The sequence below is a fragment of the Ziziphus jujuba genome, chromosome 4 (genome assembly GCF_031755915.1).
Source record: "Ziziphus jujuba cultivar Dongzao chromosome 4, ASM3175591v1".
NCBI classification, from domain to species: domain Eukaryota; kingdom Viridiplantae; phylum Streptophyta; class Magnoliopsida; order Rosales; family Rhamnaceae; genus Ziziphus; species Ziziphus jujuba.
Genome location: NC_083382.1, coordinates 18,080,426 through 18,152,514, shown reverse-complemented (window position 1 = coordinate 18,152,514; position 72,089 = coordinate 18,080,426). Strand labels below are relative to the sequence as shown.

Below are 72,089 nucleotides of genomic sequence, written 5' to 3'. Positions count from 1 at the left end.
TAAAATTCTAACTTTCCTAAAGTAATTTGTCTAGAAAATAAATAAATAAAACCAAAATAAAAGATAAATTTCTAAAACCAAAGGTCAAACTCAAATTAGGAAACAAGTTGACTAGTTTGACAACTAAGCTATCTTTAATCAATTTCTAGTTTGTAAAGGCTCCAAATCAGCTCCAATATGATAGTAGGATGTCAAATAGGATCAATATTTATTCCCATACATTTCCCCTTAATTGGAATAAGTCAAACTTGGTAATCAACAAAAGAAGTCAAAGCCACACCTAAAGTGAGCATTTTTGGCCAAATTGAAGACTTATGCTCATAAAAAGCTTTTGATCAGCTTTAGTTCAACCTTGACATGATTCCATGGTCTTTTGGTAATATCAATTGAGTTCATAATGTGTTAAATCCATTCCTTGCTGCCCGAAGTCCACAGATGCACCGAAACAGCTACCCTCGTCCATCTCAGCCTTCACCACTTGGATGCATAAAATGGGCTTTGGTTCTTTGGGTATTAGCTTATCCTCTTGAGATTTAATAACTCCTTGTATGAAGCCAGCCAAGCTGCCCTTATCTCTTAACTTGTGCCTTAGTGATTGGCCCCGTCTTCATTTGTACAGGATCATCACCTTAGTGAGTAGTCAATTGTATGGGTACGGGCAGATTCTCATCATTCCCCTCCACTTGAAAAGGATTTTCCCTCAAATGAAAAATCATCATCTGTAGCAAACGGAGTTAAGTCAGCAACATTAAATGTAGCACTAACATTATACTCACTTGGTAGGTCAAGCTTGTAAGTGTTTTCATTGATCCTTTCCAAAACTTGAAAAGGTTCATCCCAACGCGGCATAATCTGTGACTTTTTTTGTTTGGGAAACCTCTCTTTTCTTAGATGCAATCAAATCCAATCTTCTAGGTCAAACGCTATCACAACAAATTCTAAAAATACAAGTTTATTTTGGCAAAAATCAAGTTCATGAAGTTCCTGTAAAAGAGAAAATATAGAACTTGGCGATACAAGCTATTCAAGGTTAGCTTGTTCATTTAAATAAGCATCTTTATATATCATAACTAGTAAGGGTTTGTACTCAACAATGCCTTTTTAACTTCACTCAAGCTAAGATAAAAAAAATTTCTTTTTCTTTTCTTTTCTCTCTCTTTCTTTCCCACTCATAGATTCCATTTTTTTACCCTCACTCTTAGCCTTTGCTTGAATTTTCTCACTCCCCGCTTTCTCTCTTGTTTTCACCTCATAATTAGGATTAGAATACTTACCTTGGACAGCAAGCTCAGACCTACCCTCTTGGATGGATGGAGAAACCATGGGTACCATGCTTGCTTTCTCCTTGAGCCGTTCAGCCTCTCTCCTTTCCGGCATTTGAAGTTGATCTCTAAACACCTCCTCTGGAGTTAATGGCTCCAGCTTAATCTCTTTTCCCTTAAATTTAAAAACAATGTTGATACGAACCTAGGACGATCTACGCCTAAACCCATATTATATTAATCCGAATCTAATTATGTTCAAGCTCTAATGGTCACCTTGACCTCTAACCAACTCGTGATTAGAAACCTTGTTATATAATGATGATGCCATAATAGGTCATGGAAGGCCTAATGATAAGTTAAACTAAAATACTCATTCACTAATGGTGTTTTAGGTGTTCAAAAGAACAAAGAGGATTGAATCTCACAAATAATTTCCTGTATAAAATTCAAGCTATATTCTTATTGAGAAATAAGCCTTTAAATAGGCTAAAAAGTCACAAATAAAACCCTAAAAATCTAGGGTAAAAATGGGCCAACATTATAAAACATCATGGTGGCCGAATTTCACTACTTTCCTAAGTCTAATTTCTAATTAATTAATTCCTTTATTTTGGAAGTAGGAATTAATTAATTTACAACTAAAATAATAAAATATTAACTTTCCTAAATCACTTTGTCCAGAAAATAAATAAATAAAAACCAAAAGTAAAGGTAATTTCCTAAAATAAAAAGTAGAAATCAAATTAGGAAATTAAAATACTAGTTTTTTGTCTAAGTTGACTTTGACCAATTTGAGCTCCAAAGCTTCTATATGCTTTGTAGGATGCCAAATAAGATTATTATGGAGTCTCACATGTTGCACTTGGTTGGAGGAAAGAGAAAAAGTCAACTCAGCAAAATACAGCAAAGCCAACAAATAATACAGCAAAAACCGACCATTTTCTCTCCCATGCTCACACCATAAAAACTCGAGTGGAGGCATGTAACAAGTGGGGAAACATAAATTTTAAAAATAAACAATCATACCCGAAGATATAAGTCATACCCTTACTGTGATCATCAATAGGTCCTCCGACATGAAACAATACGTCTAAATCCAAAAGTAAAAAAACCATAAATCAATAGAGAAATTGCCTCACATGATTCATCTCAATAACAAAAAACATATCATAACATATCATATAAATGCCTGCTAAGTATCAACAATCAGAGCAAAAATATATATATCAATAATCCAACAATTTATTTGCACAATACATCTAAATCCGAAAGTAAAAAAACCATAAATCACTAGAGAAATTCCCTCACATGATTCATCTCACTATCCGAAAACATATCATAACATATCACATAAATGCCTACTAAGTATCAACAACCAGAGCAAAAATACCTATATCAATTGATATGAACCTAGGACGACCTGGTCCTAAACCCGTATTATATTAGCCCGGATTTTAATTAAGTTTAAGTTCTAATAGAATTGACCTCAACCCCTAACCAACCTGTGGTTAGAAACCTTGGTATAATGTAGACGCCACAATAGGGGATGGAAAACCTATTGATAAGTCAAGCTAAAACAACCAATCCTCTAATGGTGTTTTAGGTGTTCTCAAAGAACAAAGAGATAATTAATCTCACAAGTATTTTCTCAATCAAATCAAAGTTGTATTCTTATTGAAAAATAAGCCTTTAAATAGGCTTTGAAAGAAACAAAATAAACCCTAAAAATCCTAGGTAAAACCGGCCACACATATAAAGAAACCTAGTTGGCCGCAACTATACTTCCTTTCCTAATCTAAGTTTGATTAATTAATTCCTTTATATTAAATGGAATTAATTAATTTACAATAAAATAAAAACCTTCCTAAAGTTATTTGTACAGAAAATAAATAAATAAAAACCCAAAAAGAAATAAAGTCAATCCCAAATTAGGTAACGAGTTGACTTTGACATCTAGGCTGAATTATGTCTTCAACCGAGCTAACTTATGTCTGTCTGAGCTAACTTGTGTCTGGCCAAGATAACTGATGTCTGTCCGAGCTAACTTGTGTCTGGCCGAGCTAACTGATGTCTGTCCGAGCTAAGTTGCATCCGATGTCCGAAGTCTGAGATCAGATGTCCGAGGCAAGGCTCCGAGTCAGAGATCAGATGTCTGAGGCAAGGCTCCGAGTCAGAGATCAGATGTTCGAGGCAAGATTCCAATGTCCGAGACAAAGGTGTCCGATATAAAATGTCTGATATATGAGTATCCGATGTATTAGCCTCCACCACTTGGATACTTAAAATAGGTCTTTTATCTTCAGGTATGGACAAGCCCTTTTGAGAATGAATTACTCTCTGGATAAAGGCAACAAGGTTATCCTTAACCCTCTTAGCTTGAGCCCTAGTGATCGGTCCAGTCTTCATCTGTATCGGATCAGTACCCCAGCGAGTTGTCGGTGGGGCGAGCTCAGGCGGGTTTGCATCATTCCCCTCCTCTTGAAAAGGATTTGTCCTTAAATCGAAGTCATCACCTGCAGTAAAAGGAGATAAATCAGCAACATTAAAGGTGGCACTAACACTATACTCACCCGATAAATCAAGTTTGTAGGCATTGTCATTTATCCTCTCCAAAACTTGAAAAGGTCCATCGCCCCTCGGCATTAGTTTGGATTTCCTTTGTTCAGGAAACCTTTGTTTCCTTAAATGCAGCCACACCCAATCTCCAGGTTCAAACACCATTGATTTTCGGCCTTGATTAGCCACCTTTGCATATTGCTCGGTCCTCCTCTCAATATTTGCTCGTGTCTTCTCATGAATCTGCTTTACAAATTCAGCGTTTTGTTTTCCATCTAGATTAGCACGCTCACTTAAAGGTAAAGGTGTTAAATCTAATGGAGTCAAAGAATTAAAACCATAAACAATTTCAAATGGAGTAAATTTAGTTGCTGAATGTAAAGATCTATTATATGCAAATTCAACATGTGGCAAACATTCTTCCCAAGTTCTTAAATTCCTACTAATTAATGCTCTCAACAATGCAGACAAGGTTCTATTTACTACTTTGGTTTGTCCATTAGTTTGTGGATGACAAGTAGTTGAGAATAAAAGCTTAGTACCTAATTTAGCCCATAAAGTTTTCCAAAAATAGCTTAAGAACTTAGCATCCCTATCCGAAACAATAGTTTTTGGCATTCCATGCAATCTCACAATTTCCTTGAAAAATAAATTAGCAATGTTGGATGCATCATCAGTTTTGTTACATGCAATAAAATGTGCCATCTTAGAAAACCTATCCACTACAACAAAAATTGAATCCTTACTTGTCCTTGACCTAGGCAACCCAAGAATAAAATCCATAGACAAATCTACCCAAGGATAGGTAGGAATCGGCAAAGGCTTATACAATCCATGCGGCTTCAATGTTGATTTTGTTTTTCGGCACTTTAAACATCTTTCACAAATTCTCTCAACATCTCTCCTCATGTTAGGCCAATAAAAATGTTCTTGCAGCAAGGATAAAGTTTTTAAAACACCAAAATGACCCATTAAACCACCCCCATGTCCTTCTCGAGCCAATAATTCCCTAATACTACAATTAGGCACACAAAGTTTATTTTCCTTAAACAAATATCCCTCAAATATGTAAAATTTATTAAATCCATGTTTCAAACAGGTTTTAAAAATTTCTCCAAAGTCACTATCATGCCCATAAAGTTCTTTCAATTGTTCAAATCCAAGCAATCTAGCATCTAAGGTAGAAAAGAGTACATACATTCTGGATAATGCATCGGCAACCACATTTTCTTTACCTTTTTTGTAGCGGATCACATAGGAAAAAGTTTCAATAAATTCAATCCACTTGGCATGCCTTCGATTGAGCTTTCCTTGACCCTTGATATGCTTCAAAGACTCATGATCCGTATGAATCACAAACTCCTTTGGCATGAGATAATGCTACCATGTCTCCAAAGCCCTCACCAAAGCATACATCTCCTTGTCATAAGTTGGGTAGTTTAGGGAAGCTCCATTTAATTTTTCACTGAAGTAGGCTATGGGTCTTCCTTCTTGCATTAAGACAGCTCCAATACCTACACCCGAAGCATCACACTCAATTTCAAAAGTCTTAGAAAAATTTGGCAAAACTAACAAAGGTGCATTACACAATTTTTCTTTCAACAAATTAAAAGATTTTTCTTGTACTTCCCCCTATTTGAAGCCGACATTCTTCTTGACAACTTCATTCAATGGTGCTGCTATGGTACTAAAATCCTTGACAAATCTTCTATAAAAGCTTGCCAAGCCATGAAAGCTCCTCACTTGGGTGATAGAAGTAGGAACCGGCCACTCTTGAATTGCTTTCACCTTAGCTTGGTCAACTTTGATTCCTGCAGCACTTACTACAAACCCTAGAAACACAAGCTCATCTTTACAAAATTCACATTTTTTAATATTAGTAAACAATCTTTCTTTTCTTAGAACTTGCAAAACTTGCCTAAGTTGATCCACATGGTCATCCAAATTTCAGCTATATATTAGAATGTCATTAAAATAAACAACCACAAATTTACCAATAAATGGACGCATTACATGATTCATAAGCCTCATGAAAGTACTAGGTGCATTGGATAATCCAAAAGACATAACTAACCATTCATACAGCCCATATTTAGTTTTGAATGCGGTTTTCCATTCATCACCTTCTTTCATCCTAATTTGATGATAACCACTTCTAAGATCAATTTTTGTAAACATGCAAGCACCATGCAACTCATCAAGCATATCATCTAATCTAGGAATGGGATGCCTATGTTTGATGGTAATGTTATTTATAGCCCTACAATTAACACACATTCTCCAAGAACCATCCTTTTTAGGTACCAACAAAACAGGAACAGCACATGGACTTAAACTCTCACGAATGTATCCTTTATCAAGCAAATCACTTACCTGTTTTTGCAGCTCCTTTGTTTCCTCGGGATTGCTCCTATAAGCTGGTCTATTTGGTATGGCAGCTCCTGGAACAAAGTCAATTTGATGTTCTATCCCTCGAATAGGTGGTAGTTCACTTGGAATTTCATTTGGGAAGACATCTCCAAATTCCTTCAAAAGAGAAATCATTGAACTTGGCAATTCAAGTTCTTTAATTAGTTTGATCATTAAAATAATTTTCTTTATAAATCATGAACAGCAAAGGTTTCTTGCACTCAATAACCTTATTAATATCCCCTAAACTCAAATAAAAATTGCTACTTAACCTTTCTTTTCTTTCTTTTTCTCTTTTTCCCTTGGATTGGCGCAAACCTTCGGATTTTCCTTCCTTCTCCAAGCTCTCGGGTTTGCCGCTTTCTTTCCCTTCTCTTTCAGCTTTTCCTTGATCTTTCCACTCAATATGAGCCTTAGAAACCTTACCTTGATCAGCAACCTCATTCTTACCTTCTTAAAAGGTTGGTGAAGCCGTTGGTGCCATATTTGCTTTTTCCTTGAGCTTTTCGGCTTCTCTCCTTTGTTGCATTTGTAATTGATCTTTATAAACCTCTTTAAGAGATAATGGTTCTAGCTTGACCTTCTTCCATTTAAACCTGAAAACAATACTATTTTCTCGACCAAAATGAGTAGCATCTTTATCAAATTGCCATGGTCTACCTAGTAGTATATGTCCAGTAATCATGGGAACAATATCACATAAGACTACATCCTCATAGCTACCTATGCCAAATTTTACTTTGGCTTGTTTATTTACCTTCATCACACCACTATCATTTAACCATTGTAACCTATAGGGCTTTGGATGTTTAATTGTTTTCAAGCCTAATTTATCAACTATAAGATTACTTATCACATTAGTACAACTCCCACTATCTATAATCATGCTACAAATTTTACCTTGTATTTCGCAGCGAGTGTGGAAGATGTTTTCTCTTTGTATCTGCTCTTCATCTTTGTAGACAGCAAGTACTCTTCTTGAAACCAAACTCAACTCGACATTCGATGTATCTACAGGTTTGGCTTCATCTTCATTGCAATCCTCCTCCTGCTCGGTTTCAACTTCACTTTCTTCACTTTCGAATTCCACCTCTCCATTACCCTTAATTACCATTATTCTTCTATTTGGGCATTGGCTGGTTATGTGTCCTCTTCCTTGGCACTTAAAACAAATTATTTCTCTGGATTTTTGAGGTTTAGGATCAGATTTTATCTCACATTTAATGGCTTGAACAGATTCGGCTTTAAGTTCCCTTCTTGGCCAGTTAATAGCTTCTTCACCAAGCTTCGGCTTCAGCTTGCTTTCATAAGTGGAATTGTTTTTCCAGCCACTTGAACTTGTCCTTCCACTGCTAGAAACTCCTCCAAACCGTGTGCTAACACCCCTCCTCTTGAATTGGTTCTCAAGCTTAATTGCTACATGCAACATCTCCTCCAATTCCAAGTATTGTTGTAATTCAAGTTGGTTGGCAATGTCACGGTTCAAACCACCAAGAAATCTTGCCATTGTTGCCTCCCTATCCTCATTCATATTCAGCCTCATCATTAACATCTCCATCTCTTTGTAATAATCCTCCACGAACCTGCTTCCTTGAGACAAAGATTGAAGCCTTTGATGCAGCAATCTATGGTAATGGGATGGAACAAACCGCTTTCTCATGGCTCCTTTCATTTGTCGCCATGTTGTAATCAAGTCATCACCAACTCTCCTTCAGGTGCTTTGCTCATTTGTCCACCATTGGAGTGCATAATGGCCAAACTCCATTGCTGCCAACTTCACCTTCTTACCCTCCGAATAATTATGGCAGTCGAATATCATCTCCATCTTTTCTTCCCACTCCAAATACGCCTCGAGATCACTTTTTCCCATGAATGGTGGGATGTTGATCTTGATATTTCCCAAATCATCATCGGTATCTTCCCTCCTATATCTTCCATGGCCAGCTCTATCTTGGACAGCAAAAGTTTCGTCCATGCCTTCCTCAAAGTCTCCACCGAATGGCTCCTCATCAAATTCCTTTCTCAGTCTCTCGCGACCTCCTCGTTCTCGGCCTCGTCCTCCATGGAATTATTGCCTATTTCTTGTATTCGGAATTCCTTTTGAGGCTTTTAGCCTTCCCATTCTTTGATTCATATGCTCAACTTGAGCAATAACCCGCTGTATTGACTCCAAAACAACTCTCATGTCCATTTGATCTCCACTCTCGGTAGCTCGGGCATCACCATGGAATGCTACGGACTCTTCCTCATTGATCCTCAAGGGTGGATCTCCTCTTCTTATTCTAGAATCTGCCATGTTAGTAAAATACTGCAAAAATAAAATAATATTCACTCCCTCACGTGTTTCACTCAATATAAGAACTCGACACTCGTGTTTGCACACTAATTTCGACTTTTAACCCTCTTTTGTGCTCACACTCTCTTGCCTTTTTCCTCTCAATGAATTATTTCAAAGTTCTAATTAAAACACCCACAAAATAGCAATTAGATCACAAGTATGTTTTAATTAAACTTATCAACAAACAGCAAGTAAAGGTAGGCAATACCGAAAGAATCCAACAAATCCTAATTTTTCGGCTTTCTAGACAAGAAAACACATAAAATAATGGGAAAACATTGGAATTTTTGAAAACTGCACCAAATGGTAGTAGATTATGAGTTCAAGAATAAAATTCCAGAAAAAGAAATTCAAATTCGAACAAGAATCAAATTGGACAAAAATATAGAATAGTTGTTGGTTGTTGTTCTTTGTAATTCAAGTTTTGTATCAAATCCTTTAACTGATTTTAATTCAAATAATTTAAGCACCCAAAATCCAACTATCCAGTAGCAAAAATAATTTCCCAGCAACTCCAATATTTAATAAATAATCAAAAAAACCCAGCAGCTTCAACAAATTTCCAGCAAACAAATCAAACTCCACCAAACCGAAATATATATATATATATATATTTTTATTCGGCTTTACCCCCTTTTTTTTTTTTTTTTTTTACTCACAGAACATAAAAAACTGCAGTAGCAAGAGTAAGTACCAAAATTGCAATTCCAAATCCAAAACAAATACCAAACCCGCGACCTCCAAATAAACACAATGTGCAGTTTTTTTTTTTTTTTTTAAAATGTTGCCGCAAACTTCTTTTTTTTCTTTTTTGAATATATGAATGCAAATATTTAAGACTAAAACAGCAAAGAAAAATCAACAAAAACCAAAATTAACAAGAACAATGATGGAAAACAACCAACAAACTAAGAAACAAAAATACGATAAAACTAGGAAACCTAATTCAACTAGGAATAAATTTTTTTTTTTTTTTGAGATGCAGAACGTGTATGGGATGGATGCAACCTTAACCTAATGCTAAAATTGCAGAATAACACAAAACAATAAAACAAATAAGGATAGATCAAACCTGAACAAAATTTAGCTCTGATACCAAATGATACGAACCTAGGACGACATGCTCCTAAACCCGTATTATATTAGCCCGAATCTTAATTAAGTTCAAGTTCTAATGGAATTGACCTCAACCCCTAACCAACCTATGGTTAAAAACCTTGGTATAATGTAGATGCCACAATAGGGGATGGAAAACCTATTGATAAGTCAAGCTAAAACAACCAATCCTCTAATGGTGTTTTAGGTGTTCTCAAAGAACAAAGAGATAATTAATCTCACAGTATTTTCTCAATCAAATCAAAATTGTATTCTTATTGAAAAATAAGCCTTTAAATAGGCTTTGAACGAAACAAAATAAACCCTAGGTAAAACCGGCCATACACATAAAGAAACCTAGTTGGCCGGAACTATACTTCCTTTCCTAATCTAAGTTTGATTAATTAATTCCTTTATATTAAATTAGGAATTAATTAATTTACAATAAAATAAAAACCTTCCTAAAGTTATTTGTCCAGAAAATAAATAAATAAAAACCCAAAAAGAAATAAAGTCAATCGCAAATTAGGTAACGAGTTGACTTTGACAGCTAGGCTGAATTATGTATTCAACCGAGTTAACTTATTTCTGTCCGAGCTAACTTATGTCTGGTCGAGATAACTGATGTCCGTCTGAGCTAACTAGTGTCTGGCTGAGCTAACTGATGTCTGTCCAAGCTAAGTTGCATCTGATGGCCGAAGTCCGAGATCAGATGTTCGAGGCAAGATTCCAATGTCCGAGACAAGGGTGTCCGATATAAAATGTCCGACATATGAGTATCCGATGTATTAGCCTCCACCACTTGGATACTTAAAACAGGTCTTTTATCTTCAGGTATGGACAAGCCCTTTTGAGAATGAATTACTCTCTGGATAAAGGCACCAAGGTTATCCTTAAACCTCTTAGCTTGAGCCCTTGTGATCGGCCCAGTCTTCATCTGTATTGGATCAGTACCCCAGCGAGTTGTCAGTGGGGCGAGCTCGGGCGGGTTTGCATCATCAATAATCCAACAATTTATTTGTACAATACATATATAGTTCATAAAAATAAACTTATAGAAAAAACATAAATAAATTAGTAACATAAGCACATATTTGCTATGGTTTCAGTTAAATAGTCCGGTAAGATACTTTGATTAGCAAACTCCACAAAAGATTAACAACCTATGGATAATACCAACAATCCCTCAAACTAAATGAATGAGAGTTGATGTCATAAGATCATCATAGCCTAATCCTTAAATCTTAAAATCATAAGCATAGAACAAGATCAAATCACCAAAAGTATAATAAAAAACCTATTAATCCATAACAGTCTCTAACAAGAAATTAATTCTTTATTCAAACGATATCATCTAAGTTTGAAAATTATACGGGTGCTGTACACATGCATAAGTAACTGTGATTAAAATAATTTCATAAAATAATATTGAAAACTATTCAAAACTCATTGAAAAGTTAACAAATAAATACTGAAACTATTAGATTTTCAGAAACCTTCATTTAATTTCCAATTTGTTTCTCTTTCATGAAATTTTCTATTCATTTGAAATTTTATAGATTCAAACTAAACACTTATATGTACTCCTATAAAATTTTAAAAGGCAAAAAAAGGTCGAAAACATGCTCAAATTAAATTGAGTAACTAATGGACAGAAACTAAAAATCAACATTTCACAGGGAGTCCACTCTACATAAAAATTATATAAAAATTATTAGGTCAAATAAGGATCGAAAACTATTTTAAATAAAATTTTATTCTTTGCTAAATAGACCAAAAAATAAATTTAGATGGCTGAGTATAGGTAACTTAGAAAATCACCGCGGCAAAAATATAACGAATTTGAAGCTAATTTTTTTTATACTAATATTAGACATATAGAGAATAAATTATATGAATTTTCAGATAAAAATAATTTCGTTTGTATGTTTTGAAAATTTTACAAATGAACTGTATTATAGTCGCACATAAAAACCTGACAGAATGTATAAATTCTAAATTTTGTAATAAATTGAAAACAGATCCAAATCAACCCAAATAAATTTCTACTACTTCTTAAACATGTCTATTTTCGTCCATAAAAATTATAGGGCCAAAATAATCTCTTAAATATTTTAAATAAATTCAAACACTCACTCTGTACCGATCCCAATATAATTTCCAGATTAGGGTTTTAACCAAAATTCTTCAAATTAGCCTTAACCAATACTTCTATAATCCCAAACATATCAAACAATCTCATATAACATAAAAAGATCAGGAAAAAAACCAACCTTGATCAACTTCAAAGATTAAAGGTCTTCCTTTTTATGCCCCAAAACTTGTTCAACAATTCCAAAATCTCTGAAAATACTTGATTAGTAACAATTTTAAATGGATAATAAAACTCTAAATTAAGATTGGAAGCCCTTAATATTAACCTTAATATGATACGAACCTAGGATGACTTACTCCTAAACTCGTATTATATTATCCCGATCTAATCATGTTCAAGTTCTAATGGTCACCTTGACCCCTAACCAACCTGTGATTAGAAACCTTGGTATATAATGAACACGCCACAATAGGTGATGGAAGGCCTATTGATAAGTCAAACTAACATACTCATTCATTAATGGGGTTTTAGGTGTTCAAAAGAACAAAGAGAATTCAATCCCACAAATAAATTTCTGTATATTATTAATGGTGTGTTCTTTCTCAAAAACAAGCCCTTTTATGGGCTAAAAGAAAGAAAAATAAAACCCTAAAACAAAAAGGAAAAACCGGCCATGCTAGTTGTTTCCTAAAGGTCACCGAAACTTGTATACTCTCTTAATCTAGATTGGATTAATTAATTCCTCTATTTTTGAATTAGGAATTAACTAATTTAGAATGAAAATATTAAAATAATAAATTTTCTAAACTTATTTGTCCAGAAAATAAATAAATAAAATCCAAAAAGTATTGGTAATTTCCTAAAACAAAAAGTAGAATCAAATTAGGAAACTAAAATACTAGTTTTTAAGCTAAGTTGACTTTTGATCAATCTTTGACCAATTTGAGCTCCAAATCAGCTTCAATACACTTTTTAGGATGCCAAATAAGCTAATTACGGAGTCCCACACACTTCCTTGCTTGGAGGAAAGAGAAAAAACCAACTCAACAAAATACAACAAAGCCAACATAAAATACAGTAAAAGCTGGCAAAACTTCAATCCATGCGTACAGCCCCTTTTTGGATGGGTTTGAATCTTACTTAACTTGATTACATATCCTCTTAAACATATGTATTGAATCCATGGAGCATTGGAACCAATTCGTGCTGCCCGAACTCCTTAAATGTTCCAAAATCTCTATCCGGGCCCGTATCGGCTTCCACCACTTGTATGCTCAAAACAGGTCTAGAATCTTTAGGTATGGACAAGCCCTTTTGAGAATGAATTACTCCCTAGATAAAGGCAGCAAGATTTTCCCTAAACCTCTTGGCTTGAGCTCTAGTGACCGGCCTGGTCTTCATCCATATCGGGTTGGCACCCCAGCGGGTTGTCGGTTGTGCAGGTTTGGGCAAATTCACATCATAATAGCTTTTAGGGCTAGAAAAAAAAAAAAAAAAAGAAGAAGAAGAAGACTTACCTGATACCCTAGCATCGCAAAGTTGAAAACAATGTAAAAGTAAAATAAATATATTTTTCCTTCCTTTTTTTAAACCAAAATAGAATAAGTACCCTTTACTATTTTTTTTTTCAAGTTCCTAATTAAATTGAAATATATTTATATCCAAACCTATTAGGATCAAAACTCATTTTTTTTCTTTTCTTAAAAAATAGTTATAAAACCTTTTAAAATGTATATATATACATATATATCCACCATATATTACAAATTTATTACTACTTGGCGAGAAATGAAAGGAGCCATGAGGAAGAGATTTGTGCCGACTATCTATCATAGGTTGTTGCATCAAAAGACTTCAATCATGAACTTAAGGATGTAGGACCGTGGAAGATTACTACGAGGAGATAGAGATGCTCATGATGAGGTTAAGGATGAATGAGGACCCTGAGGCAACCATGGCAAGGTTTTTGGGTGATTTGAATCGTGAGATAACCAACGAAGTGGAGCTAAAACAATATGTAGAATTGGAGGAGATGCTTCATGTGGCCATCAAGATTGAAAACCAATTCAAGAGGAGGGGTGCAAGCTCATAGTTTGGATGTGTTTCTAACAGCAGGAGGACTAATTCAAGTGTTTGGAGAAGCAATCCCACCTATGAAGCAAGGACAAAACCGAAGTAAGGGGATGAGAGTACCAATCAGCCAAGAGGGAGATTAAGGCCGAACCTGCATAAGCAACAAAGTTTGAAGGCAAATCTGATCCTAAACCTTCTAGAACCCATGACATTGTTTATTTTAAGTGCTAGGGGCAAGGACATGTTGCTAATCAATGTCCAAATCGAAGAATAATGGTGCTAAAAGGTAATTGAAAGTTGAAGTCTGAAAATGAAGAATCCAAGGGAGAGACCGAATTTGTTGATGTATAAATAGGAGATGAAGAACATGAAGAAGTCGAGACTCTCAAAGTTTCAAAGGCTTAATTGAATTTCATGGCAATGAGGGTTCTAACCATGTGCAAAGATGAGGATTAAATCCCTAAAGAAAACATCTTCCACACCCAATGTGAAATTCAAGGTAATATTTGTAGTATAATAATTGATAGTGGAAGTTGTGCTAATTTAATTTGTAATGTGGTAGTTAGGAAATTAGGGTTAACAACCATTAAACATCCCAAAGCATATAGATTACAATGGCTTAATGATAGTGGTGAGATGAAAGTAAAGAAACAAGCCAAGGTAAAATTTAGCATTGATAAATATGTGGATGTTGTTTTATGTGATATTGTTCCCATGCATGCTGACCATATTTTATTGGGTAGGCCATGGAAATTTAATAAAGATACTATACACTGTGGTACAGAGGATTCCATTGTATGTAAATTTAAGGGAAAAAAGATTAAGCTGGAGTCATTAACTCCAAAGGAAGTATTTAGAGACCAACTTCAAATGCAACAAAGGAAGGAGATCGACCGGCTCAAGGAGAAAGCTAGCATGGCACCCACGACTTCAACAAGTGTGCATGAAGGCAAGACCGAGCTTAATGTCCAAAGTAAGTCTTCTAAAACTAAAATTGAGTGGAAAAAGAATGAAAAAGTCAAGAGGTTGGAAAAGCGTGGAAAAGCCGAGAGCATGAGAGAGTGTAAGGTGGCCGTGAGTCACAAAGAAAATGAGAGAAAAGAAAAGAAATAGAAGAATTTTTATCTTAGCTTAAGTGAGATTAGAAAGGAATTTTTAAGTGATAAACCATTGCTAGTCATGATTTATAAAGATATTTATCTAAATGATCAAGCTAACCTTGAAGAACTTGAATTGCCAAGTTCTATTTCTTCTCTTTTGCAGGAATTTAATAATTTCTTTCCGGAGGAAATTCTTAATGGATTACCACCTATCTGAGGGATTGAACATCAAATTAATTTTGTTCCGAGAGCTGCAATTTCTAATAGGCCTGCATATAGGAGTAATCCCGAGGAGATAAAGAACCTACAAAGGCAGGTAAGTGAGTTACTTGACAAAGGTTATATTTGTGAGAGCATGAGTCCATGTCCTGTTCCTATTTTATTAGTACCTAAAAAAGATGGATCATGGTGTATGTTCGTTGATTGTAGAGCTATTAATAATGTAACGATTAAATATAGGCATCTAATTCCTAGGTTAGATGATATGCTTAATGAATTACATGGTGCATGCATGTTTACTAAAATTAACCTTAGGAGTGGGTATCATCAAATTAGGATGAAAGAGGGGGATGAAAGGAAAACCACATTTAAAACCAAATATGGTTTACATGAGTGGTTAGTAATGCCTTTTGGTTTAACTAATGCACCTAGCACTTTTATGAGGTTAATGAATCATGTCATGTGTCCATTCATTGGAAAATTTATGATTGTTTACTTTGATGATATTCTTGTATATAAAGAAATTTAGATGACCATGTAAGACATATTAGGCAAGTTTTAGATATTCTTGGGAAGGAAAGGTTATTTGATAACATGAAAAAGTGTGATTTTTGTAAAGATGAACTTGTTTTCTTAGGATTTGTTGCAAGTGCTACGGGAATTAAAGTTGACCGATCTAAAGTCCAAGCAATTCAGGAGTGGCCGAAACCTACCTCTATTACCTAAGTGAGGAGCTTTCATGGTTTGGCTAGTTTCTACCAAATATTTGTCAAGGATTTTAGCATCATTGTAGTGCCTTTGACCAATGTTTTAAAGAAGAATATTGGATTCAAATGGGGGGAAACATAAGAGAAGTCTTTTAATTTGTTGAAAGAAAAACCAACTAACGCTTGTTTACTAGTTTTGCCTAATTTTTCTAAAACTTTTAAAATTGAATGTGATGCTTCGGGTGTAGGTATTGAATCCATTTTAATGCAAGAAGGAAGACTTATAGCATACTTTAGTAAAACTTTAAATGGAGCGGCATTGAAGTACCCGACCTATGACAAAGAGATGTATGCGTTGGTGATGGCTTTAGAGGCATGGCAACATTACTTGATGCCGAAAGAATTTATGATTCACACGGATTATGAATCATTGAAGCACATCAAATGTCAAAGGAAGCTTGATTGTTGGCATGCTAAGTGGATTGAGTTCATTGAGAATTTTCCTTATATCATCCACTATAAAAAAAGGTAAGGAAAATGTGGTTGCTGATGCATTATCCTGAAGGTATGTATTGTTTTCTACCTTAGATGCAAGATTGCTTGGATTTAATCAATTAAAATAACTTTATGATCATGATAATGACTTTGGTGAAATATTTAGGAACTGTACTAAACATGGTTTTAATAAATTTTACATCTTTGAGGGATATTTGTTTAGGGAAAATCAACTTTATGTGCCTAATTATAGCACTAGGGAGTTACTAGTTTGGGAAGGTCATGGTGGAGGTTTAACGGATCATTTTGGTGTTTTTAAAACTTTATCCTTACTATAAGAACATTTTTATTAGCATAACATGAGGAGAGATGTGGAGAGAATTTGTGAAAGGTGCCTTTAATGCTGAAAGTCCAAGTCTAAGTTGAAATTGTGTGGACTTTACATGCCTTTGCCGATCCCATCCTTTCCTTGGGTAGACTTGTATATGGATTTTGTTCTTTGTTTACCTAGTTCTAAAATAAGTAAGGATTAAATTTTTGTTGTTATGGATAGGTTTTCTAATATGGCACATTTTATTGCATGAAATAGAACTGGTGATGCAACTAATGTAGCTAATTTATTCTTTAAGGAAGTGGTGAGACTTTATGGTATGCCTAAAACTATCGTTTTGGATAGGAATGCTAAGTTCTTAAGTTACTTTTGGAAAACTTTGTGGGATGAGTTAGGGACTAAGCTTTATTTTCAACTACTTATCATCCACAAACTAATGGACAAACTGAGGTAGTAAATAGAAATTTGTCTACATTGTTAAGGGCATTAATTGGTAGAAACTTAAGAACATGGGAGGAATGTTTGCCTCTTTTCTGATCTGTCTGCTGAACGTGTTTCCGATTCGTTTGGAGTTCCGACTTACGCAACCGCAAGAGAAAGCCAAAAGCAGGAGTTTTTACTAAAAAAAATGGATTTTGAATTTGCTTATAGCAAATCTTTGCATTCAGCTACTAGATATACTCCATCTAAAATTGTTCATGGTTTTAAATCTTTGAATCTATCAGATTTAACATCTTTGCCTGTAAGTGAACGTGCTAATCCAGATGGAAAACAAAAAGCCGATTTTGTAAGCAGATTCATGATAAGACAAAAGCAAACATTGAGAGAAGAATAGAATGATATAGAAGGAATGCTAATTAAGGATGAATAAAGGTTTTATTTGAACCTGGAGATTGGGTTTGGTTGCATTTAAGAAAGGAGAGGTTTCCCAAACAAAGAAAATCAAACCTTATGCCTTGAGGGGATGGACTTTTTCAAGTTTTGGAGAGGGTTAATAACAATGCCTACAAGCTTGACTTACCAGGTGAGTATAATGTGAGTGCCACCTTTAATGCTGCTGATTTATCTCCATTTGCTGCAGATGATGACTTTGATTTTAGGGCAAATCATTTCCAATAGGAGGGGACTGATGAGAATCCACCCATACCCATACAACCGATTACCCACTAGGGTGCTGATACTTTACAAATGAAGACGCGACCAATCACTAAGGCACAAGCTAGGAAATGAAAGGAAAATATCATTAGCTTCATATAAGGAGTGATTCAATCTCAAGAGGGCATGACAATACCCAAAGATCCAAAGCCCATCTTATATATCTAAGTTATAAAGGCGGAAATGGACCCGGCAAGCTGTTTTGGTATATTTTTGGATCCCGGACAGCAAGGAATGGATTCAACATTTTATGAACCCAATTGATATCATTAAGAGGCCATGAAATCATGTCAATGTATAAGAAGAAGCAATCAAAGACCACACTTGCACATGAAGCTATAAATTGGCCGAAAATGCTCATTTTAGTGCTGACTTTGACTTCTTTTGTTGTTCAAGCAAGTTTGACTTATTCCAATCAAGGGAAAACGTATGAAAATCAATATTACTCCTATTTGGAATCCTACATGGCATATGGGAGCTGATTTTGAGCCTAAACTAGCTGGTGATTGGGTAAAAACAACTTAGTTGTTAACTAGTTTCCTAATTTGAGTTTGACTTTTTGTTTTAGGAAACTATCTTTTATTTTTGTTTTATTTGTTTATTTTCTAGACAAATTAACTTAGGAAAGTTGATATTTTTTTATTTCAATTGTAAATTAATTAATTCCTAATTCAAAATAAGGGAATTAATTAATCCAAATTAGATTTGGAAATGAGGAGAATTTTGCTACATTTAGTTTCCTGAACCTATGGCCGATTTCTTTATGGTGTTTTAGGGTTTTGTTTTGTCTTTCAAACCTATTTAAAGTTCTTTTCTCAATAAAATTGAAGTACATTATTCATACAAAAAAAATACTTGTGAGAAAGAATTCTCTTTATTCTTTTTGGACACCAAAAACACTTAATAAAAATCAAGTGTTTTAGTTTGACTTATCAGTAGGACATCTATCACCTATTGTGGCGTCTTCATCATATACCAAGGTTTTTAATCACAAGTTGATTAGGGATTAAGGTTTCCATTATAATATGAACATAATTAAGATTCGAGCTAATATAACACGGGTTTAGGAGTAAGTCGACCTAGGTTCGTATCAAGAATGCCTTAGGTTAGTTTTAAAAGTACTTAGGAAAGAAAGATCGTTTGCTAATCTCAAAAAGTGTGATTTTTGTCAAGATGAGCTTGTATTTCTAGGATTTTTTGTGAATGCTACAAGAATAAAGGTTGACTAATCCAAGGTCAAAACAATCCAAGATTCACCAAAACCTGCTACTATTATCCAAGTAAGAAATTTTCATGGTTTGGCTAGTTGGTACAGGCGATTTGTCAAGGACTTCAGTACTATTACAACACCGTTAACCAAAATAGTCAAGAAAAGCATGAGGTTTCAATGGGGGAAAGCAAATTAGAAGTCTTTTAACTTGTTGAAAGAAAAATTAACTAATGCTCCCTTATTGATTTTGCCAAATGTTTCTTAGACTTTTGAAATTGAATGTGATGCCTCGGGTAGAGGTATTGGAGCTGTGTTGATGCAGGAAGAAGGATCTATAGCATACACTAGTGAGACATTAAATGGGGCGGCATTGAATTATCCAACCTATGGTAAAGAGATGTACACTTTAGTTCGAGCTTTGGAGACATGGCAACATTACTTGATGTCGAAGGAATTTGTGATTCACATGGATCTTGAAACTTTGAAGCATATCAAAGGCCAAAGGAACCTTAACCGATGGCATGGAAGGTGGATTGAATTCATTGAGCTTTTTCTTATGTCATACAGTACAAGAAAGGTAAAGAAAATGTGGTAGCCAATGCTTTATCCTGAAGGAATGTTTTATTTTCAACCTTAGATGCTAAATTCCTTGGTTTTGAACAATTAAAGGAAATTTATGAGCATGATAGTGACTTTGGAGAAATATATAGAAATTATATTAAACTAATAAATTCTATATATTTGATGGGTATTTGTTTCGGGAAAGTCAACTTTATGTGCTTTGTAGTCAATGCTTTATCCCAAAGGTATGTTTTATTTTCAACCTTAGATACTAAATTCCTTTATTTTGAACAATTAAAGGAAATTTATGAGCATGATCTTGACTTTGGAGAAATATATAGAAATTGTACTAAACATGGCTATAATAAATTCTCTATATTTGATGGGTATTTGTTTCGAGAAAGTCAACTTTATGTGCTTTATTATAGCATTAGGGAATTACTTGTTAGGGCAAATCATGATGGGGGTTTAATGGAACACTTTGATGTAGCAAAACCTTTGTCCATATAAAAAGAATACTTGATTAGTGGAACATGAGGAGGGATGTAAAGCGGATTTGTGAGAGGTGCATAACGTGTAGAAAGTCAAAATCTAAGATAAAACCACATGGTCTGTATATGTCAAAGACGGGTAAGGACACTATTTTTGTGGTTATTGATAGGTTTTCTAAGATGGCACATTTCATAGCATGTAATAAAACTGATGATGCATCTTATGTAGCTAATTTGTTCTTTAAGGAAGTGGTGAGACTTCATTGCATGCCTAAAACTATTGTTTCATATAGCGATGCTAAGTTCTTAAGTTATTTTTGGGAAACATTGTGCTAAGTTAGGTACTAAACTTTTATTTTCCACTACTTGTCATCCATAAACTAATGGATAAAATGAAATAGTGAATAGAACTTTTTCTGCATTATTGAGAACATCAATTATTAGAAATTTGAGAACTTGGAAAGAATGTTTACCACATGTTTAGTTTGCTTATAACAGAACCATACATTTTGCTACTATATATTCACCATATGAAATTGTTTATGGTTTTAATCACTTAACTCCATTAGATTTAACACATTTTCCTTTAAGTAAACGTGCTAATCTAGATGGTGAATAGAAAGCTAAGTTTGTTAAGCAGATTCATGAAAAGACTAGAGCAAACATTGAAAGGAGGACTGAGCAGTAAGCTAAAGTAGTTAATCAAGGCCGAATCAAGGTAGTGTTCAAACCAAGAGATTAGGTTTGGTTACACATGAGAAAGGAGAGGTTTCTTAAACAATGTAAATCAAAGCTTATGCCTCGAGGAGATGGACATTTTCAAGTTTTGGAGAGGGTCAATGAAAACTCCTACGAGCTTGATTTGCCAGGTGAGTATAATGTGAATGCTATCTTTAATGTTTCTGATTTATCTCCTTTTTTGCAGGTGATGATTTTGATTTGAGGGCAAATCACTCCTAAGAGGAGGGGAATGATGAGAATTCGTACCCATAAAACCAACTATTTGCTAGGGTATTGATCTTGTGCGACTGAAGATCAGCCCAATTACTAGAGTTAAGGCTAAGAAGTTTAAAGAAAATCTTGTTAGCTTCATGTAAAATGTAATTAAATCTCAAGAGGGTGTATTAATATCAGAAGATTCTAAGCCTGTGCTTAGCATCCAAGTTGTGAAGGCAAAAATGGACCCAGGAAGCAGTTTTGGTGCATTTAAGGACTCCGGGCAGCAATGGGTGAGTTTGTTGGCCTATGACCATGTTTAAGCTCACCAAGAGGCCATGAAATCATGACAAGGTAGAAGAACGGGTGCCCAAGTATGTAATTAGTGTCCAAGCTTCCACATTGGCTAGATTTAGCTAGTTTGGCGCTAGGAACTTTGATCATTCCAATAAATAGCAATGTGTGGAGACCAATTTTAATCCTACATGGGATGTCGCATCAGATTTGGAGCCTAAATTAACTAGAGATTGGATAAAGACAATTTGTTTAGAAAATTAGTCAACAACTTTCCAAATTTGAAATTTGGCTTTTATTTTAGGAAATAGTCTTTTCTTTTTTGTTTTTATTTAATTACTTGTTGGAAAAATTAATTTAGGAAGGTTGAATTTTAATATTTCTGATTGTAAATTGTTTAATTCCTCTTTAAAAGTTAAGAAATTAATTAATATAAATTTGATTAGGAAAGATATGAAAAATTCGGCCACAACTTCTGTTTAATTTTATTGGCCGGTTTTTACCTATTGTGTTAGGGTTCCTATTTTGACACTCTACCCTATTTAAAGGCTTATTTTCCTATAAACAACAACACATTATTGATCTAGAAAAATTATTGTGACAAAGATTTATCTTTTTTCTCTTAGAACATCTAAAACACCAAATAAAGAACAAGTGTTTTAGTTTAACTTATCAATAGGACAATCGATAACCTATTATGACGTCTTTAACGTATACCAAGGTTTTTATTCACAAGTTAATTAGGGGTCAAGGTGGTAATTAGAATCTAAATTTAATTTTGATTCGGCCTAATTAAATACGAGTTTAGAAGCAAGTCGACTAGGTTCGTATCATTTTGTATTAAAGCCAAATTCTATTCAGGTTAAGGTTATTTTCTACCCATACACATTCTTCATAAAAAAAAAAAAGAAAGAAAGTTCATAGCCGAATTAGGGTTTCCTTTTGCTTAGCTGAATTTTTGTTTACCTTCTAGTTTGTTGGTTGGTTTGCATGTTAGTTCATAGTAATTTGGTTTATTGCTGATTTTCCTTGCTGGTTTTCATCTTAACTAGTTCCACTTATATATTAAAAAAAAAAAAAGAAATTTCAGAAAAACACATTGCATAAACCTAAAATTTTGCAATTTTTTTTGTTTTGAAGGTGAATTTGGATTTGAGAAATTGTTAGGCATAGGAGTTCCCTTCTTTTTGTAACGACTGTGATGAGAATCCACCCGTGCCGACACACCGACTACCCACTAAGGTGTTGATCCAATATGGATGAAGTTTGAGCCAATCACTAGGGTTCAAGCCAAGAGATTTAAGAACAACCTGGCTGCCTTTATACAGGAAGTTATCAATTCTCAAAATGACTTGTTCATACCCAAAGATACAAAGCATGTTTTAAGCATCTAAGTAGTGGAGGCTAATAGAGACCCAGATAGCTATTTTTGTGTAAATATGGACTCCATGCGACGTGCAATGGATCCAATACTTCATGAATTCAATGAATATCATTAAGAGGTCATGTAATTAAGCCAAGGCAGAATCAAAAGCAACCACAATGGGCATTTGTGCATAGAGGGAATAGTTTGCTGGCTTTACTGTATTTGTTGCTGGCTTTATTGTATTTTTGTTGATTTGGCATTTTCCCTTTATTCCAAGCAAGGGCAATGTGTGAGACTCATAAATAATCCTATTTGGCATCCTACATGGCATATGAGACTTGATTTGGAAGCCTTTGCAAGCTAAAATTTGGTCAAACTAGTCAACTAATTTTCTAATTTGATTTTGATTTTTTGTTTTTGGAAATTACTCTTTTATTTGGTTTCTATTTATTTATTTGCTGGATAAACCAACTTAGGAAAGTTATTATTTTATTATTTTCATTATAAATTAATTAATTTCCAATTCAAAATAAAGGAATTAATTAATCAAAATTAGAATTAGGAAAGGAATGGAATTTCGATTAGGAAATTGACATTGTATGGTCGGTTTTCTCTTAGATTTTTAGGGTTTATTGCTTTGTGATTTTAACCTATTTAAGGGTTATTTTTCAATGAGAATGCACCTTCAATATTATTCATAAAATTAATCGTGAGATAGAATTCTCTTTGTTCTTTTTTAACACTGAAAACACCATTAGAGAGTGAGTGTTTTAGTTTTGACTTATCAATAGGGCTTCCATAACCTATTATGATGTCTTCATTATACCAAGGTTTCTAATCACAGATAGGGTTAAGGTTTTTCTATAAAAACTTGACCTCAATTGAGATCTGGGCTAATATAATACGGGTTTAGGCACGAGTCGACCTATGTTCGTATCATTTGGTATTGGAGACACTATTTTGTTCAGGTTTGATTTAGCTTTTTTTTTTTTTGTGTTAATTTGAAATTTTAGCATTAGGTTAAGGTTGCATCTATTCTACACATTCTGCATATTATAAAAAAAAGAAAATCCATTCATAGCCAAAATTAGGTTCCTTGTTTTACCGTATTTTTGCTTCCTCGTTTATTGGTTGTTTTCATCATTATTCTTATTAATTTGCTTATTTGTTGATTTTTATTTTCTATTTTGATCTTATTTATTTGCTTTCATATATTTGAGGAAAAAAAAAAAAAGGATTTGCGGCAACAAATACAAACTCACAAAATTTGTAAATTTGTAATTTGTGGTCACAGGTTTGATTTTTTTGTTGGAGTTTAAGTTGCTGCTCGCGTTGTTTTTGGCACTATTGGAAATTGTGTTACATTTTTCTATTTGTAATGAAAAAAGAAAAAAAAGAGCGAAAAAGCCAAGTATAAAAAAGAATAAAAAATAAAAATAAACTGCACAAAAGGTCGACTTATTGAATTTGGAGTTTGAAATTTGTTTGCTGGAAAATTGTGAAATTTGGAGTTGCTGGAATTTTATATTGCTGCAAGAAATTTGTATCTTTGAGTGCTAAAGTTAATTGGATTAAAATTATTTAAAGGATTTGATAGAAAAACTTGAATGACAAAGAACAACAACCAACAACTATCCTATCTTTTTGTTCAATTTGATTCTTGTTCGTGTTTGAATTTCTTTCTCTAAATTTTATCCTAGTATTATTGGTTCACTAATATTCTGGACAGCTTTTTATTCATTCCCAAAAATTTGCTTGTCAAATTACCTTGTTTTTGCTTAGAAAGCCGAGAATAGATATTTTCGTTCCGCTCGGTATTTGTTTGATTTAGTTGCTGTTTTATTGATAAGTTTAAATTAAGGTACACTTATGATCTAGTTTCTGTTTAAGTATGTTTTAATTAGAACTTTGAGTTAATTTTTTGAGTGGAAAAAGGCAAGATTGTGTGAGCTTAAAAGAGGGTCAGAAGCCATGAGCATTAAGACCTTGTTTAAGTGAAACACGTAAGGGAGTGATTTTGGTGAGGTTCTATTTTATTTTTGCATTATTCATACTAACATGGCCAATTCAAGGGTGAGAAGAGGAGATGCACCATTAATAATTAATGAAGAGGAATCTGTAGGATTCAAGGGTGATTCCCGAGCTTCAGGGAGTGGAGGTGAGCACACGGCCATGATGGCGGTCATGGAGCAATTTCAGCGAATGAATGCTACCTTTGATCATGTAGATCAAAGGATGGATACATTAGAAACATCACAAGGTAGGTTGAATCCAAGGTTAGATGCACATGGTGGCTGAGGTCGAGGTTGAGGATAGGAAGGTAACTTTGGAGATGATTTTGAAGAGAGAGTAGATGATATTTTTGCTTACTAAGGAAGGCCAATCCGTGGGAGACTAGTAAAGAATAAGGATGATGATATTGGGAATATTAAGGTCAACACACCACCTTTCATGGGAAAAAAATGATCCGGAGGCTTACCTAGAGTGGGAAGAGCGAATGGAGATGATACTCGATTGTCATAACTATTCGGAGACTAAGAAGGTAAATGTGGCAGCAATGGAATTTGGACATGATGCACTCCAATGGTGGACAAATGAGCAAAGTACCCAAGGAAGAGTAGGTGATGAATTGATTACTACTTGACAACAAATGAAAGGAGCCATGAGGAAGTGATTTGCACCGACTCATTACCGTAGGTTGCTGCGTTAAAGACTCCAATCACTATCGCAAGGTAGTAGGTCCGTGGAGGATTATTACAAGAAGATAAAGATGCTTATGATAAGATTGAGTATGAATGAAGATAGAGGCTTATTACAAGTATGTTTTTGTCAGTTTAGCCTCTTTAAAGGCTTATTTTCTCAATAATAGACGCATCATTATTCATATAGAAAATTACTTGTGAGAAAGATCTCTCTTTGTTCTCTTAGAACACCTAAAACACCGAATAGAGAATGAGTGTTTTAGTTTGACTTATTAACAGGACAATCCATAACCTATTGTGGCATCTTCAACATATACTAAGGTTTCTAATCATAAGTTATCTAGGGGTCAAGATGACCATTAGAATCTGAAATTAATTTCAATCCGGGCTAATTTAATACGGGTTTAGGAGCAAGTCGACCTAGGTTCGTATCATTTGGTATCAGAGCCAAATTTTGTTCATGTATTTTAACATTAGGTTAAGGTTGCTTCTATCCATAAACATTCTGCATATAAAAAAAAAAGAAAATTCATAGCCAAATTTGGTCTTTTTTTTTTCTTTTTCTTTTTTTTTGTTTATCCAAAGTTATGTTTTCTAGTTTGTTGGTTAATTTTGCATATTAGTTATTGGTAATTTGGTTTATTGTTGATTTTATTTTTTTGGTTTTAAACTTAATTAGTTGTACTTATATATATTTTCAAAAAAAAAATTGATAACATGTTGCATAACCTTAGAATTTGCATTTTGTTTTGCTTGGAAGTTAGATTCGGTTTTGAGAAGTTGATTGGCATAGGAATTGCTATTGTTAGTGGTGGTCTTGCTGCTGGAGATTATGTTGATATTCTTCTATGTGTGATAAAAAAAAATAAAAAAAGCCAAAGTTTAAAAAAAATTCATGTAAAAGGCCGGTTTGTCAAGTTAAAAATTTTAGTTTGATTGGTTTTGGGAAATTCAATTGAGAATTGTTGGAGTTTCTGTTTAGTCATTCAATATTGGTTGCTGAAATTTGAATAGTGGTGTTAATTGACTATATTAAAATTGGTTAAGGGATTTTAGACATAAACTTAAATTATGAGAACTACAACCAACATCTATCCCATACTTTATTTGAATGGTGTTCTTGTTAATTGTTTGAATCCTTTTCTAGATTTTATCCTTGAATTTGGCATTTTAATATTTTTTTATTATTATTTGTGATACAAACCTAGCTCGACATGTACCTAAACTCGTATTATATTAGCCCAGATCTCAGTTAAGTTCAAGTCCTTATGGATAAACCTTAACCTCTAACCAACCTGTGATTCGAAACATCAGTATAATAAAGACACCATAATAGATTATGGATGCCTTATTGATAAGTCAAAACTAAAACACACACACTCTAATGGTGTTTTAGGTGTTCAAAGATAACCAAGGCAATTCTATCTCACAAAATAAATTTTGAATATTATTAAAGGTGTGTTCATCCTCAAAAATAAGCCTTTAAATAGGCTAGAGTTACAAAACAATAAATCCTAAAAATTTAGGTTAAAACCGGCCACCAAATAGAAAAGGAAACATGTTGGTCGAAATTCATGTTGGCTGAAGTTCACCTACTTTCCTAAACTAATTTGACATAATTAATTCATTTATTTTGAATTAGGAATTAATTAATTTACAATGAAAATAATAAAATAATAACTTTCCTAATTTGATTTGTCCAGCAAATAAATAAATAGAAAGCAACTATAAGACTAATTTCTTCAAACAAAAAGTTAAAATCAAATTTGAAAACTAGTTGACTAGTTTGACTACAAAGGTATCTTGATCGATTTTTAGCTTGTTGGAGCTCCAATTCAGCTTCCATGTACCATGAAAGATGTCAAATATGATTAATAATAATTTCCAGATGTTGCTCCTTGATTGAAATAAGTCAAACTTGCTTGAACAAGAAGAAAAGTCAAAGTCAGCAGCTAAACAACACATTTTCATCCACCATGGACTTCTTGCCTTAAATTCAGGCCACCTTGTGATGTTTCCAACCTATCTATCCTTTTATCTAGGTGATCAAAGTGAGCATTCATCCGTTATAATTTCTCCAAGGCTGTCATCATGTCTGTGTGCTCACCTCCACTTCCCAAAGCTCAGAATCACCCTTGAATCTTATGGAATCCTCTTCATTAATTCTTAATGGTGGATCTCCATTTCTCACTTTTGAATCTACCATGTTGGTATGCATAACACAAAAATAAAACAGAACGTTACCAAAATCACTCCCTTATGTGTTTCACTCAAACACGGTTTCAACACTCTTGTTTGCATACTAGTTTCTGCTTTTGATCCTCTTTTAAGCTCACACACTCTTGCCTTTTTCCACTCAAAGAATTAAATCAAAGTTCTAATTAAAATGCCCATAAAATAGAAATTAGATCACAAGTATGTTTTAATTAAACTTATCAACAAAACAGTAGCAATGTGCAAGCAATACCGAGTGAATTTTTAAACACCTAATTCTTGGCTTTTCTAAGCAAAAATAAGGCAATTTAATAAAGGAAATTTTGGAATCAATAAGAACTGGACCAGATGGTAAGAAATTAAGAATTCAAGAATAAAATTTAGAGAAAAAAAATCAAACACGAACAAGAATCAAATTGAACAAAAATATAAGATAGTTGTTGGGTGTTGATCTTTGTAATTCAAGTTTTTGTATCAAATCCTTTAACTAATTTCAATCCAAAAGTTTTAGCACCCAAAATTGAAATATCGAGCAGCAAAATTAAACTTCCAAAAACTCCAAATTTCACAATTTTCCAGCAAACAAATTTCCAACTCGAAATTCAACAAGTCGGCCTTTTGTGCAGTTTTTTTTTTTTTTTTTTGGTTTTTAATACTCGGCTTTTTTGTTTTTTTGTTTTTTTTTTTTTTGATCTGTTTTTTTTTTATATCACATATAGAACAATGCAACACAATTCCCAGCAGTACCAAAAACAACACAAATAGCAACTTAAACTCCAACAAATTACAAATTGGCAAATTATGTGAATTTCTATATGTTGCTGCAAATCCTCCTTTTTTTTTATATATTTACTCACAGAACTCCCAAAAAAAAAAAAAAAAAAAAGGAAAACTCCAGTAGCAAGAATCAACAACAAAAATTGCAATACCAACACCAAAATTCCACCAAACCCGAGACCTCACTCCAATAATAACAAATTGCACAATTTTTAGGTTTTTATGCAATATGCTTTCAAAACTCTCTTTTTTTTTCTTTTTCTTTTTTTTGCATATTTGAATGCAAATAATTAAGATTAAAAAAGCAAATAAAAATCAACAATAAACCAAATTAACAAGAACAATAATGAAAAACAACCAACAAATTGGAGAACAAAAAATACGGTAAAACAAAGAACCTAGTTTTGACTATGAATGAATTTTTTTTTTTTTAAGATGCAGAATGTGTAAAGGATGGATGAAACCTTAACCTATTGCTAAAATTGCAAATTGACACAAAACAAAATTAAACAAATAAAGATAAATTAAACTTAAACAAAATCTTGGCTCTAATACCAAATGATACGAACCTAGGTCAACATGCCCCTAAACCTGCATTATATTAGCCTGGATCTCAATTAAGTTCAAGTTCTTAAAGTGAAACCTTAACCCCTAAACAACATATGATTAGATACCTTGATATAATGAATATGCCACAATAGGTTATGGATGCCCTATTGATAAGTCAGAACTAAAACACACTCTATAATGGTGTTTTAGGTGTTCAAAGAGAACAAAGAGAATTCTATCTCACAAAATAAATACTGAATATTATTAAAGGTGTGTTCTTCCTCAAAAATAAGCCCTTAAATAGGCTAGATTCACAAAACAATAAACCCTAAAAATTTAGGTTAAAACCAGCCACCAAAGAGAAAAGGAAACATGGCGGCTGAAATTCACCTACTTTCCTAAACTAATTTGAATTAATTATTTCTTTTATTTTGAATTAGGAATTAATTAATTTACAATGAAAATAATAAAATAATAACTTTCCTAAGTTGATTTTTCTAGAAAATAAATAAATAGAAACCAAATATAAGATTAATTTCCTAAAATAAAAAGTCAAAATCAAATTTGGAAACTAGTTGACTAGTTTAACTACTAAGGTATTTTGACCAATTTTCAGCTTTTTTGAGCTCCAAATCAGCTTTTGTATGCCGTGTAGGATAAAAAATATGATTAACAGTGATTCCCACACATTTCCCCTTGATTGGAATAAGTCAAACGTGCTTAAACAAGAAGAAAAGTCAAAGCCAGAGGCTAAACAAAACATATTCGGCCAAATTGAGATGTTCTCCGTACGAGCTGTTTTTAGATGCTTTTGATTTAATAATACATGATTCCATGGCCTATTGGTGATATCCATTGCATCCAAGAATTGTTGGGTCCATTCATTGCTGCCTGGAGTCCATATTTGCACTAAAATAGCTACACGGGTCCGTAACGGCCTCCACTTGGATGCTTAGAACAGGCTTTGAATCTTTAGATATTGACTATCCCTTTTGAGAATTGATCACTCCTTGTATAAATGCAGGCAATTTGTCCTTAAATCTCTTGACTTGAGCCCTAGTGATTGACGTAGTCTTCATCCATATCGGGTCAGCACCCTAGTGGGTTGTTAGTTGTGCGGGTTCAGATAGATTCTCATCATTCCCTTCCTCTTGAAAATGATTTGCCCTCAAATCAAAATCATCATCTATAGTAAAAGGGGATAAGTCAGCAACATTAAATGAAGCACTAATACTATACTCACTCGATAAATCAAGTTTGTAAGCATTTTCATTAATCTGCTCCAAAACTTGAAAAGGTCCATCTCCACGCGGCATAAGTTTCGACTTTCTTTGTTTGAGAAACCTCTCTTTTAAATGTAACCAAATGCAATCTCCTAGGTCAAACACTGTCACAAAAAATCATAGAAATACAATTTATCTTTACATAATTCACACTTTTTAAAGTTAGCAAATAATCTCTCCTAAATTTTCAAATTTCCACTAAGTAAAGCTCTCAACAATCCAGATGAATTTCTATACAACAAAAGCATCTTTAAATACACATATTTATAAATAATGACCAGCAATGGTTTCTTACTCAAAATGGCTTTATTAACATCCCCACAACTAAGATAGAAATTTTTATTTTTCCTCTCTTTTCTTTCTTTTTCTTTTTCACTCACTGATTCCACTACTTTCACATCACTCTCAGCTTTTCCTCCCCTTTTCTCACTCTCGGCTTTAGCTTTGTTTTTCCACTCAATTTGGGTTTTAGAATACTTACCTGGTTGGTTTTGTTTGGTCTTGGCCCCTTGGATTGGAGTTGAAGCCCTGGGTGCCACACTAGTTCTTTCTTTAAGCTTTTCGGCCTCCCTCCTTTATTGCATTTAAAGTTGATCTCTAAATATCTCTCTTGGAGTTAATGGCTCCAACTTAACCTTTTTCCTTTTAAATTTAAAAATAATGGAATTCTCTCTTCCATAATGTATGCCATCCTTATCAAATTGCCATGGCCTACCCAATAAAATATGACCTGCATGCATAGGAACAACATCACACAATACAACATCCACATGATTATCAATGCTGAATGGCTTATTTATTTACTTTCATCTCTCCACTATCATTAAGCCATTGTAATCTATATGGTTCTGCATTTTTAATTGTTGCTACGCCTAATTTTCCCACCACAACATTACTAATTATATTTGCACAACTTACATTATCAATTATCATACTACAAATCTTACCTTGGATTTCACAATGAGTGTGGAAAATGTTCTCTCTTTGTATTTGATCCTCATCTTTGTTACGGTTAAGACTCTCCTAATCACCAAGTTCAATTCATCATGTGAAGCATTTATGGTCTTGGCTTCATCTTCAAGTTCTTCCTCTTCTTGCTCGGTTTCACCCCCACTTTCTTCACTTTCATATTTTAACTCACCATTACCTTTCAGCACCATGATTCTGCTATTCAGGCATTGACTAGAGATGTGTCCTCATCTTTGGCACTTAATATCATAAGTTCTAAAAGGTTTATGATCAGATTTACCTTCATTCCTTGGTGCTTGGATAGATTTGGCTTTGGCCTCCCTTTTTGGCCAATTGGTGCTTTCCTCACCTAGTTTCGGTTTTGGCTTGTAATAATACATTGGGTTGCCTCTCCAAGTACTTGGATTTGATCTCTCACTGCTTGAAACTCCTCCGATTCATGTACTTATGCCCCTTCTTTTAAATTGATTCTCAAGTTTGATAGCCACATGCAACATCTCTTCCAATTCCACATATTGTTACAATTCCAATTGGTTAGCTATCTCACGATTCAATCCACCTATAAACCGTGCCATATTTGCTTCTCTTTCTTCATTCATGCTCAATCTCATCATGAGCATCTCCATCTTCTTGTAATAATCCTCCATAGACCTACTACCTTGTGATAATGATTGGAGTTTTTGATGTAGCAACCTATGGTAACAAGTCGATACAAATCGCTTCCTCATGGCTCCTTTCATTTATCACCAAGTAGTAATCAATTCATCACCTACTCTCCTTTGGGGTATTTTGCTCATTAGTCCACTATTGAAGTACATAATGTCCAAATTCCATTGCTACCACTTTTACCTTCTTAGTCTCCAAACAGTTGTGACAATTGAAGATCATCTCCATATGCTCCTCCAGCTCTAGGTATACCTCCGGATCACTTTTTCCCATGAAAGGTGGTATGTTGACCTTAATATTTCCAAGATCATCATCCTCCTCCCTTGCTGGTCTCCCATGGTTTTTCCTTCCTTGGAGAGCATAGATGTCTTCAAAATCCTCCTCCAAATTATCACCATAATTTCCTCCTCAAAATCCTCCCTATCGTGTCCACGACCTCATCGACCTCGACCTCGGCCACCATGGAATTCTTGCCTCAAATTCGGCCCACCTTGTGATGTTTTCAACCTGTCCATCCTTTGATCTAGGTAATCAAAGTGAGCATTCATCCACTGTAATTGCTCCAAGACCGCTATCATGTCTGTGTTCCCAAAGCTCGAGAATCACCCTTAAATCCTTTGAATTCCTCTTCATTATTTCTTAATGGTGGATCTCCACTTCTCACCCTTGAATCTGCCATGTTAGTATTCATAACACAAAAATAAAATAGAACGTCACTAAAATCACTCCCTTATGTGTTTTACTCAAACAAGGTCTCAACACTCGTGTTTGCACATTAGTTTCAGCTTCTGACCCTTTTTTGATACGAACCTACTATGACCTGTGCCTAAATCCGTATTATATTAGTCCGGATCTAATTATGTTCAAGTTCTAATGGTCACTTCAACCCCTGACCAACATGTGATTAGAAACTTTGATATAATAAACATGCCACAATAGGTGATGGATATCCTATTAATAAGTCAAATTAAAACATTCATTCACTAATGGTGTTTTAGGTGTTCAAAGAGAACAAACAGAATTCTATCTCACAAATAATTTTCTGTATAAATAATGTACTGAATATTATTGAGAAAATAAGCCCTTAAATAGGCTAAAAAAGTTACAAAATAAATCGTTAATTATCTAGGTAAAACCGACCACCAAAGAATAGGAAACCTAGCTTGGCTGAAATTCACCTCCTTTCCTAATCTAATTTGGATTAATTAATTTCTTTATTTTCAATAGGAATTAATTAATTTACAATTAAAATAATAGAATAATAAATTTCCTAAGTTGATTTTTCCAGCAAATAAATAAATAGAAACCAAATAAAAAACTAATTTCCTAAAACAAAAAGTCAAAATCAAATTAGGAAACTAGTTGACTAGTTTGACTACTAAGGTATCTTTGACCAATCTCCAGGTTGTTTGGGCTCCAAATCAGTTTCCATATGCCATGTAGGATTCCAAATATGATTAATATTGATTCTTACACGTTTCCTCTTGATTGGAATAAGTCAAACATGCTTGACCAAGAAGAAAAGTCAAAGTCAGCGGCTAAATAGCACATTTTCAGTCAAATTGAGATGCTATCTGTACAAGTCCTTTTTAGATGCTTTTGATTCTGCCTTGACTGGATTCCATGTCCTCTTAATGATATTCATTGATTTAATGAAGTGTTGTAATCATTCCTTGCTGCCTGGAGTCCAAATTTGCATGAAAACAGCTAGCCGGGTCTATATCGTCTTCCACCACTCGGATGCTTAGAACAGGCTTTGTATCTTTGGATATGGACAAGATCTTTTAAGAATTAACTAATCTATGTATAAATGCTCCCAGTTGTCCTTAAACCTCTTGGCTTGAGCTCTAGTGATCGGCCCAGTCTTCATCCGTATTGGGTTAGCACCCTAGCCGGTAGTCAATTGTGCGGGCACGAGCAATTTCTCATCATCTTTTAAGCTTACACACTCTTGCCTTTTTCCACTAAAAGAATTAACTCAAAGTTATAATTAAAACACCCACAAAATATCAATTAGATCACAAGTATGTTTTAATTAAACTTATCAACAAAACAGTAGTAAAAAGTAAGCAATACCAAGTGAATTTTTAAACGCCAAATTCTCGGCTTTTTTAAGCAAAAATAAGGCAATTTAACAAAGGAAATTTTGGAATAAATAAGAACTGGACCAGATGGTAAGAAATTAAGAATTCAAAAATAAAATTTAAAGAAAGAAATTCAAACACGAACAAGAATCAAATTGAACAAAAATATAAGATAGTTGTTGGATGTTGATCTTTGTAATTCAAGGTTTTGTATCAAATCCTTTAACAAATTTTAATCCAAAAATTTTAGCACCCAAAATTCAAATATCCTACAGCAAAATTAAACTTCCAGAAACTCCAAATTTCACAATTTTCTAGCAAACAAATTTCCAAATCCAAATTTAACAAGCCGAAATTTTGGGTAATTTTTTTTTTAATACTCAGCTTTATTTTTTTTTTTTATCTATACTCTTTTTTTTATATCACAAATAGAACAATGCAACACAATTCCCAGCAGTACCAAACACAACACAAGCAGAAACTTAAACTCCAACAAAAATCAAACCATGGGCAAATTTTGTGAATTTGTATATGTTGCTGCCAATCCTCCTTTTTTTTAATTCACTCACAAAACTTAAAAAAAAAAAAAACTCCAGTAGCAAGAATGAACAACAAAAATTGCAATGCCAACACCAAAATTCCACCAAACTCGAGACCTCACTCCAATAATAACAAATTGTACAATTTTTAGGTTTTTATGCAATATGCTTTCAAAACTCTCTTTTTTTTCTTTTTACTTTTTTTTGAATATTTGAATGCAACTAATTAAGATTAAAAGAGCAAATAAAAATCAATAATAAACCAAACTAACAAGAACAATGATGAAAAATAACCAACAAACTAGAGAACAAAAAAATATGGTAAAACAAAGAACCTAATTTCGGCTACAAATGAATTTTTTTTTTTTTTTAAGATGCAGAACTTGTAAAGGATGGATGCAACCTTAACCTAATGCTAAAATTTCAAATTGACACAAAACAAAATAAAACAAATAAAGATAAATCAAACCTAAACAAAATCTTAGCTCTAATACCAAATGATATGAACCTAAATCAACATGCGCCTAAACCGGTATTATATTAGCCCGGATCTCAATTAAGTTTAAGTTTTTATGGTGAAACCTTAACCCTTAACCAACTTTTGATTAGAGACCTTGGTATAACTAAGATGCAACATTAGGTTATGGATGCCCTAATGATATGTCAAAACTAAAACACACTCTATAATGGTGTTTTAGGTGTTCAAAGAGAACAAAAAGAATTCTTTCTCACAAAATAAATTCTGAATATTATTAATTCTTCCTTAAAAAGAAGCCCTTAAATATGCTAGAGTCACAAAATAATAAACCCTAAAAATTTAGGTTAAAACCGGCCACCAAAGAGAAAAGGAAACATGTTAGCTGAAATTCACCTACTTTCCTAAACTAATTTGTATTAACTAATTCTTTTATTTTGAATTAGGAATTAATTAATTTACAATGAACATAATAAAATAATAAATTTCCTAACTTGATTTTTCCAGCAAATAAATAAATAGAAGCCAAATATAAGACTAATTTTCTAAAACAAAAAGTCAAAATCAAATTTGGAAACTAGTTGGCTAGTTTGGCTACTAAGGTATCTTGACCAATTTCCAGCTTGTTTGAGCTCTAAATCAGCTTTCATATACCATTTATAATGCCAAATATGATTAATAATGATTCCCACACGTTACCCCTTGATTGGAATAAGTCAAACTTGCTTGAATAAGAAGAAAAGTCAAAGTCAGTGGCTAAACAGCACATTTTCGGCCAAATTGAGATGTTGTCCGTACAAGCTTGTTTTAGATGCTTTTCATTATGCCTTGACATGATTCCACAGCCTCTTTTTGATATCCATTGAATCCAAGAAGTGTTGGATCCATTCACTGCTTCTTACAGTCCATATTTGCACTAAAACAGCTATCCGGGTCAGTAATGGCCTCCACCATTTGGATACTTAAAACAGGCTTTGAATCTTCAAGTATTGGTAAGTCCTATTGAAAATTGATCACTTACTGTATAAATACATCTAGGTTGTCCTTAAATCTCTTGGCTTGAGCCCTAGTGATCAGCCCAGTCTTTATCTATATCGAGTCAGCACCCCAGCAGGGTGTCCGTTGTGTAGGTTCGGGCGAATTCTTATCAATTTGCATGCTGTATACAAAAATTGCCTTTGTTAATTTCCTTGCAATTGAATAGTAAAGCCGATAGTTAGGTTTCTAAATTCACTTGGAATTCACTTGCTTTTGGTTTCTGTTTTATTAATAGATTTAATTATAAGGTATTTGTGATCTAGTTACTGTTTAGGACTTTGAGATAATTTTTAGAGTGGAAACAAATAAGAGAGTGTGAGCTTAAAAGAGTGTCAAAAGCCAAAACTAGTGTGAAAGTACAAGTGAATGAGACCTTGCTTGAATGATACATGTGAAGGAGTGAACTTCGGTGAGGTTTTTTGCATTATTTCACTAACATGACATATTCAAGAATAAGAAGTGGAGGTGACTCCATAAGATGAAAGGTTAGGGCAAGGTTCAACTAAAGAGAACAAAGTTTATAAGTTTATGGAAATTGATTTTGGGTGATGTTGTACTCAGCTTCTTTTGATTAAGATGCTGGAAAATTTTCCAGCAAAGCCAGTTTGGTTTTTCTCTTGGTTTCAATAAGGAAACTAAGGTATTTTTCTTCCAAAATCAACACACACTTTCATCGAAATATTGTACATATTTAAAGCCAAAAAAATGCTGTGAAAGTATACCATGGCCGGTCATATAGACCAATGTTTTACAAGTACTTCATGGTGAAGCAAAACACGTGTAAAGTCATTTTATCACATGCTTCTTAGTTTGTTGACAATGTTGTTGCCTCATTAAGCGCTTCAGGTTGAAGTAGTCCTCATGCATGATGACACATGTCCTCACATGCATTGGATGAGAGAGAGGCTAAATGGTTGAGCTCCATATCACCAAGTAGCTTCCATGTCACCATCCTTGTCACCAAGGTGCTTTCCATGTCATCAAGATGCTTAAATTTCCTAAACTTCCTAAAACCCTAATTTGTCTAATACACTTTAATTAACACATTTTGGTGTCTTTGTGCACCAACTTAACAAGCCTCGATTACACAAAATGACTTTAACAAAGTATAAAACAAAACACAAAACAAAGTATGAAAGTTGATGTGATTCCGCCCCGAGCCCGCTCCACCGATAACCCACTGGGTGCTGACTTGACACGGATGAAGACTAGGCCAATCACAAGAGCTCAAATTAAGAGATTTAAGGACAAACTGGGAGTATTTATACAGGGGGTAATCAATCTCAACAGAGCTTGTCCATACTTGAAGATACAAAGCCTACTCTAAGCATCCAAGTGGTGGAAGCCGATATGGACCCGGGTGACGGTTTTGGTACATTTTTGGAGTCCAGGAAGCATGAAATGGTTCCAATGCTTTATGGGTTCAATACATATGCCTAATATGTCATGGAATCAAGTTAAAGCAGCCTCAAATGCAATCAAAAAAGGCTTGTACGGACAGCTTCAACAATTTGGCCGAATTTGCTGTATTGCTTGCTGGCTTTACTGTATTTTACTGTATTAGCCTTTTCTTATTTTTCCAAGCATGGGCAACGTGTGGGCCTTCATATTCAGCTTATTTGGTACCCTAAAAAGCATCTAGAAGCTGATTTGGAGCTCAATTTGGTCAAAGATTGGTCAAAGTCAACCTAGTCAATAAGCTAGTATTATAGTTTCCTAATTTGATTCTACTTTTTGTTTTAGGAAACTTCCATTACTTTTTAGTTTTTATTTATATATTTGGTTGACAAATAAGTTTAGGAAAGTTATTAATTTATTATTTCCATTGTAAATTAATTAATTCCTAATTCAAAATAAAGGAATTAATTAATCAAATTTAGTTTAGGAAACTTAGTTTAGGACATATTAGAATTCGGCCAAGTTTCCTAATTCCTATAGGAGTCCGGTTTTGAATTAATTTTTTAGTGCTTATTTTGTTTCTTTCAAAGCCTATTTAAAGGCTTATTTTTCAATAAGAAAACAACTTTGATTTGATAAAGAAAATACTTGTAAGATTAATTATCTCTTTGTTCTTTGAGAACACCTAAAACACCATTAGAGAATTGGTTGTTTTAGCTTGACTTATCAATAGGTTTTCCATCCCCTATTGTGGCGTCTACATTATACCAAGGTTTCTAACCACAGGTTGGTTAGGGGTTGAGGTCCATTCCATTAGAACTTGAACTTAATTAAGATCCAGGCTAATATAATACGGGTTTAGGAGCAGGTCGTCCTAGGTTCGTATCAAAAGTGACCCTAGGCCAAGGCACCTTGCTTTATCTCGGGTTTGTCTTGTTCATGGCTAACATTGCCATGATTTTCTAACACTCCTCCTTAGCAATGTTAGGCATGATATGTAGAAGACTCCTAAGCATTTGAAGTATTTCTTTTGGCAAAGGTTTTATGAGAACATTTTGGTTTCTTCATTTCTTTCAGCCTTTTGGATGCTATGATACTTCACAAGGATGTGCTTGGTCTTCTGTGTTGTACTGGATTTTTGGTGATGTCAATGGCTGAAGTGTTGTAACAATAAATGATGGTTGCGTTGGTTTGCTTGATCTCCAAACCTAAGAAGTAATTCATTAAGCCAAGGTCAAACATTTTAAATGTTTCTTTTAGTTTGTCTTTAAACTTTTGAATGCCTTCGATGTTGCAACCTATTATAAGCAAATCATTAACATAAAGATAGATTACCATTTGGTCTTCATGTAAGCTGGCTTTGATATAGAGATTAGGCTCATTATCACTTCTTGAAAAGCCTTCATGAGTGAGGTATTCATCAATTCTCGCATACCAAGCTCTTGGAGCTTGTTTGAGCCCGTATAAAGCTTTATGAAGCTTGTATACTTTTTCCTCCTCTCCTTCACATCCAAGTGATATATTTTCCATAAATTGTTGGCTGCACATGCAAGTAAAAGCCAAATAGTTTCATGTCTTGCCATAGGTGCAAAGGTCTCCATGTAGCCTAATCCATATTGTTGAATGTATCTCTTTACAACCAGCCTTGCTTTGTATTTGTTTAAGGTGCCATCAGGGTTTAGTTTGGATCTAAACAACCATTTAACACCTATAACATGTCCTTTCTTTAGTCTCGGCACCAAATTCCAAGTTTTGTTCTTTTCTATCATGTGAAGCTCCTCCTCCATTGCAGCTTGCCATTCTTTGTGTTGTGAAGCTTCACTATATGTTGTATGATCAGCTGTTACCATCCTTGCAGTTGCATAAAGTTTAACAATTGATTTTGTGCCTCTCTTCCCCACATGATCTTCACTGGCCAAATCATCATCATCATCATCATCATTGACAATATCAAGGTCACTTTGATCCGTGGAAGTAGTTCTTGATTGAATATAAGTGTTCGCTTCCACTTTATGCTCTTTCCAACTCCTATATGAGTTCTCACTATAACAACATCTCTAGAAACAACAACCTGCATCTCAGACACATCAAATATTCTATAGCCCTTTGAAATCGAGTATAGCCAACAATTATGCCAATATTTGCTTTCTTGTCTAATTTGGTTCTTTTAGGCCATGTACATGCATATAACAAATACTTCCAAAGACTTTTAAGTGAGTAATTGAAGGTTTAAAACCATACCACAATTCATTTGGACTTTTAGACTCAATTGCCTTACTTGGACGTCAGTTTAAAAGGTATACACTTGTGTTGGCACATTCGGCCCAAATTTTCTTGGGCAAGCACTTCTCGAGCAGCAAGCATCTTGATATCTCCATGATGGTTCTATTCTTCCTTTCACTAACTTTATTTTGTTATGGTGTATATGGAGTTATGAGTCTATGTATGATTCCACTTAGCTTGCAAATATCTTGAAAAGCTCCGGAAATATACTCACCACCATTGTCGGTTCGGATTACCTTGATGGTTATTTGTGCTTGGATTTCCACAAGTGTTTTGAACTCTCCAAATGTGGGTGTTGCTTCTAATTTATGTTTGAGGAAGTATATCCAGCATTTTCTTAAATAATCATCAATAAAGATGATAAAATACATCCTGCCTGCATGACTTGCTTCATTTATTGGTCCACACAAATCTGAATGCACCAATTGTAATTTTTCCTTTGCTTTGCCAAGTGTTGTCAAAGGAAATGGTTGTCCTTTAATTTTGCTAAGTTGACATGTTTGGAAAACAGCTTCAACTTCTTGGATTTATGGTAAATGATCAACTATTTGTTGAGATTGCATTTGTTTAATAGTTGCATAGTTGTAGTGGCCAAGCCTCCTATGCCATAATTCCGAATCTTCATGGACTTTGCTTCTCATAGCAAATTGATTTTGTTAAGTGAAATCAATCACAAGGTTGTTATCTTTCATATGGACAAGTAATAAAACTTTTCCATCCTTAGATATTTCACAATTTGTATCTGAAAACTTCAAATTGTATCCTTTCTTCATAAGTTGTAGCACATTTAGCAAGTTCTCAAACATATTTGGTACATACAAGACATTAGTGATTAAAATTGTACCTTTGGTGTTTTAATAACCAAATATCCATTTCCTTGTACCTGCTAGAGAATCATGGCATTGTTAGCCATGAACTATGCAAACTCGAGACCAAAACAAGACAAATCCAAGAAGAAGTAAGGTACCTTAGCCGAGGGGTTATCTTCTAAGTTTGCTTTGTATTTTTGAATTTTTGTTTGTATTTTGTCCTAGCAATCTAAACTAGATAATTTAGTGCATAAAGACACCAAAATGCTTAAATTAAAATGTATTAGTTAAATTAGGATTTTAGAAACCTAAGCACCTTATGACATGGAAAGCACCTTGGTGACAATGATGGTGACATCGAAGCTACTTGGTGGCATGGAGCTCAATCATTCGGTCTCTCTCTCATCCAATGCATGTAAGGACATGTGTCATTATGCATGAGGACTACTTCAACATGAAGCACTCAATGAGGCAGCAACACTTGTCAACAAACTAAGAAGTATGGTGGAAAGTTACTTTGCAAGTACTTCATGGTGAAGCAAAACACATGTATAAAGTCATTTTATCACATGGTCCTTATGTTGACAAGTGTTGCTGCCTCATTGAGTGCTTCAGGTTAAAGTGGTCCTCATGCATGATGACATATGTCCTCACATGCATTGGATGAGAGAGAGGCCAAATGGTTGAGCTCCATGTCACCATCCTTGTCACTATGAGGTTAAGCATTACTCCAGTGGAAGCAATCTTAGGATAAGTGACCCTGGAAAGTTTGAACAAAAATCCCATATTATCTAGAGTATAATAACTAACATGGTGACAATATCGATGGAGCAAAAAAGTAAGACACTAATGGGGGAAAGGTGTTACATATACATATAACTACACATAAGATACATGTGTATCCTATAGGGTTTACGGTTTCAATAAAAAATAATAGAATCCTAAAATAGAGACAATATCAATAGAGCAAAAAAGTGGGATGCTAGTAAGGGTAGAGCGTGATAAATATATATATATATTACTACTGAGACAAATGTGTATGATAAAGGATTTAGGCTTTCAATAAAACAATAGAATATTGACTAGTTGATATGTAACACATGCAAATAACAGATCTATGTATTTTGGTCATCGATGAATCATTTACCTAACACATACTAACAAGGAATCAGGGCATGTTAGGGAAAACCTTTACCATACAGACAAAGAACAAATCAAAGTACAAAGGGCATGTAAATAACCAAAACCTTGCCTCAACTATTTAACAAAGACATTCAACACCAACTAGGAGGAAAAGTCATAACACTCATCAATATCACATAATTGTCATCATATTCAATCACAATTCTGACTTTGATCTTCGGTGAAAAAACCAAATCCATACGTTTAAACTTTTCTTTCTCTAAACAATGATAAACCCCTTGGCCATTCAATCCACAATTCTAACTTTGATCTTTGGTGACAAAACCAAATCCATACATTTAAACTTGCCTATCCCCGAACAATGATTAACCCTATAGCCATGAAACAACATGCCTGTCTCCCCAAGTGATCAATCCAAGATCACAGGACAACCCCATCTCCAGTCCTTATGTTGGCCATACTAGATTTAGTACTAAATCTAGAAATCTAAAACAATTACATCACTTATATTTATTCATAATCAAATCATAACAAATCATATCCATATCCATACCTATCCACATAACCAAAATCCTTAAACATCTACCATAACTCAGTATCCTTTCAAAAATAGTTTTCAAAATCAAAAGCAATGCATATTTAATGAGTGTTAATATTTCCAATTTATGGTCCTTGATTATGCTTGTTATTTGATATTTTCTTAGCAATATATGCTTAATTAGAAAAATATCTTTTGATTTCACTATTTTACTATATTTAGATAAAAGATTAAAAGTTGCTATTTTGAGGCTATTTTGGATTATTTTTAAAAGAAATACGGAGAGATACATTTTATAGTACATTAATGAAGCTAATTTGCTGATTTTCTACTTTGGTCGTGATTTGCAGAAGATTGATAATTTACTTTAAAGATTTGTATATTTAATCTCTTCTGTATTTTATTGTATTGAAGATACTAGTATAGTAGTTACAATTTTGATCATATCCAGAATACAAATGGAATTTTTTAATCATTCTCTTTTAAGAATTTTTAAAGACATTAAGGATTATCTCTACAAAATTTCATGGCCAGATGATGAAGGAATCAATGCCAGCTTCCATTTGAAGTTAACACATCTCCACAAACTTAGTATTTTTGGAGTTCTATTTTATTGAAGTCTCCACTAAAGGATCCAATGAGCCTAGCTTAATTTCTTGCATAGTTTGGAAGGTTAATGTATTCAAGCCTAAATTCATGTAATTATCTATTCAAAACTCAAACCCTAATTCGTATTTAAAGTTCAATAGCGTAGTTCCTTAGTGTCCAAGTAAAGGATATTAATTATTTATTTTTAGGATATTAATTGGCATTCCTAATTTGTAGGAGCTAGAGATATTATTAGATGTTATTTTATTTTTATTGTTTTAGAAAATTAGGAATATTTAAAGGTTTGTATTTTCACATTAAAAAAAAAAGGTCTTCTCCTCGCTATAGAAGCAATAGCCAACACCTACAGCCACCATCCTCTCTCTCTTTCATGCCATCATCATAACCATTCTACCATTGAAGTAGCTTGTTAGAAGTTTGAAAAATCTATAAGAAGAAGATTGAAGTAGGATTAGGAAAGAAAGATAGTACAGACTTCAAGAACTTTATTGTGTTTGCATAATCTCTTCAATCCATACCTCTTTGCAGTCTTAATTTACCTAGTATTGTAGATTTTGGACCACAAGCATAGATTTCAAATATTCAATTTAACTAGCATTTTTTTAATTTTGTTTCATTTTCTATTTAATGATATTAGTTTTTTTTTTTTTTTTTTAGGTAATATTCAATTGATGTTTACAACATTGATCAATCTAATATGATCATTAGATCTAAACAACAAAAATGTAAACTAATTAAACAAACTTTCTTGTATTTGATAATTATTTTGGTAAACTAATTAAACCAACTTTCTTGTGCTTGATTATTGTTTAGTCCTTTAACCATTTTAATTACTCGTATACTTGCTAATGGAAATCTCAAGATAATATTTTCTAAGACTAGTTTAATAGTAGTTTTTATAAAACAGGTTCATATACTATGCTCAAATGCATACTTATGCATGATACCATATGCTTACAAGGCTTTATGCCTTTTCATACATATACCAAATATCTAATATAGTAATTCCAAAATAATAATAACAATAACAATAACAATAACATTACAAACAGTAAAACAGAAAGTGTACAATAAAGCTAACACTAATCACATACAAATTTCTACATACCATGCTCATGAATGCATGAATGTAATACACCACACCGTATACATATAGATATATTATGGAAACTAATTAGGGTATAGAAAAATCCCATTCATAGTTTAAACAAATGACACCTATTCAATGAAAGGGCTTCATGTTTAGTTCCATTCAAATGGGTGCTTCTTTATCTATTATTGTACCAATGCTCTAATTAGTAACCAAGCTACCATCCTTAATCCAAAATGCAATCACTTAAAAACTAGAAAAGTGAACCATACAAATATTTATCTTCTCTTTATAAGTTACTAAGTTTCAAACTCAAGCAGTACACCATTCTAACCTTCTCAAACGAAAACACACTCTTAGAACTAAGGAATGAAAAACCATATATTTCATTATTTCTATTATATATTATTCAAATAAGCTCAAACAATACTCCCTTCATCTAAAGTTTTTTTCCTACCAAACTTTCATTTTACTTCCCACCAAAACTTCCAAACTATTAAGTTTGGTGCCCTGCAAAAAACACTGAACCATTCTCACCAAACAAAATAAACCAAAAATCCAACAATCCAAATGAAAACAATTAACTTGTAAGTTAAGAAACAAATTTTTTAACCTCCAAGACAAAGTATAATTCCAAAAGCATATGCAAGCTTTAACAAAATTCAACCACAAGGTCAAATATTTAGGTATCAAAATAACTTTAGAAATTCTATAAGTTTAAAAGATAAGTCCAAAATTCATCCATTTAAGAAAATCCAATTCTTAACCTCATAATAAAAATAACTTAATCCCACTAGTCTTCCAAAGTAAAAGAATATTTCCACTTAACCTTATTAGTCCCTATACTACTACTTAATTATCTAAAATTCTTCTAATAAAATTAGAAATTTAACCTTAACCTTATTACTTAGAAACTAGAGTTGTATTTATCCCAAAAAAAAAAAAATCCAAAATCTCATTTAATCACTTTAAACTTACAAATATTGCACTTATTATCAATATTAATCATCCAAGTCAACAAATCCAAATATAATGTCAAATACAACACTTCAAATTCATCATTCAAATATCCAAGCCATGGCCACACATAAACAAGTAATAAAATCCTTTAATAATTCAACTTCCAATATTAACGTTAACTCCAAAAACACGAATCTAAATCCACTTACCTTTTACTCCATGATTCTTCCATCACAACACCAACAATCATATACTCAAGTACCCAACACATACATTTCCAAGCCACAATGTAACACCCCGATCTAAAAAAAAGCCCCGAATTTGAATTATTGACCAAATTTGATAAGGTTGACTGATGTTGACCAATTGGGTTCCACGGCTGAGTTTTTATTGCGAGAGGGATATTGACCAACTTACCATGGTGAAGTACTCGTCTATACAAGTTCGTAGACTAGTATTAGGCCAAAATCGAAGCTAAGGTTAGAAAGTTATGGTCCAAACAAAATGTGACCCAAACTAATCAGTGAATTCGGAGTTGACTTTTTATCTATATAGATTTTGATGTTAACCCATATACTATGTGATAGTGCTTGTTACTATAAGTTCGTAGACTGGTGCATATTTAATTTGAACCTATAGCTTAGAGGATATGGGTCTGTAAAGTTGGGATCAACATTTTTGCATAGTTATTACAAGCATGTTGAGGAATTTTTCAAAAAAATGCCCAAAGGATGCTTTGTGTCAGCAATCCATGGGTGCCACATGGACTCTTCCCTCTTCTTCTTCTTCCCTTTCCCTTTCTCTCTCCTCAGGCTAAAAATCAGTTTCTCTTTCCTCTCTCTCTCTCTCTCTTCTCTCTCTCTCTCTCCCCCTCTCTCTCTCTTCCTCCTCTAGTTGGTCGAAAATGATGAACCTTCGGCCACTCAAAAAGGACATACATCGACCACTGGCATAACCCAGTTGCCAATGAGATCAGCTGCCAAATTTCACGGTCGGCTGGTCGGAAACGAGCCTAGATCGGTGATGGAAACCGATGGTGGTGGATTCTTTTTCTCCAACTAATCCACCATGCTCCTGTATGCCCAGGTAGTACCACCCCCACCGTCTGATAGCCCATCGTGTCAGATTCATCGAGGTGTGGTCCGATCAACTGGGAAGCCATTGATGCACTGGAAAATGGCCATGGAAGCCGACGACGGACACACGATCCAACCACCAGATTTTAGCCATTTTTGGCCTCATTCTCGGTCCCTTCCCCTTAATTTGAGCCTCTTGAAGCTAATGGTGGCCTTTGTTTTGCTTAATTTGAGCTCGTTTATGGCACACAAAGGGGGCAAGTCGGTAGCGGTTTCCCACGAGAATTTCAGCCACTGCCGGTGACGTCAAGTTCAATGTAGTTTAGTATCACGTTGTTTATATCTCTAGCTTTCCATTGGTACCTGGTTTATGAATTATGGTGGTATATTTGAAAAGTCACTATTTTTTAGTGAATTTTTGTATTTAGTGTGAAAATAATGTGAAATTGCATATATATATATATATATATATGTGGGTGTGTGTGTGTGTGTGTTTAGATGTATATGTACATGTGTATGTGCGTGTATGTTTGTGAATACATATACATTTATATTTATATGTATGTGAAAATGTATATATATATATATATATATTGAGAGTGTATGAATGTATACATGTATATATAATTGTTTAGATATATTTTGTTAAGAGCTTTTGTATATACATGTGAAAATATATTTATGTGAACAATTACACTTATTTAAAATATGTTTATTAAAGGTTTGTATGCATATATTTAAATGTAAGAATATATATATGAATATATGTATGGATATCTATAGATGAATATATATATATATATATATGTATATGAATGAGCACATACTTGCAAAAAGGTTGTACATATGTCTGTGTCTGTGAATGTATATTTTGTGTTATTTAACATTTTGAGAACTATTATGTATGTTTTAAAAATTAGGAAAATTGTTATTTAAATTTTATTATGCTAAATATATTTATTATATGGCTTTGGAGAAATTATTTGTGATTATTTATTATTGAAAGTATTATTAAAATTTAGTCTTATATTTATTTTGCATAATAAAATATATTTGTGTGAAATCAAGTTATATGTAAATTCTATGTGATTTAATATAATTTTTGCATATATAAATTTTAATGATTTAAGAAGAATAATAAATTTTAGTGTATAAAATATATTATGTGTTTAGATAATCGCGAAATTAAAATTATTACGGAAGAAATTAAATTTCATGAAATTGTTTAATTTATATAGTTGATTAAAAGAAATATGAAATTTTATAAATTTAGCAAAATTATACAAACTCTATTTTATTTTATCAAATCTCAGTATTTATAATATTGTAAATTTTTTATAGTTTTTAGATGCATCATATAGTACTAGTTACTTTATTATTGATTAGCATGCAAGTATGTATGGTCATCCTGTGGGAGCCATAGATATGAGGGTTGGTAAGTATATTTGCACAGTAAACATCAGTCGCCTCCCTTCTTGGTCGCAAGATGGTTGTTTCTTGTATTATGGCTATCTTGTGAGTGTCATAGACCTGAGGATAGACAAGTATATTTGTTGTGAGCATCAACCGCTCTCCTCCTTGATCACAAGATGGTTATTTATTATGTTATGGATTAGTGCACAGGTTATACATGGTCGTCCTTGTGAGCACTAGCAATCTCCCCCCTTAACTACAAGATGGCTATCATTATAAATTAGCATGCATATATATATGGTCATCCTGTAGGAGCTATGAGCCTGTGGTATGGCAGGTATTGTGTACAGTGAACATCAGCCACCCTCGCGATCGAAGGACGATTGTTTAAGTCATGGTATGTTATTAGCAATCGGTGCCGCAGGATGCCAAAATGACTGATTGTAGGTTTCTCTTTTTAAGTTCCCCGTCAGGTAGAGCTCGGAACGTCAAGTACTGTTTGGCACCACTGGTATATCGTATGGTACATCAAGTATTTTTTTTTTCATATATACGTACATATATATATATATTATGTTATGTTTGTATGTACCACACCGTATGAAGGCAACGATCCAATTCAATTCGTGAATAGCTTAGCCTCGTAACTCTGCTGCCTACGAGACCAGTAGGTCAGATGGCCATTATAGGCAACCATCTCGGACCATATTGATAGCCGTGTACTTGTGATCGCTGATATTATAGAATTGTGTATTGGCATGTTATATGGTATCAGATGTATCCCTGCTACGAGTGTATATATTTTGTAGTATATTTATAAATCTTAAAAATTTATTTTATTTTATTTTATTTATCTTTTTATGGTTATGATTTTTTATTATTATCTAATTATTATTGTTATTATTACTATTAATTATTAGTGGTATTATTGTCATTATTGGTATTTGTTACTATTTTTGTTATTATTATTATCATTATTAATATCGTTATTGTTGTTGAAATTATATTATGATTGCTATTATTATTATTTTTAATTGTTATTGGTGTTATTATTATTGTTATTATTATTATTATTCTTACTTGTTATCATTTTTGTTATTATTATTATTATTATTATTATTATTATTATTTATCATTGTTGCCGTTGTTAATAATTATTGTAGTCGTAATTATTATTATGATTGTTATTATTATTACTACTACTGCTATTATTATTAGTATTATTACTATTTATTGTTATTGTTATTTGTCGTTATTTTTCTTATAATTATGATTATCAATATTGCTAATTATTATTGCATTTATCAATATTATTTATTATGCGTATTATATGATATCTCTTGGGCAAGTATCTTAGCCGTTGGGCAAGTATCATAGCCTTCGGGCAAGTATGATAACCTTCAGGCAAGTATATTATCCTTCAGACAAGTGTGGTAGCTTTCGGATAAGTTATACTATTATTGTTATTAATATTACTATCATTATTTTTATTTTATTACTTTCCTATCTACATTATAGTTTGGTATGTTTGTAAAGCGATATTGAAATATTGTATTATACTAAGTAGGTAGATATAAATATTTAAAGGTATTCCTTGTTTATTAAATTATTTATAGTGTATATATTTTTAAACTTTGTCATTAAAGTGCTGTCTTTTAAGGAAAATCTTATAGTAAGGTAGAAGAAACAAGGTGGTATGATTCAGGAGTATATTTTCTATGTAGGAAATTTTTGGACCATGCTCCACCCTTATGGGAGACGCTGTTGGATTTTCTCTAAAACGGTCCAATAAGGTTTTCCATGAGATCAGGGCTTACTTAGGGTTCCGATAAAGGATCATGGATGGGTCTTGACACACAATTTTTTTTTTTTAAATAATATGAAATACAAGAAAACATTAAAGGAAATTCTTATGGTGCTTCTCTGTATCAAAACAAACTAGAGACCAATGAATTGAAGCAATACTTAAAATCATTTCATCATTCATCGTTCAAGCCAGAACAAATATTCAGGAATACAACACATGCACTATATCCAAGAAAACCAAAATACAGAAAGAAGAATCATTTAAGAGCTTAAGCTTTTCTCTCGGTTTAGTAGGACAAGAAGTCCAAAACTTTTCTTTGAAAAGACTAAGTGGATGTCAATATACTACACATAAGATTAGTTCAAAACCTAGAGGATCAGAATATGCCCTAAGTTTTAAAGAAAAATTTATATAAAACACAATTTAATTCGTCAAGTACAAGAATTACAAACTAAATTACAATAAGATATGAAAACAAGTGAAATTTTTGTGTTTTGAACTCCATAAAATCAACATGCAAAACAACATCAAACTTATAACACATTACCCATAACAATTAACAAGGTCAAACTTAGATTTAAAAGAAAAATCAATAAAAAACCTTGAAAACATAAGACAAGGCTCTCAGTTTCCAACTTACAAAAGCTAACAATTTTCTTTTTAAAACATTAGTTAAATTCTAACAAGCAAACAAAGATCAAAGATCGACTTTAAGTTATTTAAAACGTAAAGTAATTACAACCAAAAGATTTTAAGGAGAAACCATAAAATTTGAATAGTGAAATTTAGGGGAACTATTGGTTTTAAGGATAATTGAAAGAAAGTACAAACCCTAATTTAAAACCCATGAATCAAAACATGCAATCAAGGACTCATACATATATATAACAAAAACCCATATCATAAACATAAAAAAAAAAAAACTAACTAAAGGTCAAAGAAATATAAGCTAAAATCATGCTTGAAAATCAAGACCCTCTCGTTTTGAAGTGCATCCAAGAATAAAACAATTTTTAGTTTGAAAAACCTTTAGATCACCACACGCAAAGCAAAATAACAATTCTGCAAAGCTTAAGTCCAAACCAAAAACCAACAGAAACAAAAGAAACTTTCATGTTTGAGCTCCAAACTAACCCGGTTGCAAAGCAAACCATAACCCGCCGACTTCTCATAAAGTGGGAAAAAAAAAAAGAAAGAAAAAAGGATAAAAAATGCAACATGAAACCATTAATTAGCCTTCCAACAAGAATTTTCAAAAGCAGATTAATTAAACCCAAGTTCAAAATAAGAAAGAAAAACCAATCTATTTACCTAATTGGTTTTAAAACAGTTTTCTATTTTATAAAAAATAAAACTATTTTCAAAACAAAAATAAATTTATTTCACCGTTAGTAATGGAAAAAAATAATTTTAAAAAATAAATTAAAAAAATTAAAAAACATTAAAATGATGCTTTTCACTGTTTTTGATTAATGAAATCCACCCGGTTTTTTCTACACTTTCAGATCGACTTCTTACACCCGATAGAACACTGTTCTTCGATCTGATCTGCAACCTTCTCAAATTGCCATTCCTTCGATGGATCTCAAACGCCATTCATTGTGCTCATCTTGGAGTTCAGCTTTTACTTCTCTTTTCTTTCTATTTTTCTTTACTCCACCGATCTGGGTCCGAGAGTATGCTGAAATGAAACCGATCTCAGTCTGAGATTTTGCTAAGATTTTACTTCACCGATCTAGGTCTGAGATTTTTCTTTATTTCACTAATCTAGGTTTCAATTGCTATGTGATTAGTTGATTTGAATTTCTATGTGAATTGAATGCTGTTTGGTTTTTTATTCAATTTTCTTTGTTTCAAACTTCGATGATGGGTTCTGAAAGAATTTTTTTTTTTTGTTTTTTTTTTTTCGGTTTTCTTCAATTGGAACAGAGGTTGATGGGTGTCTATTTTTTTTTATTAATTTATTTTTAGGAGAGAAACCATTAGTTTGAGAAACGTTGTTACTGAGAGAAGGCAGAGGAATTAAATCAGTGTGCCATGGTTTAATAAAACTGTTATGGATTCGGAGTAATTTACTTTGGTTTGTAGCTTTATATTGAAGCACTGGGTTATTGGGGTTGGCTTTAGTACTTGGTTAGATGGTGTAAAAGTTACCATTTTTTTGATTGCTTCGAAGGATTTTATATATGGGATTGGCTTTGTTTGTTATAAGGATCTAGAAATTTGGGTTTTTAGTTATTGGCAGAGTTTTTGTGAATTTTGGAATTCGTAGGTTCTGGGGGTGGGCGGAATTATAGATTATTGCAATCATGTTCTATGGTGCTACTGTATGACCCTTGACTCATTGTTGCCTGAATTTTTGCCTGCAATCCTTATACTATATCACTCTTGGGTTCTTATTGTCCATTCTTGTTGGAAGTCGGGTTTCCCAGATGAGTCTCGTCTATTTCTTTGAATACGTTATTTTCAGTGTTTCCACGGTTACTCGTTGGTGTGTCATTGCTTCATTTCTGCTGAGTTCATTTGCAGGGTGAGATTTCCATTCCACTTTGTTTTAAGTTCAATTTAGTTCTTTTTTTTTTTCTTTTTTAGTTCATTTATGGCTAGAAAAACTAGAAGAGGTTATTGAAATTGGGGCCTCTGGCTGACAATTTAAAAGCTGCTTCCAAAAGCTATAAAGAGTTATGCATTCTCAATAAGTTTTATTTCATTTTTTCCTGAATTGAATTTTAAAAGCATCCTTTCCTATCCAATTTCTGAAAACTCATATGGTTTCACTGCTAGGCTTTTTTTAAAAGTAGTGTTTCAAAGCAGTCGTTGGTCTACATTCCTATTTTAATTATGCTGCTCTTTGTGGGATAGTAGTGAATATTTGATCTTGTGCAAAGATGATAATGGCAATACTTTTAGTTATGCCTCACCTTAGTTTACAGGATTAACTAGTTAAATGTAGTGCTTGGCCTATGTTGTTTTGGAAGTGACCCTGTCCTCTCTATCATACTGTTATCCGCATTTGTTTATGTTTTTATGTTTGTCTTACCCTTTTAGTAGCTCCAACATTATCCCTTTTCTGATATGGCGATGAACAGTTTTATTAAACTGTGGCAATTTAGACAATTTAGGACTCTCTTCCATTCTCCTCTTCTGCTCAGTTTAGCTAGCAGTACTGCAAACTAGTAAGTACCAAAAGAAAAAAAGAATGGCAAAGTTATAATGGTTGGTCTAGGTCATTTAATATATACATATATAAAAATATTAATATCATATGTGGTACTATAGGGAAAAGTAATACTTGTTTGTTTGTATAACGCTCCAAAATTATGGAGGTTTCAATAAGAAAATGAGAGGGGGAGTGTACTGAAAAATAATATTAATGGAGGAGGTGAAGATATTCACAAGGTAATAATGGTAGGGGTCTGAGCAGGTCTGTGCTAAGCTCACATGCCCTATGAAACCGTGAGAGCTTTCATGTTCATGTGACTATAAATTCTTAGCTGTCCATGAAAAGCCATTCTAACTTATCACTTTGAATAATTTAGCCTGTATTGATTCCTTACACTCTTTTTTATTTTCTTTGTGATTCAATTTATGATTGGGTAGTCTTTTTACGTTCATGTTTTAGTTTAAAAATAAATTATATTAATATATACATCAGATGTTTATTCTTTCTGTAGTATATTTTTACGATGTCCACTACGGAAAATGATGGTGATGATTCAAGTTTATAGAGTGCTACCAATGAAAAGATTTATATAGATATTATAATAGATTTAATAAACAATGATGGTATGATAGATGATCAATTCACTTCGAAAGAATAGACTAATATACTTGATGCTCTGAATAATAAGTCTAAAAGAAACTACAACAAGATGCAAATTAAGCAGAAATTCAATAGGCTTCGGAGTAAGCATATTGAGTTTAATGAGTTGTTGCAACAAATTGGATTTGGTGGAGATGCTGAAACCAATACTGTGAATGCTACGGAGGAATTGTGGCAAAACTATATATGGGTATATATATTTTCATTTGAGGATATACAATATATTATTATTATTATTATTATTATTATTATTATATGTTGATGAATATATTATTTATTCCTTTAGGCGCATTGTAAAGCAATTTCATTTCGAAGGAAAGGATGTGAGCATTAAGTTATTAGGAATTATATTTAACAAGCCAACTGCCGTTGGAGTGTTTTGTTATGCATCTACTAGTGACAAACCCAATACTAATGATGAGGTGGAATTGGAGGCTGAGAGTGCATGTGTTCGCACTAGTCGTGATGATCCTTAACTAGCAATTTGAAGAAACGCACTGCATCATCTAGCTTAGAACATAGAAGCAAAAAGAAAACTATGTTACAACAAATGAGTGATGCAATCCAAGCATAGACTGAGATATTTAAGGCAAAGACAAAAGTTTCTAAAGCTAGAGCAAAAAGATATAAAAGTTCCTACAATGTGGATGACAATAGTATTGGTAATGCAAAAGATTGCTCCATTGCTACGTGTGTGAGCTTTCTTGACGCAATAGATGGAGTTGTTGGCGCTATTTATCTTAAAGCAGTAGAAAAATTTAGAGAGGAATATTGGAGAGAGATATTTGTCTACATGTCTTCGCCAAGGAAGAAGGCTTGGTTAGATAGTCTTTAGCTAGATTATCATATGTCATACTTACATCTTTAGTTAGATTTTATATATTAGGATTTAATTTTGTCAGTTTAATGTTTTTTGGATAATATGTTTGGATTTTTTCAACTTTATATGTATAGATGATATGTTCAAATGAATGCTATGTATTTGCCTACTATTGGTTTATGAATGTGCTTGGTTACCGGATGGTTAAATTGTTTTAGTACTCGAGAAATTGAGATTTTTTAATTATTTTGTTTTGATATATATTTTTATTTTTATATTATATGCAGGAAGGACGATAGTTAAAACTCATTTATGGATGATAAAGATAGTTCATCTTCCTCTAGTTCAGATGAAGATTTTTAAGACTTTATGATGTTTTTTGATGTATATAAGTACACTGAATGTTTTCGAGAAAAAATATCTTAAAGAACTTCAATGTTGAGTGGTTAAAATTTTATACAGAATGGTTGAATGGGAATGAAAAAACATGCTATGATTTGTTTCGAATGGACAAAAATATTTTTCTCTCTTTGAACTTGTTTGAAGCAACATGAATATTTGAAAATACTAAAATAAGTTAAAGTTGAAGAAGCACTTGCTATGTTTCTCATCATAGTTGTTCACATTGTGGGAATGAGACTTAGAGCAGATTGTTTTCAACATTCCCTTGAAACTTTGGATAGACATTTCACTTTGACATTAAGAACAATATGTAGACTTGGAAAATAGTTTATATGTCATATAAACTCTCCACTGTCTTCACATATCGTCAACAATCCAAAATATTTTTCATGGTTTGAGGTGAATAATCGATTTTGTAAATATAATTTATAAATTTTGTTACTCTTAATTATTTTTTGAAAACTAGTATTATAATATTTTGGTGTTTTCTTAAATGTATTGGTGCAATTGATGGCACATATATAAGTGCACATGTTCTTGTTGAAAAGCAAGTTAGCTATAGAGGTAGAAAATTTATAATGATTTTAAATGATTTATGTTCATGCAATTTCGATATGATATTTTACTTTTATTTATGCTGGTTAGGAGGGCACTGCAAATGATTCAAGAGTTTTTCTTGATGCGATTACGAGATTTGAAAATAAATTTCAAGGTAAATATAAAAATAGATATATATATTATTGTATTATTTGATTTTTTTAGTTGTATAATACATGATTTCATTTTTACTATCTTTTTGGGTGAATATTATGTTGTTAATTCTTGATTTCCATGTAATATGGGTTTTCTTGCTGTATTTCGAGTTGGAAGGTCTCATTTGCAAAAAATATCATTGTAGAGATCGCCAACCAAGAGGACTTAAAGAATTGTTTAATTATAGGCATTTTTCACTTAGAAATGTTATTGAACCTTGTTTTGGTGTGTTGAACGTGCGTTTTCAAATTTTAAAAATGATGCCACCTTACAAATAAAGTAGATAACCTTTGATAGTTATAACTTATTGTACAATACATAATTTCATTCAAGAGTGGGCACAAAATGATGTTATGTTTAGAAAATGGGAAGAAGAAGAATAAGAAATTGGAGATGAAGAAGCTAGTACAAGTGGATCAAATAATAGTATAGATTTGTCAAATGAAGCAGCAATAGCTATGACAGCTTATCGAAATTAGCTTTTATACATAATGTGGCATGACTATGTTAGTAATATGTAAAACTAGTAATTTGATTTATATGCTAATATGAGATGTTATGGATATGTATAGTTGGAAATATTATATTAGATTTATAAAATTTAATTTCCTAATTAGCAACAGTTATTTTACTATTTTATTATATTATATCAATTAAGTTTAATAATTAATTAATAAAAAAATAATTGATTGATAATATGGCACACATGGAGTGGAGAGATATGGTTTTAGAAAGTCAATTATAAACTAATGACAAATTAAATACATACAATCAAGAAAATATATAGCTATATATATGCACACACACACACACACACACACACACACACACACATATATATATATATACATTATAATGTTAATGAATTAATAATAATTGAAAAAAAAAAAGAATGTTATATTATATTTTATATTATATATATATAATTTATTAATATGTGAATGAATTAATATCATATATATTTATATATTGTGTAGCTGTATATATTATATATAAGGTTTTTTGTATGAAGGAAAATATATATATATATATATTTAAAAAAATTTGGAAACTGTTTCATAAAATATATTTTTATTTTTTAGTTTTGAAAATTGTTTTCAAATAAAAAACAAGGCCAAACAAGGTCAAGAAACTCAAGTCAGAGTTCGCATTCTTTTCAGGCTTAGTGAGTTCCAACTCTTTGAGTTTCTTTAGCAGTCCCTTAGATCCTTAAGAAAAATCAACATGCAAAAAAATCATGACACTAAAAACTAATACACTTAAACTTTTGGACAAAAATCCAACAATTTTTTAAAACACTAACATGAGATATCAACCGAAAACTCAAGATCACCTTCGGCAACAACATGAACAAAATGCTACAAAGATTTAAAAGAAACGCAACCATACATTTCAAAGATAGCTCAAGAAAGAATAAAGTTCAAGTGTGAGTGTGGGTATTTTCAGTAGATACTAAAGGAAGAAGAAGGTAGAGAGGAGGAGAAAGGGCAAAGGAAAGGCTGTCGTGTGGTGGGGAAGAATTAAACCAAAAAAAAAAAAAAAAAAAAGGTTTCTTGAAAATACAGGTTTTCTTAGTTCTCAACAAACGAGTACAATACTAAAATCTATATATAAAAAAATAATAATAATAATAATTGGAGTAAATACTTCTCATGATTATAAAATATAAGGTTTCTTAAATTATGAGAAAATCCTAAGAACGAAAAATTTACACTATCAAGAAATCAAGCAGTGTACAGAAATGGATTTAAGAAATTAAGATCCAACCACTTTGCAAGTCTTTAAAAGAAAAACAAAATAAATAAATAGTCACCACTTTTACCAAAAAAATAATAATAATAATAAATTTCAACTTTTCACAGCTAAGCATCACAAGAATTTCTTGTAATTTGATGAATTAAAATCTTAAAAAAAAAAATAAAATTGTGGTTTACAAAGAACAAATCAAGAGGGGTAGAAAAGTAATTGCAAAACTTAGGTGAATAGTCGAAAGTGCCCCCAGTCATCTAACAATTTCAATCTTGTTACCCAACTCATTCAAGATACAGGAAAAATATTATTGTCAGATGTCAAATGTAACTAGGAGATTAAAACTTGCAAAAATTCAAGTTTTCTTAGTTCTCAACAAACGAGTAAGATACTAAAATCTATATAAAAAAATAAAAATAAATAATTATTGGAGTAAATACTTTTTATTAATATGTGAATGAATTAATATCATATATATTTATATATTGTGTAGCTGTATATATTATATATAAGGTTCTTTGTATGAAGGAAAAAATATATATATATTTAAAAAAATTTGGAAACTGTTTCGTAAAATATATTTTTATTTTTTAGTTTTGAAAATTGTTTTCAAATAAAAAACAAGGCCAAACAAGGTCAAGAAACTCAAGTCAGAGGTCGCATTCTTTTCAGGCTTAGTGAGTTCCAACTCTTTGAGTTTCTTTAGCAGTCCCTTAGATCCTTAAGAAAAATCAACATGCAAAAAAATCATGACACTAAAAACTAATACACTTAAACTTTTGGACAAAAATCCAACAATTTTTTAAAACACTAACATGAGATATCAACCGAAAACTCAAGATCACCTTCGGCAACAACATGAACAAAATGCTACAAAGATTTAAAAGAAACGCAACCATACATTTCAAAGATAGCTCAAGAAAGAATAAAGTTCAAGTGTGAGTGTGGGTATTTTCAGTAGATACGAAAGGAAGAAGAAGGTAGAGAGGAGGAGAAAGGGCAAAGGAAAGGCTGTCGTGTGGTGGGGAAGAATTAAACCAAAAACAAAAAAAAAAAAAGGTTTCTTGAAAATACAGGTTTTCTTAGTTCTCAACAAACGAGTACAATACTAAAATCTATATATAAAAAAATAATAATAATAATAATTGGAGTAAATACTTCTCATGATTATAAAATATAAGGTTTCTTAAATTATGAGAAAATCCTAAGAACGAAAAATTTACACTATCAAGAAATCAAGCAGTGTACAGAAATGGATTTAAGAAATTAAGATCCAACCACTTTGCAAGTCTTTAAAAGAAAAACAAAATAAATAAATAGTCACCACTTTTACCAAAAAAATAATAATAATAATAAATTTCAACTTTTCACAGCTAAGCATCACAAGAATTTCTTGTAATTTGATGAATTAAAATCTTAAAAAAAAAAAAAAAATTGGGGTTTACAAAGAACAAATTAAGAGGGGTAGAAAAGTAATTGCAAAACTTAGGTGAATAGTCGAAAGTGCCCCCAGTCATCTAACAATTTCAATCTTCACTACTAGAATCGCGTTGATAACTGACGCAATAAATGCGTCGCACAAAATAAATAACGACGTATCGCACGGTGTCGCCTAACGTCTTGTCGCTAAATCTATAAGACAACAAGCGACGCATTATAAGAGTCGCCTATATTTGACTTTTTAGCGACTCATATTTACTTTTAGCGACGCATTAATAGAATCGCCTATTTAGCGACGCATTGACTATTTAGCGACGCATTATTAGTGTCGCCTATTTAGCGACGCATTTTACTATTTAGCGACGTATTAGTAGAGTCGTCTATTTAGCGACGCATTAATAAAGTGACTATTTAGCGACGCATTAATAGAGTCGCCTATTTAGCGACGCATTAATAGAGTTGACTATTTAGCGACGCATTAGTAGAATTGCCTATTTAGAGACGCATTAATAGAGTCGCCTATTTAACGACGGATCGACACTTTTAGCGACGCATTATTTCTTAATGAGTCGCCCCTTCTTTTTTTTTTTTAATTTTTTTAAATTTTGTGAAAAGTGATTAAAATAGTAAAAATATAAAAATAATTAAAATACAAAAAAATGAAAACTAGCTTCATCCAAAATAAATATAATACAAAAATTTTAAATAAATATTTTGTCATAACAAATTAATTATCAAATAAATTAAATATCATCTCATTGATATATTTTTACATAATTTGTAAGCTATTGTATTTTTCATAACAAATTTAATATTAATTAAACTTCCATGAATGCATATTCATTGAGATGGAAGTTGACCTCTTGTTGACGATATTACATCCTCATACTGCATATGGAAACATTAAAAAAGTTATTAGCACTTATGCAAAATAAATAAAATATTAATCATTATTAAATTTGTAATGTAGTATAAATGAAAATTTAAAAAATATTACCATTGTTCTTAAGATTTGACGAATCACATTTCTCCCCTCACAGTCATTACAAACATAGTCACTCTCACATTCATCCTCATTATCATTTTCATCGACACTTGGCAACTATATGACAAATGGATTGTGAGCCATCTTTGTATCTCCAAGAACATCTTCTTCAACAACCGTACGATGTTGTGGTGAAGTTAAAACAATAGACCATCTTGATTCAAGTTAATCATCAACACAAAATACTTATTGAACTTAGCAAAATAATGTCAAGCAATATCACAAACATAATTTCTAAAAAAGCAAGATTAATAAAACCCAATGAACCTAAGCTGTAGTTAAAATGAAAAAAAAAAAAAAAAACAACCCACCTCATGTCAAGAAAAAAGAAACTCACCTAAACGATGGAGATAAAGAAAGAAGAAAACCAAAAAATCACGAGGGCGACAAAGAGAAATCTAGCTTCTCGGCCGACGACAACGTAGGCAAATGAAAAATGAAACCTGGAATATCTCACTCTTCAAGTCTCTCTTAGATTGCTTCCAAATCTAATATCGATTAGGTGGTGTACTTGATGTAGTTTTAAAAAAGAAAAAATGGATTTAAATGAGCGCGTAAAAATTTAAAAACGCGCCAAAAATTTTCAAAAAATGGCAAGAACGCGCCTTTTCTCCCAATTGCATTTTTTTTCTTTGATTAATATTTTTATTTTTCAACTACAAATAAAAACTGAAAATATTTCTTAAAAATACGAAGCAAAATATCGAAGATTGCTGTTTATTTTTCTGTTTTTCAAGTACACCTTTATTCTTTATAAAATTTGCATGTCTTTCAAAATTTTTGTTTTTGTTAATTGAGAGAATAGGCGACGTATTCTCTTCAAGAAGGATTGCCTGTGGTGTAGTGATTTTTTAAGAGTGTAGGAGGTCTTGGGTTCAATTCTTGTTATGGTCCTATTTTGATTTTTTTTTTAAATGTTTAAACAAAAAAATTGAAAAAAAAAAGAACACAAAAAAATTGAAAAAAAAAAGAACAGGCGACGCATTTGTTGAGGAATATGTCGCCTGTTCTTGTATTTGGCGACGCATTGTTTCAATAATGCGTCGCCTAACATTATATTAGCCAATTGTTGCTGTATTAGTACATACAAGTGGTTTGGCCTAGTGGTGTGGTGATTTCCTGAGAGTGTATGAGTTTCTGGGTTCAATTCTTGTTATGGTCCTATTTTGATTTTATTTTTTTTAAATGTTTAAACAAAAAAATTGAAAAAAAAAAAGAGCAGGCGTCGCATTTGTTAAGGAATACGTCGCCTGTTCTTGTATTTGGCGACGCATTGTTGAAACAATGCGTCGCCTAACACTATATTAGACAATTTTTGCTGTATTAGTACATATAAGTGATTTGGTCTAGTGGTGTGGTGATTTCCTGAGAGTGTATGAGGTCCTGGTTCAATTCTTGTTATGGTCCTATTTTGATTTTATTTTTTTTAAATGTTTAAACAAAAAAATTGAAAAAAAAAAAAGAACAGGCGACGCATTTGTTGAGGAATAGTCGCCTGTTCTTGTATTTGGCGACGCATTGTTTCAATAATTCGTCGCCTAACACTATATTAGCCCATTTTTGCTGTATTAATACATATAAGTGATTTGACCTAGTGGTGTGGTGATTTCCTGAGACTGTATGAGGTCTTGGGTTCAATTCTTGTTATGGTCCTATTTTGATTTTATTTTTTTTAAATGTTTAAACAAAAAAATTAAAAAAAAAAAGAACACAAAAAAATTCTTAAAAAAAAAAGAACAGGCGACGCATTTGTTGAGGAATACGTCGCCTGTTCTTGTATTTGGCGACGCATTGTTTCAATAATGCGTCGCCTAACATTATATTAGCCAATTGTTGCTGTATTAGTACATACAAGTGATTTGGCCTAGTGGTGTGGTGATTTCCTGAGAGTGTATGAGTTTCTGGGTTCAATTCTTGTTATGGTCCTATTTTGATTTTATTTTTTTTAAATGTTTAAACAAAAAAATTGAAAAAAAAAAAAAGAACAGGCGACGCATTTGTTGAGGAATAGTCGCCTGTTCTTGTATTTGGCGACGCATTGTTTCAATAATGCGTCGCCTAACACTATATTAGCCAATGTTTGCTGTATTAATACATATAAGTGATTTGACCTAGTGGTGTGGTGATTTCCTGAGAGTGTATGAGGTCTTGGGTTCAATTCTTGTTATGGTCCTATTTTGATTTTATTTTTTTTAAACGTTTAAACAAAAAAATTGAATAAAAAAAAAGAACAGGCGACGGATTTGTTGAGGAATACGTCGCCTGTTCTTGTATTTGGCGACGCATTGTTTGAATAATGCGTCGCCTAACACTATATTAGCCAATTTTTGCTGTATTAATACATATAAGTGATTTGACCTAGTGGTGTGGTGATTTCCTGAGAGTGTATGAGGTCTTGGGTTCAATTCTTGTTATGGTTCTATTTTGATTTTATTTTTTTTAAATGTTTAAACAAAAAAATTGAATAAAAAAAAAGAACAGGCGACGGATTTGTTGAGGAATACGTCGCCTGTTCTTGTATTTGGCGACGCATTGTTTCAATAATGCGTCGCCTAACATTATAATAGCCAATTTTTGCTGTATTAGTACATATAAGTGATTTGGCCTAGTGGTGTGGTGATTTCCTGAGAGTGTATGAGGTCCTGGTTCAATTCTTGTTTTGGTCCTATTTTGATTTTATTTTTTTTAAATGTTTAAACAAAAAAATTGAAAAAAAAAAAAGAACAGGCGACGGATTTGTTGAGGAATACGTCGCCTGTTCTTGTATTTGGCGACGCATTGTTTCAATAATGCGTCGCCTAACATTATAATAGCCAATTTTTGCTGTATTAGTACATATAAGTGATTTGGCCTAGTGGTGTGGTGATTTCCTGAGAGTGTATGAGGTCCTGGTTCAATTCTTGTTTTGGTCCTATTTTTATTTTATTTTTTTTAAATGTTTAAACAAAAAAATTGAAAAAAAAAAAAAGAACAGGCGACGCATTTGTTGAGGAATACGTCGCCTGTTCTTGTATTTGGCGACGCATTGTTTCAATAATGCGTCGCCTAACACTATATTAGCCAATGTTTGCTGTATTAGTACATATAAGTGATTTGGCCTAGTGGTGTGGTGATTTCCTGAGAGTGTATGAGGTCCTGGTTCAATTCTTGTTTTGGTCCTATTTTGATTTTATTTTTTTTAAATGTTTAAACAAAAAATTTAAAAAAAAAAAAAGAACAGGCGACGCATTTGTTGAGGAATAGTCGCCTGTTCTTGTATTTGGCGACGCATTGTTTCAATAATGCGTCGCCTAACACTATATTAGCCAATTTTTGCTGTATTAATACATATAAGTGATTTGACCTAGTGGTGTGGTGATTTCCTGAGAGTGTATGAGGTCTTGGGTTCAATTCTTGTTATGGTTCTATTTTGATTTTATTTTTTTTAAACGTTTAAACAAAAAAATTAAAAAAAAAAAAAACACAAAAAAATTTTAAAAAAAAAAAGAACAGGCGACGCATTTGTTGAGGAATACGTCGCCTGTTCTTGTATTTGGCGACGCATTGTTTCAATAATGCGTCGCCTAACATTATATTAGCCAATTGTTGCTGTATTAGTACATACAAGTGATTTGGCCTAGTGGTGTGGTGATTTCCTGAGAGTGTATGAGTTTCTGGGTTCAATTCTTGTTATGGTCCTATTTTGATTTTATTTTTTTTAAATGTTTAAACAAAAAAATTGAAAAAAAAAAAAAGAACAGGCGACGCATTTGTTGAGGAATAGTCGCCTGTTCTTTTATTTGGCGACGCATTGTTTCAATAATGCGTCGCCTAACACTATATTAGCCAATGTTTGCTGTATTAATACATATAAGTGATTTGACCTAGTGGTGTGGTGATTTCCTGAGAGTGTATGAGGTCTTGGGTTCAATTCTTGTTATGGTCCTATTTTGATTTTATTTTTTTTAAACGTTTAAACAAAAAAATTGAATAAAAAAAAAGAACAGGCGACGGATTTGTTGAGGAATACGTCGCCTGTTCTTGTATTTGGCGACGCATTGTTTCAATAATGCGTCGCCTAACACTATATTAGCCAATTTTTGCTGTATTAATACATATAAGTGATTTGACCTAGTGGTGTGGTGATTTCCTGAGAGTGTATGAGGTCTTGGGTTCAATTCTTGTTATGGTTCTATTTTGATTTTATTTTTTTTAAACGTTTAAACAAAAAAATTAAAAAAAAAAAAACACAAAAAAATTTTAAAAAAAAAAAGAACAGGCGACGCATTTGTTGAGGAATACGTCGCCTGTTCTTGTATTTGGCGACGCATTGTTTCAATAATGCGTCTCCTAACATTATATTAGCCAATTGGTTCTGTATTAGTACATACAAGTGATTTGGCCTAGTGGTGTGGTGATTTCCTGAGAGTGTATGAGTTTCTGGGTTCAATTCTTGTTATGGTCCTATTTTGATTTTATTTTTTTTAAATGTTTAAACAAAAAAATTGAAAAAAAAAAAGAGCAGGCGACGCATTTGTTAAGGAATACGTCGCCTGTTCTTGTATTTGGCGACGCATTGTTTCAATAATGCGTCGCCTAACACTATATTAGCCAATTTTTGCTGTATTAGTACATCTAAGTGATTTGGTCTAGTGGTGTGGTGATTTCCTGAGTGTGTATGAGGTCTTGGGTTCAATTCTTGTTATGGTCCTATTTTGATTTTATATTTTTTAAATGTTTAAACAAAAAAATTGAAAAAAAAAAAAACACAAAAAAATTGAAAAAAAAAAAAGAACAGGCGACGCATTTGTTGAGGAATACGTCGCCTGTTCTTGTATTTGGCGACGCATTGTTTCAATAATGCGTCGCCTAACACTATATTAGCCAATTTTTGCTGTATTAGTACATATAAGTGATTTGGTCTAATGGTGTGGTGATTTCCTGAGAGTGTATGAGGTCTTGGGTTCAATTCTTGTTATGACAGGGGTTCAATTCTTGTTATGGTCCTATTTTGATTTTATTTTTTTTAAATGTTTAAACAAAAAAATTGAAAAAAAAAAAAAGAACAGGCGACGCATTTGTTGAGGAATACGTCGCCTGTTCTTGTATTTGGCGACGCATTGTTTCAATAATGCGTCGCCTAACACTATATTAGCCAATGTTTGCTGTATTAGTACATATAAGTGATTTGGCCTAGTGGTGTGGTGATTTCTTTATATGAGGTCCTGGGTTCAATTCTTGTTATGGTTCTATTTTGATTTTATTTTTTTTAAATGTTTAAACAAAAAAATTGAATAAAAAAAAAGAACAGGCGACGGATTTGTTGAGGAATACGTCGCCTGTTCTTGTATTTGGCGACGCATTGTTTCAATAATGCGTCGCCTAACATTATAATAGCCAATTTTTGCTGTATTAGTACATATAAGTGATTTGGCCTAGTGGTGTGGTGATTTCCTGAGAGTGTATGAGGTCCTGGTTCAATTCTTGTTTTGGTCCTATTTTGATTTTATTTTTTTTAAATGTTTAAACAAAAAAATTGAAAAAAAAAAAAAGAACAGGCGACGCATTTGTTGAGGAATAGTCGCCTGTTCTTGTATTTGGCGACGCATTGTTTCAATAATGCGTCGCCTAACACTATATTAGCCAATTTTTGCTGTATTAATACATATAAGTGATTTGACCTAGTGGTGTGGTGATTTCCTGAGAGTGTATGAGGTCTTGGGTTCAATTCTTGTTATGGTCCTATTTTGATTTTATTTTTTTTAAACGTTTAACCAAAAAAATTAAAAAAAAAAAGAACACAAAAAAATTTTAAAAAAAAAAAGAACAGGCGACGCATTTGTTGAGGAATACGTCGCCTGTTCTTGTATTTGGCGACGCATTGTTTCAATAATGCGTCGCCTAACATTATATTAGCCAATTGTTGCTGTATTAGTACATACAAGTGATTTGGCCTAGTGGTGTGGTGATTTCCTGAGAGTGTATGAGTTTCTGGGTTCAATTCTTGTTATGGTCCTATTTTGATTTTATTTTTTTTAAATGTTTAAACAAAAAAATTGAAAAAAAAAAAGAGCAGGCGACGCATTTGTTAAGGAATACGTCGCCTGTTCTTGTATTTGGCGACGCATTGTTTCAATAATGCGTCGCCTAACACTATATTAGCCAATTTTTGCTGTATTAGTACATATAAGTGATTTGGTCTAGTGGTGTGGTGATTTCCTGAGAGTGTATGAGGTCTTGGGTTTAATTCTTGTTATGGTCCTATTTTGATTTTATTTTTTTTAAATGTTTAAACAAAAAAATTGAAAAAAAAAAAGAACAGGGGTTCAATTCTTGTTATGGTCCTATTTTGATTTTATTTTTTTTAAATGTTTAAACAAAAAAATTGAAAAAAAAAAAAGAACAGGCGACGCATTTGTTGAGGAATAGTCGCCTGTTCTTGTATTTGGCGACGCATTGTTTCAATAATGCGTCGCCTAACACTATATTAGCCAATTTTTGCTGTATTAGTACATATAAGTGATTTGACCTAGTGGTGTGGTGATTTCCTGAGAGTGTATGAGGTCTTGGGTTCAATTCTTGTTATGGTCCTATTTTGATCTTATTTTTTTTAAATGTTTAAACAAAAAAATTGAAAAAAAAAAAGAACACAAAAAAATTGAAAAAAAAAAAAGAACAGGCGACGCATTTGTTGAGGAATACGTCGCCTGTTCTTGTATTTGGCGACGCATTGTTTCAATAATGCGTCGCCTAACATTATATTAGCCAATCGTTGCTGTATTAGTACATACAAGTGATTTGGCCTAATGGTGTGGTGATTTCCTGAGAGTGTATGAGGTTCTGGGTTCAATTCTTGTTATGGTCCTATTTTGATTTTATTTTTTTTAAATGTTCAAATTTGTTAAGGAATACGTCGCCTGTTCTTGTATTTGGCGACGCATTGTTTCAATAATGCGTCGCCTAACACTATATTAGACAATTTTTGCTGTATTAGTACATATAAGTGATTTGGTCTAGTGGTGTGGTGATTTCCTGAGAGTGTATGAGGTCCTGGTTCAATTCTTGTTTTGGTCCTATTTTGATTTTATTTTTTTTAAATGTTTAAACAAAAAAATTGAAAAAAAAAAAAAAGAACAGGCGACGCATTTGTTGAGGAATAGTCGCCTGTTCTTGTATTTGGCGACGCATTGTTTCAATAATGCGTCGCCTAACACTATATTAGCCAATTTTTGCTGTATTAATACATATAAGTGATTTGACCTAGTGGTGTGGTGATTTCCTGAGAGTGTATGAGGTCTTGGGTTCAATTCTTGTTATGGTCCTATTTTGATTTTATTTTTTTTAAACGTTTAAACAAAAAAATTAAAAAAAAAAAGAACACAAAAAAATTTTAAAAAAAAAAAGAACAGGCGACGCATTTGTTGAGGAATACGTCGCCTGTTCTTGTATTTGGCGACGCATTGTTTCAATAATGCGTCGCCTAACATTATATTAGCCAATTGTTGCTGTATTAGTACATACAAGTGATTTGGCCTAGTGGTGTGGTGATTTCCTGAGAGTGTATGAGTTTCTGGGTTCAATTCTTGTTATGGTCCTATTTTGATTTTATTTTTTTTAAATGTTTAAACAAAAAAATTGAAAAAAAAAAAGAGCAGGCGACGCATTTGTTAAGGAATACGTCGCCTGTTCTTGTATTTGGCGACGCATTGTTTCAATAATGCGTCGCCTAACACTATATTAGCCAATTTTTGCTGTATTAGTACATATAAGTGATTTGGTCTAGTGGTGTGGTGATTTCCTGAGAGTGTATGAGGTCTTGGGTCAATTCTTGTTTTGGTCCTATTTTGATTTTATTTTTTTTAAATGTTTAAACAAAAAAATTGAAAAAAAAAAAAAGAACAGGCGACGCATTTGTTGAGGAATAGTCGCCTGTTCTTGTATTTGGCGACGCATTGTTTCAATAATGCGTCGCCTAACACTATATTAGCCAATTTTTGCTGTATTAATACATATAACTGATTTGACCTAGTGGTGTGGTCATTTCCTGAGAGTGTATGAGGTCTTGGGTTCAATTCTTGTTATGGTCCTATTTTGATTTTATTTTTTTTAAACGTTTAAACAAAAAAATTAAAAAAAAAAAGAACACAAAAAAATTTTAAAAAAAAAAGAACAGGCGACGCATTTGTTGAGGAATACGTCGCCTGTTCTTGTATTTGGCGACGCATTGTTTCAATAATGCGTCGCCTAACATTATATTAGCCAATTGTTGCTGTATTAGTACATACAAGTGGTTTGGCCTGGTGGTGTGGTGATTTCCTGAGAGTGTATGAGTTTCTGGGTTCAATTCTTGTTATGGTCCTATTTTGATTTTATTTTTTTTAAATGTTTAAACAAAAAAATTGAAAAAAAAAAAGAGCAGGCGTCGCATTTGTTAAGGAATACGTCGCCTGTTCTTGTATTTGGCGACGCATTGTTTCAATAATGCGTCGCCTAACACTATATTAGCCAATTTTTGCTGTATTAGTACATATAAGTGATTTGGTCTAGTGGTGTGGTGATTTCCTGAGAGTGTATGAGGTCTTGGGTTCAATTCTTGTTATGGTCCTATTTTGATTTTATATTTTTTAAATGTTTAAACAAAAAAATTGAAAAAAAAAAAGAACACAAAAAAATTGAAAAAAAAAAAAGAACAGGCGACGCATTTGTTGAGGAATACGTCGCCTGTTCTTGTATTTGGCGACGCATTGTTTCAATAATGCGTCGCCTAACACTATATTAGCCAATTTTTGCTGTATTAGTACATATAAGTGATTTGGTCTAATGGTGTGGTGATTTCCTGAGAGTGTATGAGGTCTTGGGTTCAATTCTTGTTATGACAGGGGTTCAATTCTTGTTATGGTCCTATTTTGATTTTATTTTTTTTAAATGTTTAAACAAAAAAATTGAAAAAAAAAAAAAGAACAGGCGACGCATTTGTTGAGGAATACGTCGCCTGTTCTTGTATTTGGCGACGCATTGTTTCAATAATGCGTCGCCTAACACTATATTAGCCAATGTTTGCTGTATTAGTACATATAAGTGATTTGGCCTAGTGGTGTGGTGATTTCTTTATATGAGGTCCTGGGTTCAATTCTTGTTATGGTTCTATTTTGATTTTATTTTTTTTAAATGTTTAAACAAAAAAATTGAATAAAAAAAAAGAACAGGCGACGGATTTGTTGAGGAATACGTCGCCTGTTCTTGTATTTGGCGACGCATTGTTTCAATAATGCGTCGCCTAACATTATAATAGCCAATTTTTGCTGTATTAGTACATATAAGTGATTTGGCCTAGTGGTGTGGTGATTTCCTGAGAGTGTATGAGGTCCTGGTTCAATTCTTGTTTTGGTCCTATTTTGATTTTATTTTTTTTAAATGTTTAAACAAAAAAATTGAAAAAAAAAAAAAGAACAGGCGACGCATTTGTTGAGGAATAGTCGCATGTTCTTGTATTTGGCGACGCATTGTTTCAATAATGCGTCGCCTAACACTATATTAGCCAATTTTTGCTGTATTAATACATATAAGTGATTTGACCTAGTGGTGTGGTGATTTCCTGAGAGTGTATGAGGTCTTGGGTTCAATTCTTGTTATGGTCCTATTTTGATTTTATTTTTTTTAAACGTTTAAACAAAAAAATTAAAAAAAAAAAAGAACACAAAAAAATTTTTAAACAAAAAAGAACAGGCGACGCATTTGTTGAGGAATACGTCGCCTGTTCTTGTATTTGGCGACGCATTGTTTCAATAATGCGTCGCCTAACATTATATTAGCCAATTGTTGCTTTATTAGTACATAGAAGTGATTTGGCCTAGTGGTGTGGTGATTTCTTTATATGAGGTCCTGGGTTCAATTCTTGTGATGGTTCTATTTTGATTTTATTTTTTTTAAATGTTTAAACAAAAAAATTGAATAAAAAAAAAGAACAGGCGACGGATTTGTTGAGGAATACGTCGCCTGTTCTTGTATTTGGCGACGCATTGTTTCAATAATGCGTCGCCTAACATTATATTAGCCAATTGTTGCTGTATTAGTACATACAAGTGGTTTGGCCTGGTGGTGTGATGATTTCCTGAGAGTGTATGAGTTTCTGGGTTCAATTCTTGTTATGGTCCTATTTTGATTTTATTTTTTTTAAATGTTTAAACAAAAAAATTGAAAAAAAAAAAGAGCAGGCGTCGCATTTGTTAAGGAATACGTCGCCTGTTCTTGTATTTGGCGACGCATTGTTTCAATAATGCGTCGCCTAACACTATATTAGCCAATTTTTGCTGTATTAGTACATATAAGTGATTTGGTCTAGTGGTGTGGTGATTTCCTGAGAGTGTATGAGGTCTTGGGTTCAATTCTTGTTATGGTCCTATTTTGATTTTATATTTTTTAAATGTTTAAACAAAAAAATTGAAAAAAAAAAAGAACACAAAAAAATTGAAAAAAAAAAAAGAACAGGCGACGCATTTGTTGAGGAATACGTCGCCTGTTCTTGTATTTGGCGACGCATTGTTTCAATAATGCGTCGCCTAACATTATATTAGCCAATTGTTGCTGTATTAGTACATACAAGTGGTTTGGCCTGGTGGTGTGGTGATTTCCTGAGAGTGTATGAGTTTCTGGGTTCAATTCTTGTTATGGTCCTATTTTGATTTTATTTTTTTTAAATGTTTAAACAAAAAAATTGAAAAAAAAAAAGAGCAGGCGTCGCATTTGTTAAGGAATACGTCGCCTGTTCTTGTATTTGGCGACGCATTGTTTCAATAATGCGTCGCCTAACACTATATTAGCCAATTTTTGCTGTATTAGTACATATAAGTGATTTGGTCTAGTGGTGTGGTGATTTCCTGAGAGTGTATGAGGTCTTGGGTTCAATTCTTGTTATGGTCCTATTTTGATTTTATATTTTTTAAATGTTTAAACAAAAAAATTGAAAAAAAAAAAGAACACAAAAAAATTGAAAAAAAAAAAAGAACAGGCGACGCATTTGTTGAGGAATACGTCGCCTGTTCTTGTATTTGGCGACGCATTGTTTCAATAATGCGTCGCCTAACACTATATTAGCCAATTTTTGCTGTATTAGTACATATAAGTGATTTGGTCTAATGGTGTGGTGATTTCCTGAGAGTGTATGAGGTCTTGGGTTCAATTCTTGTTATGACAGGGGTTCAATTCTTGTTATGGTCCTATTTTGATTTTATTTTTTTTAAATGTTTAAACAAAAAAATTGAAAAAAAAAAAAAGAACAGGCGACGCATTTGTTGAGGAATACGTCGCCTGTTCTTGTATTTGGCGACGCATTGTTTCAATAATGCGTCGCCTAACACTATATTAGCCAATGTTTGCTGTATTAGTACATATAAGTGATTTGGCCTAGTGGTGTGGTGATTTCTTTATATGAGGTCCTGGGTTCAATTCTTGTTATGGTTCTATTTTGATTTTATTTTTTTTAAATGTTTAAACAAAAAAATTGAATAAAAAAAAAGAACAGGCGACGGATTTGTTGAGGAATACGTCGCCTGTTCTTGTATTTGGCGACGCATTGTTTCAATAATGCGTCGCCTAACATTATAATAGCCAATTTTTGCTGTATTAGTACATATAAGTGATTTGGCCTAGTGGTGTGGTGATTTCCTGAGAGTGTATGAGGTCCTGGTTCAATTCTTGTTTTGGTCCTATTTTGATTTTATTTTTTTTAAATGTTTAAACAAAAAAATTGAAAAAAAAAAAAAGAACAGGCGACGCATTTGTTGAGGAATAGTCGCATGTTCTTGTATTTGGCGACGCATTGTTTCAATAATGCGTCGCCTAACACTATATTAGCCAATTTTTGCTGTATTAATACATATAAGTGATTTGACCTAGTGGTGTGGTGATTTCCTGAGAGTGTATGAGGTCTTGGGTTCAATTCTTGTTATGGTCCTATTTTGATTTTATTTTTTTTAAACGTTTAAACAAAAAAATTAAAAAAAAAAAAGAACACAAAAAAATTTTTAAACAAAAAAGAACAGGCGACGCATTTGTTGAGGAATACGTCGCCTGTTCTTGTATTTGGCGACGCATTGTTTCAATAATGCGTCGCCTAACATTATATTAGCCAATTGTTGCTTTATTAGTACATAGAAGTGATTTGGCCTAGTGGTGTGGTGATTTCTTTATATGAGGTCCTGGGTTCAATTCTTGTGATGGTTCTATTTTGATTTTATTTTTTTTAAATGTTTAAACAAAAAAATTGAATAAAAAAAAAGAACAGGCGACGGATTTGTTGAGGAATACGTCGCCTGTTCTTGTATTTGGCGACGCATTGTTTCAATAATGCGTCGCCTAACATTATATTAGCCAATTGTTGCTGTATTAGTACATACAAGTGGTTTGGCCTGGTGGTGTGATGATTTCCTGAGAGTGTATGAGTTTCTGGGTTCAATTCTTGTTATGGTCCTATTTTGATTTTATTTTTTTTAAATGTTTAAACAAAAAAATTGAAAAAAAAAAAGAGCAGGCGTCGCATTTGTTAAGGAATACGTCGCCTGTTCTTGTATTTGGCGACGCATTGTTTCAATAATGCGTCGCCTAACACTATATTAGCCAATTTTTGCTGTATTAGTACATATAAGTGATTTGGTCTAGTGGTGTGGTGATTTCCTGAGAGTGTATGAGGTCTTGGGTTCAATTCTTGTTATGGTCCTATTTTGATTTTATATTTTTTAAATGTTTAAACAAAAAAATTGAAAAAAAAAAAGAACACAAAAAAATTGAAAAAAAAAAAAGAACAGGCGACGCATTTGTTGAGGAATACGTCGCCTGTTCTTGTATTTGGCGACGCATTGTTTCAATAATGCGTCGCCTAACACTATATTAGCCAATTTTTGCTGTATTAGTACATATAAGTGATTTGGTCTAATGGTGTGGTGATTTCCTGAGAGTGTATGA

General features: G+C 32.8%; 1 long non-coding RNA gene across 1 annotated transcript; it reads left to right on the top strand.

Moving 5' to 3' along the window:
* The first annotated feature begins 50,012 nt into the window (after positions 1–50,012).
* On the top strand, positions 50,013–54,288 carry LOC107417163 (uncharacterized). The gene is made up of 2 exons (XR_001581360.4): positions 50,013–50,857; positions 54,049–54,288. It is a non-coding gene; the product is annotated as an uncharacterized LOC107417163 (long non-coding RNA).
* Positions 54,289–72,089: the final 17,801 nt, after the last annotated feature.